Consider the following 72089-nt stretch of genomic DNA (forward strand, 5'->3'; position numbering starts at 1 on the left):
AGAAGCAGCTCCATTTTGGGCCTTTTGTCTTGTTTTTAACAACACATGCATACATGTCTTTGTATACCAAATGTCTAGAAGGTTGTACCTCAAATTTTTAGTTTCCCTTTAGAAGTGAATGTAAAAAAGAGGGGAGCTTGGGTGTTAAGTTAAACTTATGCCTTTGGCTCGGGCAATGATCTCGGGGTTCCGAGTGTCGAGCTCCCTGCTCAGTGGGGCTTCTGCTTCTCCCTCTCCCTCTGCCCCTCCTGCCTTCTCATGTGCACTCTTCTTTCTCTCAAATAAATAAAATCTTTTTAAAAAATGTAAAAAAATATGCATTTAATTACTGATTGAAATTTTCATTAGGAGTATACATCACTTCTACATGCAAAATTGAAATTTTAAAAGTGATATCTACAAGTAACCTATACAAACAAGTGTAAAATTAATATTCAAGATTGCTTCTTGCAGTTGACCCCTGCCAATATTCTACCATTATTGCTCAGTTTGTTAGGGTGAGCATGAGGTAAAATTACCTTCAAGGTTATTTGCAACTTGCTCTTCTGGTTTACTCACTCTGTTTTGACCAATGTTTGCTCTCGCCTTTCCTGAATGTGCCTCATGTGAACTTGGGGTGATGTCTCTGAACACCTTCACGTGCAGGGATGAGTCTGGCTTTCTTTAAACACTGGAATATGTCCTCTATATTCCATTATGTTTTATATGTCCAATAATTCTACCTTTCAATATTGACAGTGGAGTTTTCTGACCTTCAGAGATTGTGTGTCATATAGTTACAGTTTTCGCAACCTCTAATATTACATAATTTATTTAGATTGCCCTGTATTTTCATTAATGTTTTAATGAGGATAGCTTTGTATAATTAAGTATGAACAGTGAAACCACTGATAGGACAAAACAGTTTTGTATTTACTTTAATGAGGATTAGAAAAAAAACGTTTAAATATTTCACATACTAAGAGTAGTAAGTGTTTTCTGATCTAATAATGCATTAATCATTCTGATAATTCAAATGTGTGGAGTTTTTCCTAACACCAGGAAATTCTCTGACACCAACTGGGAGTCCTGTAATTCACGTCAGTTCTGACATTTTGTACTTGGAAATAGCATGGTGTCCCATAGGTTAAGGGCTCAGTGCTACAAGACCTCCCACCCCCCATTCAGGTGCCAAACTCACGACCAGGTTGTTACCTATGCTTCTGACCAATTGGCTATGTAGATCAGAGGTTATGAAGATACTTCCTTGTATTCAGTTTGCTAGAGAGGCTCACAGAACTCAAGAAAACATTTCCTTACTGGATCACCAGTTTATTATAAAAGGGTAATTGAGGAATAACCAGAAAGTGTATACTGGGTAAGGTAAGGGGAGGAGCAAGGAGCTTCCATGCTCTCTGAGCACACAATTCTATCTGAATTTCCATGTGTTTATGAATCAGGGAGCCCCCTGACCCCTGTTATTTGGAGTTTTTATGGAAGCTACATTGCATGGCATTATTGATTAAATTATTACTCACTGAGGATTGATTCAGCCTTCAGCCCCTCTTGTACTTCCTGGAGGTCAAGGTAGGTGGGACTGAAAGTTTTAACCCTCTAACCTCCCAATGAATAGCCCTGGGGAGATAGTCTAACAACTTGGGTGGTAGTGGCTCCTAGGGTTACACATTCCTGTGTCCCTAAAAATCCTTAGTCCTTAGTAAACTCACAAAGTGCTTGGAAGGAGTGGATTTCCTATAGAAATCAGGGAAGGGCTGAATTTGAGAGGTTCTACTGGTAACAAGCTCCCATCTTTAGGTACTTTCCAAAAGTCATCTTATTACCATAAACTCAGGTGAGGTTGAATAAGAGCTTGTTAGACAATCAAGACACCTTTGTTGCTTTAATACTTAGAAAATACCAAGGGTTTTAGGAGCTCTATGTCAGAAACTGGGACAAAGACCAAATATATATTTCTTATTATAAATCACAGTATCACACATACCCTTTTGCACAGATGAGCTGTCCACTTTGGACACTCATATAACTATGTATAAAATAACTTTAACCGTCTTTTTAAAAAAATCTCCTCCTTTATCCTGTATTAGTTCATAAGAGCTGAAGGCCAATGGCACATTAAAAAAAAAAATGCTTCATATACGTCTACAGACAACTTTTCAACACCTTATTTAATCTGCCTCAGTTCTTCATAGGTCATAATAGTACTTCCTACCAGATAAAATTGTTAATGGGAATATATAAGATAATGATATTTAAAACAAGTTTAGAATAGTGCTTCATGTATATTACTGTTATTTGATTTAATCTGTACTGGGGACTCATCTTGAGAGTTTAGTGAAATTTAAATAGAGTGCCTGGCACTCAGTAAGTATTCAGGTATTTTAGAGATGGTGGTGATGATGATGTGATGGTGATGATTACTACTTAATCTAGAAAGGCAGTGTTGAATGTTTGGACAAGTAAGCATGACTCAGAGGTGGAACCTAACCCACTTTTGCTTGTCAAACCATAAACCCTTGGGTGGAGCTGTGCCACCCCTAAGAAAAAGGAACTAATTTTATTTTTCAATCTGTGCAGTGGCTCTTGTACTTTTGTCTACCTAAAGAAAACCTTGCCATTAAATTTACAAGAAATTGGCATCAAAGTTAGTGATGACCTTAGAAACACAGTATTTGTAGTCCATGCAAACATGTTTGAAGAATTACTTAGGGAAATATTTCCCCCCACCCTTTAAATTCTACCCTGCCAAATTTCACAAAGGTTTCTAGGCATCTTTTATGCTCCTGTATCTCAGGGATGGTTTGTATTTTGGGACTAACTGCAGAATTTTCCTGTAAGAAATTTTCCCCTGAGTTTCCCCTGAGTTTAGCCTGAGTTTCCTAAGTGTCTGTGTTGAGAACTGGAGTGTTGGAGGGTGCACATGAGGAAATAATGGATTTTGAAGGAAACAGAGAATTTGGAAGTGGACTTCTAGAGGTGACCAGTCTCAGCATACATTCCCAGGTGCCTACATGACATAAATAGCTGCTAGATTACAGACTTGGAAATTTCCATCAGCCTACCAGGCTTTTGAGGCTAAGACTTGACTATAATTCAATTAAATGAAATTAAATGATTAAATGAGAATAAAATCATTGATAATTCTTGCTTATACTGTAAAACTAGATTCACAAGGTTTAACCAGAGAAATTGGGTCCTTTTTAAAGGCTAAGTTTGTCCCTTTGAAAATGGAATATGAACCTAATAATCTGGAAGGATGGTTTAATAGTTAATAATCTCAGGCTCCCAGATACATTATTCATCTTATAGCCACTCTTTGGAGGAAATGCAAGTGGCTTTTTACTAATCTTCATTCAGGAATGAGCCTTAAAAAGTTCTGGAAATATAAACAGTATGAGCTCCACTGAGAAAAATGCTGAGGAAACACACACTAAATAGTGAACTAGAAGTAATCTAGAAAAAAGTAGATTGTGCTCAATTTGAACTGAAAATTCTAAACCTAGTGATGGACAGTAGAACTGCAAATGAAACATCATCTGGTCACTATAGACTTCCTAATGAAGCATAAACCTTAGCTTTGTTGCAAGGATGAAAGTAAAAATATTCTCCCTTAATGGGAGCAGCAATCACCTCTTCCAAGTATAAAATCACTGGTGATAAAATCACCTCATCATCCTTATGGAGGTGAGGATCATTTACAGAAACCTAAAGTTACCCCTGACAAACGGGCTCTTTGTTGATTTCATTAAGTGTCAGATTTGGCTCACTCAGATTGCCTCTGGGTACACACATTTCATTTCCATGAGTATTCTGGGAGGATAGTTCATGTCATTTGCCAATGTCCGGGCCAAAATCCACATAATAAAATGCAACCACCATGGAACATGGGCTGAAAAACATCCATCTAGTCTTTAATGAGTAACATTAGCATGCTCTTAAAAACACTAATAACAAGTTTAATTACTGTTCATTTTAGTATGGATGGCAGCTATCCAAAACCCAAATTCTTACTTTATTCATTTTAGTAAAAGCATAAAATAAAACATTTCAAAAAAAGATTGCAATTGCAAGTTATTTCGAGAAGTTAGACTTATATTAACCTGACATTAGCTCAGAAAATAAACACCTTTTACTTTTTTTTCCAGATTATAATTTTTTAGATAACCCTTCCTCTCCTACTCTGACTTTTAATCTTATATTGTCTTTGAATTAATTTCAGTTTTTTACTTTAGAAATGATTAAATATTCTGGACCCAGTTCCAGTACGTGTGTATTGGCTTGGGGTGGGCAGTTCCCAAATCACAAAGCAATTCTCAAATGTCAGCTAAATTCAACTCAACTCTAACACTATCTACCTGGAAATAGTGTCCAGTCCCCCAGGTTGAGTTCAGGAGTGCCCCTAGCCCCCACCTCAGACACCAATAGCAGGTCTATGTTGAGTCCATATTGTCACCTGTGCTTCTGACCAACCAGCTATGCATTGTAGGTTCCTAGGACCCCCTGCTTGGATTCAATTAATTTGTTAGAGTGGCTCAGAGAAGTAAGAGAAACATAGATCATGGATTGTTATAAAATGATATAATTCAAGAACAGCCAGATGGGAGATTTGTATAGGGCACCACAGGGTGAAAGGGCAGGGATTTTTCATGCCCTCTTCAAGTATGCCACTCTCCCCAAATTTCCATGTGTTCACCAATCCAGAAGTTCTCCAAAGCCTACCCTTTGGGTTTTAATGGATGCTTCATTGCATAAACATGATTGATTAAATAGTTGGCCATTGATGATTGATTCAACCTCAAGCCAATTTCCCCTCTCTAGGGATTGGGGATGGGATTGAATATTCCAACCCTTTAATCACTTGGTTGGTTCCACTGCAACCAGCCCCCATCCTTAGGTACATTCCCAAAGGTACCTCATTAATATTACAAAGACACATTTATCACTTCTAACACTTAGGAAATTCCAAGCTTTTGGGGAGTTGTGACCCAGCCAGAGAATGAAATATATATGTTAAATATATTTTGGTTATCTAAATAACCAAATATGTATTTTTCTTACAAACTACAGTATTGCAGTGATGTTATACCTTTTGGTGTTTGATCCCAAAAGATATAATATGGTTTAAAAATAATTTGTAGCTTTCTGGAAGTTACTGAGATACAGAAAAAATGCTTGATCTAAAAAGTGATAGTGCTAAGTTTTAAGCTTTTGCAATAATCTATTTTGACTGTCTTCCCATACATCTTATCTTTCTAGCCTTTACAGTAAAATCTCTGCTCCCCAGTTCTGCAGATCACATACACTTATTATTTGTGACTTGGATTTGGAATTTGAGTTCTGTTTTTCTGGTGCAGATCCTGGCAGAGGTGGCTCATTTGGTCCTGGAATTAACAACTGTGGTGAGGTTTCTTGATTTGAGGAGCTGCTTCCTAACTGTTTCAGGGTCTTCCCTGTGGTGGCAGCCTGGAATGGCCAGAACCTCATTCTATAGTCGATTGCTTCATCTCCATATGATTATAAACTTTTTCTTCTTAAGGTAGAAAAGAAAGATGCTATTCTCTATAGGTGAACCCTGAATAAAACAGTGTTCTTGCTTAGTTCGTATATTGCCATCATTTTGGTGATTAAATGGGATCATTAATTAATTACTGGAATTAAATGGAATACTTTCATATAGATTGCATAGCCAAATACCTGGCACACAGTAGGTAATAAATGTTCACTTTTCTTCTGTCCTGCCCATGATGCCTAGGTAAGTTAGGTGTGAGCCTGCTTGTTAGAAAAATTAAATCACCTCACTACACTTTTTAATTATGTGATGACTATGGATGGCTCAATACAGAAAGATGTAGAGACAGTGTGTTATAATGGTAGGAGCAGAGAAAAGTAAACAATAATTAGAGGCAAATGATCTAGGCTCAACTGTCAGAACTACTTATCATTTGGCCATGGGCATGGTTTTCTAAAATGTATTTCTTTGATCAATAATGGGAGTTGGACTGGGTCATCTCTGATGTTCCCCAAATCTTTGTAATTCTGAGACTCATATTCTAGTTTCTTTTGCTTCTAATTATTTTTAAAGAATTTATTTATTTTTAAGAAAGATAAAGAGAGAAAGCATGTCAGCAAACAAGCTCTGGGGGTAGAGATAGGGGCAGAGGGAGGAGAAGACTCCCTGCTGAGCTGTGAGCCTGATGTGGGACTTGACCCCAGGACTCTGGGGTCATGACCTGAGCTGAAGGCATATGCTTAACCAGCTGAGCCACCCAGGTGCCCTGCTTTTAATTTTTCAATAATGACTTGAAATACCAGGAATATTTACTTCTTTAGATGATTCATTGTTTTAGGGGTATGATAAAAACAATGAAGATATTTTCTTTCCTTTTTTTTAATTAACATATAATATATTGTTTGCTTCAGGAGTATAGGTCTGTGAATTATCAATCTTACACAATTCACAGCACTCACCATAGCACATACGCTCCCCAATCTCCATAACCGAGGCACCCTATCCCTCCCTGCCCGCCCTAACCCCCAGCAACCCTCACTTTGTTTCCTGAAATTAAGAGTCTCTTATGGTTTGTCTCCCTCCCTGGTCCCATCTTGTTTTATTTTTTTCCTTTTTTTCCCTCCCAGCCCCCCATGACCCCATGCCCCGCCTCTCAAATTCCTCATATAGGAGAGGTCATATGATAATTGTCTTTCTCTGATTGACCTATTTCACTTAGCATAATACGCTCTAGTTCTAGTTTGCAACATTGTTGCAAATTCCAAGATTTTGGTTTTTTTGTTGGCTGTGTGGTATTACATTGTATGTATATACCACATTTTCTTTATCCATTCATCTGTTGATGGACATCTAGGTTCTTTCCATAGTTTGGCTATTGTGGACATTGTTGCTTTAAACATTAGGGTGCACATGCCCCTTTGGATCACTACATTTGTATCTTTAGGGTAAATACCCAGTAGTGCTTGCTTGCTAGGTCTTGGGTAGCTCTATTTTCAACTTTCTGAGGAACCTCCATACTGTTTTCCAGATTGGTTGTACCAGCTTACATTCCCACCAACAGTGTAGGAGGGTTTCCCTTTCTCTGCATTCTTGCCAATGTCTGTCGTTTCCTGACTTGTTAATTTTAGCCATTCTGACTGGTGCAAGGTGGTATCTCATTGTGGTTTTGATTTGTATTTCCCAGATACTGAGGGATATTGAACACTTTTTCATGTGTCTGTTGGTCATTTGGATGTCTTCTTTGCAGAAATGTCTGTTCATGTCTTCTGCCCATTTCTTGATTGGATTATTTGTTCTTTGGGTGTTGAGTTTGATCAGCTTTTTATAGATTCTGGATACTAGCCTTTTATCTGATATGTCATTTGCAAATTAAAGATATTTTCTTTTTAAAGACTTGCCTGATGCTTGCAGTCATAAAAGGCAAATGAAGCAATTCAAGGAAGAAAACAAAACGAAGGTGAGAATGGTGTGTGTTTTGGGGGGTAATAGAAAAAGTCCTGTTAGCTTAGTTTGTCAGATCAGTGGGGTTTTTCATGGAGGAGTCTGGTTATTGTTCTAAAATGTGAACCTTGAGGCTTATTTTGTATTGTTTTTGGATTTTTTAAATTTTTATTTATTTATTTTTTTACAATTGGAAACATTGATTGGAATGTTACAAGTTAGAAAATTTAGAGACGATATCTGAAGGACTGAAAAATACAGAAGATAATAGAGTCTTTTAAACATATAGGAAGTAAATACAATCTCTGGAAGAAAAAAGCAGGTTTCACTACAATGCAGTGGAAAAGGATATTTAACTGAACTTATTATAAATGCACCTAACTAAAAGGGAAGAAAAAAAATCATTGGAGGAAAGGAGGCTATCTCCTGGTCTTACTTTAGGGTCTTGGTGGATGTCAGGAAAGATGCAGAGTGTTACGTATAATATTCTTTCTCTTTCCAAGATGCTTTAAAAATCTATAAGAAAATCAAGACTGCCTTTAGCTATGAAAATTGAGTTTTAAAAAAATGAGTTCAGATGTAGATCGACATTACTAACTATATACTTTTCTTTCAGCACATATTATTGCAGTACCAGTGTTTGAATCTGGCCCATCGGTTCCAACAAGGAAGATTATATCAGGGAACTAATGGTTTTGTTATATGGTTTTGATATATGGACTTTGATTGGAACGGGACAATTAGGCATAAAGGTCAATATTTTTCAGCCTCTCTGAGTCTGTTTTTCTCTGTTCATCCAATTTCCCATTCCAAACTGTGGAACTTGTCTACTTACTCTGGTTTTCTGCATTTTCATTATCCAGCTTGTCTATTTGCATATTTTACTTTCTCTAGGTTATCTTTCCTTTCTAGAGTCCCTTTCCCCCTGCTAACTTATGTTTATCTCATTTGTTAAAATGAGAACTCTTGCCTTTTCTTGGGGAAAGGAAAGCATTTTCCTCTTCTCTCCTCAGACTTGGGAATATATGACTCTAATATGATTGAGAAAATGGAAACCTGGGCTGTAGAGTGTTTACCACTAATTCATAGTCTCATTTTTGTGTTTTATCTGCTTCTCAGTAGTTTCAGTTTGGAGGGAAACAAAGAAATCTAGATTTTTAATTCCAAGCTATTTCAATAGACTGAAAGCATTAAAATTTCCCTTTTGATGTCTGTGTATAGTCTGTATATATTGATTTGGTTCAAGATTGGTAGGGCAGTGGTTCTCATCTGCGAGTGATTTTGATAGGGGATACATGACAATGTCTTAAAACATTTTTGATTGTCAGGACTAGAGAAGGAGGTCTACTGGCTTTTAGTTGGTAAAGTCCAGGGATACCACTAAGCATTATATGATCTATAGGATATCAACCCACATTAAACAAACAAATCAACAACAGCAAAAAACTGGTCTTAAGTGTCGGTAGTGCAGAGGTTGAAAAATCCTGTCATAGGAGAAATGAAGAGTTTGAAGTTAATTATTGCCTTTAACTTAACCTCTCTTTGGTTACCTTTTCTAACTACTCTCTCACTTACATCCTTCTAGATTACCATGACTAGATATGATTGGCAAAGACTTTTTTTCTTTTGTTTTTTATTATTTTTGTCCAGTATAGTTAACATAGAGTATTATATTAGTTTCAAATATACAGTATAGTGGTTAAAAAATTCTATACATTTACTCAGTGCTCATCATGGTAAGGGTAATTTTAATCTCCAGGGGCTTCTTTAAAATACTTTTTAAAAATAATATCCTGAAATAGTCATTTTAAGGACTATAATGAACTCTTAATCTTAATGGACTTTTAATCCCCTTCACCCGTTTCACCTATATCCCTACCACCCTCCCCTCTGGTAACCATCAGTTTTTTCTCTGTAGTTAAGAGTCTGTTTTTTGCTTTGCTTGTTTTCTTCCTTGTTAATTTGTTTTCTTTCTTAATTTCCACATGTGAGAGAAATTATATGATATTTGTCTTTCTCTGACTTATTTCACATAGCATTATTCTCTCTAATTCCACCCATGTTGTTGAAAAAAGCAAGATATTCTTTTTTTATGACTCAGTAGTATTAAATTTTATATGTATACTACCTCTTTATTCCTCTTTTGGAGTACAGTTGAGCTACTTCTATAATTAGGCTATTGTAAATAATTCTGCAATATACATAGAGGTGCATATATCCTTTTGAATTACTGTTTTCATGGAATTACTCAATCATATGGTAATTCTAGTTTTAATTTTTTGAGGAACTGCCATGCTGTTTTCCACAGTGGCTGCACCAGTTTGCATTTCTACCATCAATTCATGAGGGTTCCTTTTTTTCCATATCCTTGCCAACACTTCTGCTTTGATATTAGGCATGTTTACAAATATCAAGTGATATCCCATTGTGGGTTTGATTTACATTTCCCTGATGATGAGTGATGTTGTGCATCTTTTCATGTGTTTGTTGGTCATCTGTATGTCTTCTCCAACAGAGTTTGGAGAAATATCTGTTCATGTAGTTTGTCCATTTTTTAAATTAGATTATTTGGTTTTTTGGTTTTGAGTTGTATAAATTCTTCGTATATTTTAGGTAATAACCTTTTATTGACTACGTCGCTTGCAAATATCTTCTTTTGTACAGGAGGTTGTCTTTTAGTTTTGTGGATTATGTCCTTTGTTGTATAGACATTTTTTATTTTGATGTAGTCCCAATAGTTTGTTTTTGTTTTTGTTTTCCTTGTCTCAGGAGACATTTTTTAAAAATGTTGCTATGGCCAATGTCAGAGAAAATACTGCCTGTGTTCTCTTGTAGGGTTTTTATTGTTTCAGGTCTCACATTTAGATCCTTAATCCATTTTGACTTTATTTTTTTTGAATGGTGTAAGAAAGTGGTCCAGGTTCGTTCTTATGCATGTATCTGTCTAATTTTCCCAACACCATTTGTTGAAGAGACTGTCTTTTTCCCTTTGTATGTTCTTGCCTCCTTTGTCAAAGATTAATTGACCATATAAACATGGTTTTATTTCTGGGCCCTTTATTATCTTCCATTGATCTATGTGTCTGTTTTTGTGCCAGCACCATCCTATTTTGATTACTGTGGGTTTGTAATACATCCCAAAACCTGTAATTGTGGTACCTCCAGTTTGGCTTTTCTTTTTCACTGTTGTTCTGACTATTTGGGGTTTTATATGGTTGCATGCAAATTTTAGGATTATTTGTTGTAGTTGGTGAAAAATGCTGTTGGTATTTTAAATCTAGAGATTGCTTTGGGTAGTGCCTATACTATTAACTAACAATATTTTTTCTTCAATCCATAAACATGAATATCTTTGGTTTGTTTGTGCCATCTTCAATTTCTCTCATCAGTGAATTAGGTTTTCAGAATATAGGTCTTTCACCTCTTTGGTTAAGTTTATTCCTAGGTATTTTATTACTTTTGGTGCAGTTGTAAATGAGATTGTTTTCTTAATTTCTCTTTCTGCTGTTTCATTGTTAGTGTATAGAAATGCACTAGATTCTGTATATTGATTTTGTATCTTGTGACCTTTTTGAATTAATTTATCATTTCTAGAAACTTTTTTGGAGAAATCTTTAGGGCTCTTATATATAACACCATGTCTTCTGCAAATATTGAAACTTTTACTTCTTCCTTACCAATTTGGATACCTTTTATTTATTTATTTATTTTTCTGCTATGGTCTAGGACTTCTCTACTATGTTGAGAGCTGACATTCTTGTCTTGTTCCTGACCTTAGGGAAAAAGCTCTTTTTTCCCTATTGAGTTTAATATTAGCTGTGGGTTTTTCATATATGGCCCTTATTAAGTTGAGGTATGTTCCCTCTAAACCTTTGTTGAGAGTATTATCATGAACAAATGTTGAACTTGAAAATACTTTTTCTGTGTCTTTTGAAATGATCATATGGCTTTTATCCTTTCTCTTATTTATGTAATGTATCATGTTGGTTGACTTATAAATATTGAAACTCCTCTACATTCTGGGAATAAATCCCACTTGATTGTGTGAGTGATTTTTTAAAAATGTATTGTTGGGTTTGTTTTGCTACTATTTTGTTGAGGACTTTTGCACCTGTGTTTATCAGAGATATTGGCCTGTAGTTCTCTTTTTTTGTAGTGTATCTGGGTTTGGTATCAGGGTGATACTGTCCTCATAGAATGAGTTTAGAAGCTTTCTTTCCTTTTCTGTTTTTTAGAATAGGTTGAGAAGAATAGGAATTAATTGTTCTTTAAATGTTTGGATAATTAACTTGTGAAGCTATCTGTTCCTGAACTTACGTTTGTTGGGAGTTTCTAGAATACCAATTCAGTTTCACTGCTGATAATAAGTATATTCAAATTTTTCTGTTTCTTCCTGATTCCATTTTGGGAGGTTAGATGTTTCTGGAAACTTATCCATTAATTCTAGGCTGTCTGATTTGTTGCCATATAGTTTTCCATAATACTCTGTTATAATCCTTTATATTTCTGTGGTGTCAGTTGTTATTTCTTCTTTTTCATTTCTGATATTTTTTAGTTCTTTTTCTCTCTCTCTTTTATGAGTCTGGCTAGAGGTTTATCAGTTTTGTTGATTTTTTTTTTCAAAGAACCAGCTCCTGGTTTTATTTTCTGTTCTATTTAGCTTCTATTTCATTTATTTCTCCTCTAATCTGTTATTTTCTTCCTTCTTCTGGTTTTGGATTTTGTTTGTTCTTTTTCCAGCTTCTTTATGTATAAGTTTAGGCTGTTTATTTGAGATTTTTCTTGCTTCCGAGGTAGACCTTTATAAACTTTCATCTTAAAACAGCTTTTGCCCCATCCCAAGGATTTTGGATCTTTGTATTTTCATTCTCATTTTTTCCCATGTATTTTTTTTTATTTCCTCTTTAATTTCTTGGTTGTCACAATAATTATTCAATAGCATGTTGTTTGGCCTCCATGTATTTGTGTTCTTTCCAGATTTTTTCTTGTGGTTGATTTCTAGTTTCATAGTGTTGTGGTTGAAGAAGATACATTGTATGACTTTGATCTTTTTAAATTTGTTTAGACTTATATTGTGGCCTAATATGTGACTTATTCTGGAGAATATTTTGTGTGCACTTGAAATGAATGTGTGTTCTGCTGTTTTAGCATGTAATATTCTGAATATATCTCTTAACTCCATCTGGTCCAATATGTTGTTTAATGGTGCTGTGTTTTTGTTTTGTTTTATTTTATGTTTGGATGATCTGTCTGTTGATTTAAGTGGGGTGTTAAGGCCTCCTAATAATTTCTCACTATGAATTAATTCCTTTATATTTGTTATTAGCTGATTTATGTACTTGGGTACATAAGCATTTATAAATATTATATCTTATTGTTGGATTGTTTCATTTATGATTATATCATGTCCTTCTTTGTCTCCGGTTATAGTCTTTGTTTTATTGTCTGTTTTATCCAGGTGTCAGTCAATTAAGTGTTTGACTTTTGATTTCGTCTGGAGTCATGATCTCAGGGTCGTGGGAAAAAGACCTGCTTTGGGCTATGCACACAGAAAGGAGTCTGCTTGCGATTCTCTCCCTTTCCCACTGTCCCTTGTCCCATGTGCGCTCTCTGAATCTCTTTCCCTGTTTCTAAAATAAATAAATAAGTCTTTAAAGTCTGTTTTGAGATATTCATTTACAAATGAATGGATAAGGAAGATGTGGGTATATATACTATGGAATATTACTCATCCATCAAAAAATGAAATCTTACCATTTACAATGATGTGGATGGAACTAGAGGGTATTATGCTAAGTGAAATAAGTCAATTAGAGAAAGACAATGATCATTGATTTGATATGATATGAAATCATATGATTTCAGTCATATATGGAGTTTAAGAAACAAAACAGAGGCTTGTAGGGGAAGGGAGAGAAAAATAAAACAAAATGAATTCAGAGAGGGAGACAAACCACAAGAGACTCTTAACTATGGAAAACAAACAGGGTTGCTGGAGGGGAGGGGAGGGGGAGTTAGGGGGATGGGATAACTGGGTGGTAGGCATTAGGAGGGTATGTGATGTAATGAGCCCTGGGTATTATATGCAACTGGTGAATGACTGAACTCTACCTCTGAAGCTAATAATACACTATATGTTAATTAATTGAATTTAAATAAAATAAAATTAAACAAACATGAAACCAAAAAAATAAAGTCTATTTTGTCCAATATAAATTTTGTTACCCTGGCTTTCTTTTCACTTTGATTTGCATGGTAAATGCTTTTGCCTCCCTTTACTTTCAATCTACATGTGTTTTTAGAGAAACTATTCTCTTATAGGAAGCACATGGATGGGTTTTGCTTTTTTAATCCATTCCTTTACCCTATGTCTTTTGACTGCAGTTTTTAGTCTATTTACATTTATCTATGTAATTTGTGGTTATTACATTTGTATATAATATCTTCTGCATATAGCAGTCTGTATTAAGTTGGTGATCATTAAGGTTTGAACCCATTCTTTACTTCTCTCCCTTCCCACCCTCACACACATTTTAGGTATATATTTTCATACTTAATATCCTTTATTCTGTTAATCCCTTGACTGATTTTTGTAGGTATACTTAATTATACTGATTTTGTGCTTAATACCTTTCTTACTCCTATTTATGATCTTTCCTTTCCATTCAAAGTCCTCTTTAACATTTCTTGTAGGGCTGGCTTAGTGGGGATGAATTCTTTTAACTTGTGTTTTTCTGGGAAATTACTTATTTCTTCTTCTGAATGATAGCCCTACTAGATAAAGTATTCTTGACTACAGGTTTTTTTGTTTGAGCACTTTGAATATATCATGCCCCTGCCATCTGGCCTACAAAATTTCTGATGAAAAAACAACTGATAGCCTTATGGGGTTTCCTTTGTATGTAACTATTTTTTTTCTCCTGCTGCTTTTAAAGTTCTTTCATTATTGCTTTTTGACATTTTAATTAGTATGTGTCTTGGTTGGGACCTCCTTGGGTTGATTTTGGGGGGGGCTCTCTGTACTTGCTGGATTAGGATTTCTGTTTCCTTCCCCAGATTCAGGAAGTTTTCAGCTATTATTTCTTCAAATAAACTTTCTGTCCCCTTTTCTCTTCTCTTTCTGGGATCCCTATTATGCAAATGTTATTAGTCTTGATGGAGTCACTGAGTTCCCTAAGTCTGTTTTCATTTTTATTACATTTTCTCTCTCTTGTGAATTTGATTGCTTTCCATTATTCTGTCCTCCTGGTCCCTGACATGTTCTTCTGCTTCCTCTAGTCTACTATTTATTACATCTAGGCTATTATTAATTTCAGTTAGTGAGTTCTTCATCTCTGATTGGGTCTTCTTTATGTTTTCTATCTCTCTTTTAAGGGTCTTACTGAGGTCCTCCGCTCTTTTCTCAAGTCCAAGAGTGTCTTTATGATCATTTCTTTAAATTGTCTATCATGTATTACGTACCTCAGTTTCATTTAGGTCTCTTGTTATGCTTTTGTCTTGTTCTTTCATTTGGGACATATTCCTTCTTTGTTCCTGGAGAAGCCTGCCAAGGATCATTGCCCTTTAGCACATGCTCTTGATTAGTAAACTTTCCCTCCTGTTTGCAAACTGCTGCTTCTGTGTTGTATCTATGTGTTTGTTGTGCTATCTCCTTAAGGGTGGGGGCTCAGTTTTCTTTCACCCTCCTGGTTCTACCAGAGCCCAGTCACTGATTTTTAAAGTTCCAGGTGTTCAACCCTGCTGATTGTAAAAACTCTTGATATTTGGCCACTCTGTTTCTCAAAGCCAAATGTTATGGGGATTTGTGTTTCACTTGTGGGCTCCCCAGTGTGATGGTCCTTTTTGTTTTGTTTTGTTTTTGTTTGTTTGTTTTTTTGCGCTGGTCCTCTGGTGTCTCTCTCTCCTGTTGATAGTTCTGCACTTTAATTTATCTCCCAACTGTGTCTCCACCCTCTCTACCTTTCTCAATGTGGCCTTTTCCCTACATTTAGCTTTGGAGAGACTGTTCTGCCAGTCTTCAGGTCTTTTGGGGGGTTATTTACACTGATGTGGATATTATCTAGTTGTATTCACGGGACCAGGGGAGCTAAGAGTCCTCCTACTCTGTCATCTTCCCTGGACGTCAAGACTGCTTTTGAGCTAGGCTCCACAGGGCATAGATACTTGCCAGTCTATGTATTCAAGTACTTTAGTCTAGTCCTAATAAGTATGACCCAGCAAGGTATCAGCTATGGTGTGTAAAACATAGACACATTAGCATTCATCTCTAAAAAAGAGCAAGTTTTATAAAGGGGTATGTTTAAGCAGGTATCATAAAAACATTCTTAGAAAAACAATAAAATATTACTACCTCAATATTTAATAACTTTTTATTGATGACAAAAACACAAGTAGGTCTTCTAACACATACATTTTAAGGTAATGTGATTGAAGACTATTGTTTCAGATAGATAGTTTTCATATCTGTGAGAACTCTTTGTTTTTTATTAGCTCTGAGAAGAAGGAAAAAAATTACATAATAGATTAATTTGTGGGTTTCCAGGGTACCCTGGGGGTCCATGATCCTTATTCTAGGAACGCTTGGTAAGCTTTTTTCAAGAAAAAAAGTCTCAGAACAGGAATGCAGAGTCAAGGCTGGGCAAACATCTTAGATGCTGATAATCACTAGAAGAAGAGTAGGGGAACTGTTTTCCAAAGAGTGAGAAGGTGTTTCCTACCCAGATCTTGTTAAGATTTGAACAGAACTATTTTGTGCCATTCCCTCACAACTTGCTGAATATTTGCCTACAGAATATAGTGATTAAAATGAATGATGAGCTAGAATTAAAACACTGTTCTGGTTGTTACTATATGTTGGGAAACACTTCTTGATTCTAGCCCTGGTTTCTCTTGTGATATGACCAGGCAGAGAGCAGCCATTTTCTGAGGAGATGGAAGTAATGATCATCTCACAATAAATATAAAGCTCACAGGGTATGTGGAAGAGCCGGGGATATGAATTGGGAAAGAATCACCTTAGAGTTGTTAAAAGAAAATATCTCACAATTTACTCATCTAGTAGGTTTTTATTCAGCAATTCATGAATTAGGCAGTATACAATCTAGGAGAGGGAAGTATCTCTGAGGAGATGGACAAAATAAGAGATTTTTTCAAACCAAAGTGAGCAAGATCAAGGAAGTTATACTGGGCTTCTGCTAATTGGTTAAAGCAGAGTTCCATTTCTTATAAGGAGCAAAGGGAAGTTTTGAAGACAGATTAGGGTCAGGTAACTTGCGCTCAGTAGACAAGCACTGAATAGTTGACCTAGGCCTTCCTTTTCAGGGAGAGCCCAGAAAAATAATTTAGTTATGTTTTGGTTTGCCAAAGGATAACTTAGCATGAGTGACTTCATATTGGGCCTACTTTGGTTACTTTAAAAGAGTCCTTGGTCTCTCACATAGTCTTCAGCTGTGCAAATAGATCAGTCATTTAATTTTGAACCTGAGTTTTGATACCTTCATCCTGAAAACAAACCTACTTTTCAATATTGTGACAAGACTTTTAAGCTTCCTTCACAGCTTTGCTGCTTACCAGGAAACTGGTGTTATGCTGTGAAAGCTGTTCAGTTCTAGAATATTATTGTGTCTCAATTTTCTCATTTGTAGATTGGAGAAAGTTTTTGAGAAGTAAAGGAGTTTTTGAGAAGTAAAGGAGTTAATATCTGCAAAGCACTTGTAATAGTGTCTGTCATAAATATTATCTATCATTATTAATGCATGCTGAGCTTTTAGCACAGTACTTGACACCTGGCAATCATTCAATCAATGGTAACTATTTTTGTACACTATTAGGCATTATTATTGCTAGAAACAAAGAAAAAAAAAGGATTTATGGTAAAAGGCAATGGAATAAATGAGTGTGAAGGTCTGCTATTGCCTAAACCAACATACATTTTAGGATCATGGTTAGGCTGCATGGGGAACCATCAGTCAAGCAGGAAGAATGAGGTAAAGGAAGTAACCTTTTTAGTAGACAGCTGAATGATTTAGTGAATCTGATGATACTTTGGCTGGAGATGTAACTTGTCAAAAATTGAACACTCTCCAAATACCATTTGTAAGGTAAACTTATCTTATTACTCACCTTATTACTTATTGGCAGCATAAATTTCTACTCTGAGGATATTATGTACATTTGTGGATCTCATTTCAGGGTAAAACCAAATCAGCGGAATCTTTCCATATCATTCGTTTCTAATGTAACTTCTACTACTACTACCAGCAGCAAAATAAAATTCTTTTCATGTACCTCTGACTCACAAAGTGGACAGAGAGTATTTTGAGACAGACTAAATGGTGAATTAGAGATCTAGATCTAGTACAGGTTTAGATGCCTCATACTGGCACATAACTGTTTTTTAAAGTACATCCTTATAAATAATCTCCTTGGATATGTATACCTAAATAGAATATAAGTAAGAATACAAAACTTTTATTATGTATTACAAAATAAAAAGCTGATGTTTCTCTCTCAGTATATACTTAGCCTACAGTCAGCGATTCCAACTCTCACTTGTTGGGTATGCTGGCTTCTCTTCAGATTATCAGGAAACCTAGAGTATTCCCCAGCTTTAATCTGACCCTAAAATAAGCTTCTGGGCTCTCTTGAATTAGAAACTGATAGACCTAAGGCAATAATTTGAGTTATTTTTCCCTATTTTAGTTCTAGAGCTAATTGTACCTGCAGATCTTTGGAGTTATTCTTTAAATCTTCCCTTTAATAAATCTGAATCTGCCTATCATGAATTACAGATCTTTTTACTCATCATCCTCCAGAAAAATAGAGTTTAACTACTTGCCAGGGAAGTGGGGTGGAAGTATTCTTCAATTTATTCAACTAATACTGATTGATGACTAACAGTATTAGGATCTTTTCTGTGTGTTTATGTTCAACCATAAACAGAAAGATAAGATCCCTGGTCTTGGGTAATTTAAATATTAGGGCAGGGGAGATAAGTGATAGTTAAGAAAGGAGATAATTTTAAAACTTTATTCAGCAATGTTTCCATAAAGAAGATGTAAAAATAAAATAGAAATAATTTCCTGGAGCATTATATTGCATGGGGCAAGAAGTCCTCACTGAAGAAGTTGCTTTTGAATGACAAAAAGGAAGCTAGATATTTAAAATTCTAGGGCAAGAGGGAGAGGAAAATAAAGGAAATAGCTAGTGTAAAGGTAGCAGCCAAGCTGGTGTGTTCAAAAAATAAAGGAAATTTCAGTAAATACGGACTAAGTTGACCAAGGAGGTAAATGGGAAGAATGAAGTTAGAGATCTAAGGTGGGAGTCAGGTTGTATGGGTCCTTATAGTCCATAGTTGGGATTTGCATTTCATTCTAAAGTCTAATGATATCTATTGGTATTAAGTATGGAGGGACATGATCAGATAAACAATTTTTAAAAGATTAAATTGGCTGCTTTCTGGACAATGAATTGTAGATAAGCAAGAGTGGAGGCTAGAAACTAATTTGAAGTCATCCAATAAACCAAAAATAAATAAATAAATAAATAAATAAATAAATAAATAAAATTAAATAGAAGAAGAAGAAGAGGTTATAATTTTCACACTGGGGTTGGTAGAGAGGACATTGAAAAATAATCAATTCAGGGATGTTTGGCTGGCCCAGTTTGTTGGGTGACTGACTCTTAGTTTTGACTTTGTCTTCTTCTTAGGGTCATGGAGTATGTCCCACATCAGGCTCTTGCTCAGAACAGAGTCTGCTTGGGATTCTCTCCCTCTCCTTCTGCTTCTCCCCCTTCTTGCACTCATGCACTGTCTCTCTCTCTCTCTCTCTCAAATCAGTCAATCAATCAATCTTTACAAAAATAGATCAATTCAGGATAACTTATTCAGCTATGAGGACTTGATAATGCATTGTTTTATTTTAGAGTTGGGGGAGATGGTGATTGAAAGAGAAGTATTATATCTCCCTCATTGGATGACTTGAGTAGCTGGATGGACATTATTGTTCTTGCCTGAAATAAAGACTCAGGTTGAAAGATAGTCTTTGGGCTGGCATAAGAATGGATAATTCTGTTTTAAAAAAATGTACTTCTAGAATTCGTGTTTTGTTTTAGGTGAATTCTTTAAGTTCTTAAGTGTTCTTAGGAATTTGAGCCTTTATTTCTATTATGTCAGTCTCAGTTATAGTTGTTTGTTTAGCAACATGTGTAGAAAAAAATATGTTCAAGGGGAAAATATGCATTCTGTTTAGATTACACATCTTGGTTATCTAATTTTAGAGGGTTTTTTTGTTTTGTTTTGTTTTGTTTTTAAGATTTTATTTATTTTATTTTATTATTTGACAGAGAGAGACACAGAAAGAGAGGGAACACAGCAGGGGGAGTAGGAGAGGGAGAAGCAGGCTTCTTGCTGAACACAGAGCCCAATGCGAGGCTTGCTCCCAGGACCCTAGGATCATGACCTGAACCAAGGGCAGACACTTAACAACTGAGCCATCCAGGTGCCCCTCCAGTAATGATTTTACTTGACTCCTTCTATCTTATGGAAAAAGCAGTTTTGCCCCCAATTTGCAATTCATCTCAACATTCCTTTACTTCATATGAATTTTTGTTCTTTTGAGTCAGTCACACTGTGCCTGGTCTCCTTTTATCACATGAGTAAAATAAAATCTTTAACACATGTTCATTTCTGTATCCATATGAGAGTCATGGTTTTATCTTTTTGTGAAAATTATGTATTAGCACATCTCACCAATGGTGTATACAGCTCTCATGGTCAAATGAACATGCCTTTTTCATGTGAACTGCTATCAGGTTGTGTCTCCCAAACCCTATATTTAATAATGTGACTTTAATACATTTCATTTCTTATATTGCCAATTTCCCTGACAAATTCTGGAATTTAATTTTAAATAGCTAGAATAACTTTTGCCAGTACAATGATGAATTCAAAAAACAAATGATTCATATTATGTATCAGCACCAAGAATATTACATCTTCCAGGTGGAAGGGAGAATTCTTTAGCTGTTCTGATCATCAAACTTTGTCTTTTCACAAGCCTTTCCATAAAATTTCAGACACTGATGCACAATAGAATTAGTTTGACAATAATGAAAAATATCATGGTTTCCAAGCAAATTCACATGTTGCTTCTATTCTCCAAAACATATTCTTTAGTTTCTGAGAGATTGTTAGTTCTGAGAGATTGTTACTCATTATTTTTAGAGGAATTCTACTTGAAACTATAATCTCAAACTGTCTTTTAAAAATGATTAGCTTCTGAGTCATAAATTGGAGTGGTTCAGTTTTTTCATCCTGTCAAGTAAGAAGAAAACAGACTTCACTAACAAGAAATAAAAAAAAAAAAATAAACATTACATCTTTGGCACAGTGAAGTTTAAATATTTAGAAAAGTATGGGGGCACCTTGGTGGCTCAGTAGGTTAAGCCTCTGCCTTTGGCTCAGGTCATGATCTCAGGGTCCTGGGATCAAGCCCCACATTGGCTCTCTGCTCAGCAGGGAGCCTGCTTCCTCCTCTCTCTTTCTGCCTGCTTCTCTGCCTACTTTCCCTCTGTCAAATAAATAAATAAAAATCTTAAAAAAAAAAAAGAATCTGTTTCTTAAAAAAAAAACTGTGATTCGTAATTTTAAAAAGGTAACGATCTAATATTATTTCCAGACCAGTACCTAGGCAAACACTTTTTCCACTCATATAAAATTAATTGATTTTAGGTATCATTTGGTTGTGTAAATTATTGGCATTGAAAATAGTAAATCATTAGCTTTAAATAAGAGACACTTAATTTACAAGGACTGAATTAATCTACCATTTATTTTATACCTTTTTAAAGATTTTTTAAAAAATTTATTTGTCAGAGATTGAGAGAGAGAGACCACAATCAGGCAGAAAAGCAGGAAGAGGCAGAGAGAGAAGCAGGCTCCCCGCTGAGCAAGGAGCCCAATGAAGGACTAGATCCCAGGACCCTGGGATCGTGATCTGAGCTGAAGGCAGCTGCTTAACCGATGGAGCCACCCATGTGTCCCAATATACCTTTTTTTAAAAATATTATGCCAAGCCTAAAAAATTTGAACAAGCATTTTAATATCTTATAAGTCAATTTTTGAATGTGACTATTTGAGAGGAATTATAGATAAAACCAGAACTTTGATTGCAAAATAGGAATCTTAACAAAGAATCATAGATTTAATGATAATATACCTAATGTACTGTGGTGTCTATGAGAACAATATACTAAATAGACTTGTGAAATGAATCAGTGGTTGCCAGTTTTGTTCTGACCTTGTGAAAATGCAAAGTCAGATGTTTCACAAAACTTATTTTAGAGTTAGTATGAACAGTGATTGAAAGAAATTAGATGCTCCCTAGTTTGGGGATTTGAGTAGCCGGGTCAACACTATTGTCCTTATCTGAGATAGGAAAGACTCGGGCAGAGATAAGGTCTTGCGGCTGGAGAAAGAATGCCCTTTTTTTTTTTTTTTTTTTTTTTTTTAATTTACTTCTAGAGTTCACATGTTATGTTAGGTGTGTTCTTTGTGCATGCCCTACAAGATAATTATAGTCTCCCTTGAACTTGAGCCTTTTTTTAATATGTCAGTCTCAGGTTATAGTTTTTTTTTTTAACAACATGTGTAGGAAAAAAAATCATCAGTGGGAAACTGTTCATCTTCCTTAGGTTACCATCTACAAAATTTTTACTTTAAAAAATGATAGTTGAATCTGATTTTTCAGAATGGGTTGAGATTTGGGTATATTTTAAACAATTCTAAAACAAAGGATTTCATTTGTCATTGAGATATACACTAGACTTGGGGAAATGTGGGGGCTATCCTGGCAAGGCCTCTCCTTTCTTTTTCCTCGTTTTAAAAAGATAAAGTATTAAGTGTCTGGAAACTTGGGGCTGCTTCCTTTCATTATGTTAGAATATGCTTTGTATTGACTTTATATTTCCTTCAAATAAAGCACCAAGCAATAAGTAGGTATTTTCATACTTCTGTAATCTCTCTGCTTGAAGGAGAGATCTCTTATTACAGTTATTTTAGCTCCAGAACTTACATTGTTCTTATGATTACAGGTAGATACCACAGAGGTAGCTGCCTTAGAGAGGAGTCTTTATATGTCTTATAGGGTTCCAAGGTCAAAGGGAAAGAGGTAGGACCCCATTCCTAACATTTCTCAAAGTCCCATGGTGATAAAGAATCACAACTCTCTTAACGCATTTTGTATCCTAGGTGGCAGATTTTTCTTCATTCCGCATGAGAAACATTTTAAAAAGAAGAAAACATCATTTCTAATCAAAGAGAGGTTTTTCAAAGGAATTCTACAAAGCTTACATGTTCTCTTCCTTTGGGACAATACATAAGATACATCTTTCTGAAATGTGCATCCACATCAAATCATGTGCTTCTTCCTTAAGGAAAAAAAAAGTCCTATTTGGTCAATCCTGTTTGCTTTCCAGGAGGAAAAATTAAATAATTGTTTGGGATGTCCAGAGAGCCTCAATACCATAATGAGTATTTTATGGAAAATTTCTTATAATTGAAGCTGAACTGGATGAAGTCTAGTTTATGATTCTCTTTCAATAATCTCTGCCATATTTATTTTTAACCTGTCCTAAAAATGGGGATGGTATCAGTTGATTGAAGTAACATAAGAAAGATTTTGTATTTGAAGGGTTTGGGAAAAGGGAAGAATATGAAGTTCTGTTTGTTTATTTTACCATCTTCTCTCTTGTACCCAGCACTCAAATTCTAGGACAGTTATGGATGGGGACTAGGGGAAAGGAGAAATGTGTACTGTTTCCCTTGGAACCAATAGGATTCCTGGGAGCCTCTTGCCCCTTTGGAAGAAAAGTAGCTTATATAACCTAAAATTTTGAAACAATGTGAAGGGAAACTGGTACAAGATTTATGCAAAATAAACCCCTTGTTGCTCCTGTTGGAACAGAATATGTGCCTGACCTGTATTATTATATATCTCTTACTTCCATATGCCTTTTGCTAGGAAAAACTAAATCTCAGTTTGCCTGGTTCCTAAAAAATGGCCATAGGTCAATTACTGATAACAATTCGATATTTTTGAAACAATATTTTCCATTGGCGTTATTTAGGGCATAAATTTTTAGTTTGATAATTGAAACCAAAAGAGTGATGTTTCATAAGTGTAAAAAAAAAAAAGTCAATGATTTTGTCTGTTTCCTAGATTTAGAAAATACCTAATGAGTATATTAAAAAATAGTTTTAATTGTCACAAAAATGAAGTGACTCAGGGTTAATTTTAGCAATGAGAAAATTAGACAATGAGTTGTATAAACCCAGAGGGTATTGAGCAAATGATTGAATACCAGTTTTTCCTTCAAGATTGGTATAGATTTAATCAGTTTGTGTTAGCATATGAGACAAAGACCAACAAAATTCAATGAATAGTTAACAAAGGTATATATACCTCATTTTTCTTTTTTCTTTTACTGTTTTTATTTTTTAATTGTCAAAAATCTAATCAAGAAATGGGCAGAAGACATGAATAGATACTTCCCCAAAGAAGACAGATATACCTCATCTTTAAATTTTAGCTGGATTGAGAAAAACTATAATTTCTCTTAATAATGCCAAAGTGTGGGTGCCTGGGTAGCTCAGTCAGTTAAGCATCTGCCTTCAGCTCAGGTGATGATCTCAGGGTCCCGGGATCCAGCCCAGTGTCAGACTCTCTGCTCAGCAGGGAGTTTGCTTCTGCTTACCCCCTCCCTCTGTGCATGTACATTCTCTCTCTCTCTCACTCATTCTTTCTCTTGGTCTCTCAAATAAGTAAATAAAATCTTAAAAAAAAAAAAATTTGCCCAAATGGCAACTTGAGGAGATACTGGAATGATCCATTGAATTATAGGCACAATTATTTTTCAGAGTAACTTAAATCCCCAAACCTTTGCTTATCAAACCCAGACTTTTTGGATCTTATAACCTATTATTTTACTAATTTTTGGAGGAAGGGAAATGGAACATTTGTTGTACCAAAATTCACCAGAATCCTTTCTAGCTGAATTGATTTTAAAAGCAAAATCGTACATTTTCAAAGTATTGTTTTAAGCATTGAAAATGACTATCAGTAGCATTTTTCTATTAACTGAGGAAGAAAAAAATCAATATGATTTTTGGCATCATTTTCAGTTTTGATTTTGGAAAACCTGGTTGGCAACATTCTCAAACAAATTATTTTTTTCTGCATGTTTTGAAAAAATATGTATTTAATAACTAAATATTTTTTACTGGAAATTGTTGCTATAATTCCACTAATGGACATCATTTTGTCCTGTTTTCTATCAGATTTAGGAAGATTAACCTCTTCTAAATTTTCACCCCTGTGACAGCAGCAGTTAATATTAAAATACTCCTTTAACTGTGCTGGCATATTACAGGTTTTAAGGTATGAGAGGAAAATCAAGTTAAATATAGTACATATATTATATATGTTATATATAAATATATAAATTTATATTATATAGATATCATACATAAAGCCTACTTTTATTGATAGTACATATTAATTTCAAAAGTAATAATAATTAGTGGTATAATAAGTAATAATAAAAATTAGATTGTTAGAAGCATGTTATGGAGCAATCTCAAAATGACTTTTTGGTAAATAATATTAAAATATGAGAAATGGTGCGTATTGGAACATGACATTTTGTAGGCACTCCTTGGTGATATTAACACCTTTCTGACTTAGTAATATTTTTAAATTATTATTTTGAAATACATATGTGCACTCTGATATCAGTTTTGTATTTTATCACTATTTAAGAATGCCCTTCTACTAGTTTTCCTTTGGGTTGTCATTTTCCAAGGGCAGAAACTGTGACAAATTATCCAATTCCACAAAACTGAAGCTATTGCACTGTTCTCTATTCATTCGAAGGCACAATTCATCTATAAAGTGTTCTCACTGTGTGTTTCATGTAGAGAAAGAAACTTCTGTGTCAGAAACATGCTGCAGTTATTTTCCATTTCTTCTTTTTTTCTGCAGCGATAAAAGGAGAAAGAGAGTTAAACATTTATTTACTTGTCAGACTGGACAAAATTCTTCAAAAAGAAAAATTATATGCTACCTTAACCACTTTAGCAATTTTAGCAACCTAAAAGGAAAAAAGACAGATTGATTTCTGTTTACCCACTTTATTTTTTTATTCTGTGGGTAACACTGTTTTTTGGTTTGTTTCTTTGTTTTTGTTTTTTCCCTAGACATTTCCCTCCTGCAAAATTAAAGGGTTATTTTAGAACCATGTTGTAGTATTTTTTGAAAAACTGAAGTTCTCTAACAGACTGCCTGTTCTATACTTGAAATGTGCAACTATTGGCTACTCTGGAGGTACTGAGTGATAGATAAATTCTATATAAGTGCTCTTTGTGAGTTGGTGTTTCTTAAGCCTATAAGATGCAGTTAAAAAGAACATGCAAATGGATAATTCACTCAATAAGCCTCAGAGAAGAAAGACATACTGTTTTGGCATTTATAAGATATAATAACACTGTGTTAATTTTTTTTAAAAATCTGGTAATCATACATTGTTTGGAGGAGTATAATACATTAATTCTAGAGGTGGAAAAAAGAAAAGGGGTATTAATTACCTCCCTTTCAAAGTAGTCACTTTTCTGTTGTAGAGAATAGCTAACTAAAAAACAAACAAACAAACACACAAACAAAAACCCCACAAAATTTGTACATGGGGTATGATACCTTTCATAGCAGGCAGTAGTGATGAGACTTTCTAAGGAAGGATTCTTCTAGTTCAGTGAGGTTTCTTGGGCCTATCAAAAAGGGTCCTGCAGACAATTTTCATCTTCAGATATTTTCCACATTCTATGATATGTGGGTTCCTGGTGTTACCAAATGTCAGGCCTTATTAATCAGACCATTTCTTACAGACTGCCATCTGCCAACACAACACATATGTAACTGGGTCAACATTGTTCTGATTAAATTATCTTGACTATTTTCCTTTTTCAGCATTTAATGTAAGGACTCAGGTCTATCTGAATTCTAGATCAACATTATTCAAAATGGTATTTCCAAATTGATTTGGAAATATGGTTGGCCGTTGCTTTCTAATGTAGAATTTCAGATGCAAAATGTTATTTTTTAAATTTTTAATTTCTTAATTTTTTATAAACATATATTTTTATCCCCAGGGGTACAGGTCTGTGAATCGCCGGGTTTACACACTTCACAGCACTCACCAAAGCACACACCCTCCCCAATGTCCATAACCCCACCCCCCTTCTCCCAACCTCCCTCCCCCCAGCAACCCTCAGTTTGTTTTGTGAGATTAAGAGTCACTTATGGTTTGTCTCCCCAGATGCAAAACGTTATTACTTATATATGCCAATTTTCTTTTTTGAGGCAAAAAATAACAAGTAATTCAAGTGTCCACATTAATAATGTTAATTACTATATCTGGAGTAGGCAAACTATGATCTGTGAGCCAAATCAAGGGTGCAGCCTGTTTTCCTATAACTTGTAAACTAAGAATGATTTTTACATTTTTTATAGGATTATTAAGAAAAAAAAAATGTGGCAGAGATGTTATGCCCCAGGTATTTATGATCTGGCCATTTAAGAAAAAGTTCAGCAGACTGTTGTACATGAAGTTATTTATATACAAAACATACAAAGTGTTCCTCTTTTGTAAATCTCTAATTTTCAGTTCATACATTTTGCCTTAGGCTTATAACCTATTACCTCTCTTTTGTTTTTGAGCTCTCCCTTTAGAGCCCATATACATAATCACGTTCTTCTACAGTGTAAATTAAGAGGTCTTTAAAATGACATGTGCCATGGGTGTTAGAGATGAATATGTTGTTACTTATGTTTATAATCACAGGAATTTGAATACAGTGAATATCTGCCTTTTATTTTTTTCAGTTGTGTTTCTTAGTGATCTTTGTGACATATCATTCTGTCTAGCCAGCAAATATTAATAAGCTGTTTATGTGTACAGTGAATAAGAGACAGTCTATGACCTCATATGTTTATAGTTTGAGAAAGAGACAGAAAATGAGATCGACATTATAGCACATCACAACTACTTTGTACTACCTCATAACATAGAGTAGGTCATAGTAGGGAGACAAAATTCAATGGTAAGTAATATGGAAGATGTTTTGGGAGACTTGTACTCTGCATCCTGAAGACCTACTTAAAATTGTCCAAGTGTAGGAGAATTTAGAGAGGGAAAGGAGCTTATGTAAGGTTCCAGGGGTAATAGAGAAATAGTCTGTTCTAGAACAAAAATGATACAGTGTCTGATTAGAAAGCTGGCCATTGATACCCAAAATTATAGTTTCATGGAGCCTGAAACAGAGACATTGTGATCATAATCCCAATATTTTCACGAAAAATTGAATAACTTTCTGGTAGTTGTAGCCTGTTACTGCTTTAAAAAAGAAAAAGAGAGAGAGTGGCAAAACATAGATTTTCATGACAGCAAATCTTTAGACCTTTTGAAAAGCCCCTTTAACTAGAAAGCAGTTGTTCCATTTGAAAGTAAAGCTTGCCAACAGTGTCATTTTGAACTAATAAGCAATGTCAGTTTTCTTTTCTCAGGCGTGAATGGTCAACTACATAGGCCATATGAGCAGTAACAAGGCACTTCAGACAGGAAGACATAGGGACCAGAGTGGAATTTTTTTTTTTTAAGATTTTATTTATTTATTTAAAAGAGAGTGAGTAAGAGAGTGAGCAGGGGAGAGAAGCAAATGGAGAGGGAGAGGCCAACTTCTCTGCTGAGCAAGGAGCCTGATCTGGCCTTAATCCCAGGACTCTGGAATCATGACGTAAGCAAAAGGCAGGCGCTTAACTGAGCCACACAGGTGCCCTATTGTTTCATTTTTTCAGTCTGTATAGTTTTATTAACCTGAAAATTGAAAATAAATGTTTGGTTTCAGTTTGCTTATTCTAGCTGTGCTGTTCAACTCAACAGATGCTAGCTGCAGATGACTATATTAAGTTAAATTAAATTGAAAACTCAGTACTGCATTTCACTAATCACATTTCAAATGCCCAGTAACTACCTGTGACTGGTAGCTACTGTAATGGATGATGGACATATAAGACATTGCCATCATCACAGAAAGTTCTGTTAGAAAGAACTGACATTCGTATCATTAAAATTTTTCTCCCATGTCATTTTTAAAAGGCTTCAAGGTATTCTATCCCGCAGATATATAGTAATGTAGGGAACTAACTCCTGTTGCAAATTTTTTTTTTCTAGTCTTCTTGCTCCTCCCTCTACAATGGTGAAAAGATGAATTTATCTGTATTTATCGTATTACGTGACCGCTTCTAGCTTTTCCTTAGAATAAAATTCCTAGAGGTGAAGTTTCAGGGTCAAAAGAGATGTGCATTTTTTTTAATATAATTTTTTATTTTTTATAAACATATATTTTTATCCCCAGGGGTACAGGTCTGTGAATCACCAGGTTTACACACTTCACAGCACTCACCAAAACACATACCCTCCCCAATGTCCATAATCCCACCCCCTTCTCCCAAACCCCCTCCCCCCAGCAACCCTCAGTTTGTTTTGTGAGATTAAGAGTCACTTATGGTTTGTCTCCCTCCCAATCCCATCTTCTTTCATTTATTCTTCTCGTACCCACTTAAGCCCCCATGTTGCATCAAGCACAGAGCCTAGGGCACCTAAGGTCCTCAATAAGTATATGGCAAGTAAGTGAATGAATGACTAAAATAAAGAAGGATTTTCTGCTCACTAATTAAAACTGATTTACTTTAATGAGGACTTACACACACACACACACACACACACACACAGGACCTGATGATAAATTTAATTACAATAAGTTGACTTCTGAAATTATAAAGTGACTTTATTGGTTTTCTTGGCAAGCTTTTTTTATGAAAAGAATATGAAAATCATATGTTCATATCAGGCTGGAACTCTTTCCACGAGCATTTGAAGAGATCAGAAAGATTAATATTTTATAGTTGAAGAATGAGGGGATTGAGTTTGGTAGATATGAAGCAGAGTGGCATTAATTCACCCTGATTTATCAGTACATTATACTTGGGGCAAAGCTGTTGGACTCTGATCCTCACTCTTCACCTCTTTAAAATGAAATAATGATGACTACTTCACAGAAAACCTCTTTGATCATTTGGGTAAATTTCCTAGTACACTTGCTCCAATATAGTTTATTTTGTTTGAATTAAAATGGGAAAGAAAAAGAAAGGAATGGGGGGAGGAGAGATTGAGAATTAAAATACAAAAAAATTACAAAAATAGTGTAATATAATACTTAACTGTTTTCTGTTGTACTCTTTTTACTTTTTAAGTGTGGTATTGACTGCATAGTATTCCTTCACATAAATACACTGGATTTTTTTAATAGCATCCCCATTTTAGGACATGAAGGAAGTTCCCATTTATCCAACCACATGTAATGCAACCTTGAGCATTTTCTGTTTTTGGAATCATTTCCTTACTGTTGATTCCCAGGAATGGAAGTTTCTCATCATATCCTCAAAAGCCCTATTTTCTGCTGTCAACAGCATCTTGACCTCTCTTCCACCACAAGTGTAACAATTTGTCACATTTAGAGTAGCCATCTTCTAAGAGTGAAGCTTCATCACCCTTCATAGACTATTTGGACCTTCTTGTCATTGTGGGATGTTTTCAACAATTTGGCCATCTATTGATAATGCCTTCATGAAGGGGATCCAGTCAGCTGGCATTTTTGACATCTGGCAGGGAAACAGCTGTATTTGAAATGATAAAGCTCGTGGCTAAGACATATGCTCTTTGGAAATGACTCAACTTCTCTGAGAACATGAGCAGCGGCAGTCATATATAGTAGACAATTTTATGTGCATGTGTAAATTGTTATGTGATTGTCTTTCCCATACACTAAAATGTTTAATTGACTATATTATACAGATGCTGCCATCCACAGGTTGCAGAAAGGATGCTGTGTAATATGTCAGCCTCTGGGCTAAGATGTAGGAAAAATATTCAGGATCACCTCTGCCTCTTAGCCAGGGTGATTTTGGAATACTTGATGCCTCTACTTTTCAGATTCTTATCCTTGTTATAGGACTCTCTGAGATGCTTATTATAACTAATATTCCATGATTGATTCTGAAAGGAATCATGCTTTAAAAGAATGAGCAATGGGTTTCTACTCTCTGTTCCTCAGGTAAACAGAAAAGTATGATATAATAAATTGCCAGAAAAATTATTCTAGTTGCACTTGCCATTGTGCATTGCCATTGGAGCATTTCAGGTGGGGTATAGATTGTCTGGACAACACCCCAAACCCATTGTTGGGCTAAACTAGCTTCCTGATACATAATAAACTTATAATGCAAAATGTTATTAGAATTGAGTTAGCCACACAGAGAATTGCCAGATGCAATCAATATTAGCAAGTTCTGTTTGATAAACAGTGTTTCTGAAGAAATCATCCAGTCATCAATGCCACTGTCCCTGCAAAGTCAGTCTCTCTGTAGGTTTGGGAAACTCGCTTCTTGGTATAGACAAACCATTTTCTATTCGGTGTTCTGTCATCATTTGAGAAGAGCTTACACCATAACTTGCCATGTTCATTTCTGTGACTTTATAATATTTGGCCTTTCTGAGTCTTAAAACAGACATAGTCTCAATAAAGCCATTTCTTCATCTAGGAAAGAAAGGGGCTGCCCAGACATTGTGATGAACGGTGCCTCTGCTTTCAGTTTTTCAGCATCCTGGCATGTCTACATTTACCTTGGGAACCAAGACAAGCAGGTTTAATCTCAGAGAACACTCTTAACCCTGCCCCTCTTCTTTCATTCACTATTGCTTAGGAGTGAAGACTAAAAGCTGCTTTTTATCTGAACCTCTTGTTTAAATAGCATTGTGATGTTCCATTGACACATTGATTATAGTGGAGCCATGTCTGACTCAGCACTTAGGGTTTAGAGTCAGCACGTAGGGTAAAAATCCATGTCTAATAAAATTTGCCCTTAGAAATCCATTAAGTTGGACAAAAAGTGTAAATGGATTTATGTCCAGCTCTTTGCATTAAAATGTATATGTGAAGAAATGTGTATCTTCAAACTAGGATCATATTCTGTGCATGCTATAAGATGATCACACTGAGAGGTTCCCAGGAACTGATAACTATTGTAGATTCAGTTCATTTGTGTCTCACTGTTCATGACTCTTATGGTTATATTCAGTGGATGGAAGAACAAGCAGACTCAGGCTACTTAAATTCTTGTTTCTTTCCTCTCTGTCTCCTCAAATTATACAGGTAGAGTATTGTAAGCTAAATGCCCAAATGGTATAGCTTTTTAAAAGCTCTGTAAGCTACAGCTGGCTCAATTGCTCCAGAGAATTGGTTTAAATTACTTTTTGACACATCAGAGAACATTTACTGAGTGCCTATGTTATGGACTGAATGCGTGCCCCGTCCAAATTCATATGTTGAAATCTAATCCCCAAGGTGATGGTATTTGGAGGTGGGACTGGGGAGGTAATTAGGTTTCTATGAGTTCGTGAGGTTTGATGCCCTCCTGATGGGATTAGAGCCCTTAGAAGAAGAAAAGACAGGGAGTTCTCTCTTTCTGCATACTAAGCACAAACGGAGAAGGCCAGGCCAATACACAGCTAGAAGGTGACCATACATAGACAAGACAACAGACACTGAATCTGCCAGCATCTTGATCTTGGACTTCTTAGTCTTCCCAACTGTGAGAAATAAGTGGTGCGTAAGTCACTCAGTCTATGGCATTTTGTTATGGCAGCTGAGCTGATTGAAACAACCAGCTTGGTCACATTGTTGAAACCAGGAAAAGTATGTTGTTGCCTACATGTGAATATAAACATGGTACATGGGTGGGATGACATTACAAATCAGTGAAGAAGAAATGATTAGGAAATAAATAATCCGGAGGCACTTTATTATAAATATAGGGAAAAAATAAAACCATACCTTTCAAACAGAGAAAAGGTCAGTTGCATGCAGGTTAAATATCCAGTTATGTAAAGCAAACATTAAAATGTTTTAAGAATAAAATGGTGGATAATTTTTTACAAACAAAATAGGAAAGGGTTTCTTCAATCAGATATAACATTACAAACCTTGAATAAAAGAGTTGATATGCTGGTCTGCATCAAAACTGAAAAAAAAAAGTCCTATTTAACAAAAACAGCACAAATAGTCAAGGCACAAACTGGGAATGGATATTGGCAACATATATAAACAACATAGAATCAGTATTTCAAATTCCAAAGAATTCCTACAAGTTAACAGATACAAGGGACAATAATAGGAAAATGGACAAAGGATTCAGGGAGATAATTTCCAGAAGTGAACAGATTAGACTGACCAATAAATAATTGACCAGATGCTTAATTTCCCTAGACATTGATGGAATGTATGTGACTTAACAAGAAAATGTTTCACACTTACCAAATTCTTAAAACATTTTAAATTCTTAACATACCAAATTTTGGTAAAGATGTATAGAAAAGGAAATTCTTAGATCCTATTATCTGTTTCGCTTGCCAAACCCAATTTGTAGAACATTTTTGTAGTATCTAGTATGTGAAATGGTATACATTTTCAACTAGTGATTTCTAATTATGATTCAAGAAAAACTCCCAAACATATACAGACTTAATTGTGAAGTTACTTATATTTTTAAAAAAATAAATACACATTCTAGGTACATTTATTAGGTTTTCCTTTTATTTGTTCTTTCATTTATGTATGTATTTATTATTATTTATTCATTTATTTGGTTTCTATAGTTTGCATATATCATCACTGTAAGACCACTAACATTATCTTATATCTGTTAAAGAATCAACACTGATGATTATATTTAAATTTCAAGGAAAAAAAATCACTCCACACCAACCCAGTATTTTACAAAACCAGTAAGCAGGCCACAGGAAAGGGTCATGGGGGCTGCACCCTGGAGGTGTGGCTGGATGCTGGGTTTTGCAGAGGGAAGAGTGAAAAAGGCAATTTCAGATAGGAGGGCTTGATTGTCTTTGGGTCATACTTAACATGGTAAAGCCCAATAGCAGAGCTAAAATGAATTAATCAGAACTACATGTTTCAACAGTATAAATTTCAAATGCAATGTCAAGAGAAAAGAAAGCATGTGGCATGGCAAGAGTATCCGTGCTGGGCACATTATAAGTTTGGTTTAAGTAAAGTTTAAAGAAACAGGCAAAATGTTACTATTTATCATTTAGGGAAACTATTTATGTAAACAAAGTAAGGTACACGTGGGAATGAGGAGCACAAAAATGAGGGGAGTGGGTACTGAGATAGGGATGAGGGGCTGGGGGAGAGGTGTGAGATTGGGCAGCAGTTCATAAAAAGCTTCAGTTATATCTGTAAAGTCTAGTTATAAAAAAAAGTTTTGAAGCAAAAAGTAAAGGTATGATGTGTTGATTATATGAATATACATTACTTTTTCCCTAGATAACTTGATATATTTGGAATATTCCAAATGTTTAGAAATTTTAAAACTGCAATGGCAATTTTTGGAATATATTAATTTAGCAGCTCTATGAAATGTTTGACAATGACAGAGTAAATTGTCCTCTACTTAATATCTCAAATGGTAACAATGCATAATTTTAAAATTTTACCCAGATGGATGTCTGGGTGGCTCAGTCAGTTAAGTGTCTGCCTTCAGCTCAGGTCATGATCCCAGGGTCCTGGGATCTAGTCCCACATCTAGGCTTTCTGCTCAGTGGGGCGCCTACTTCTCTGTCTGCCTGCTGCTCCCCGCGCTTGTGCGCACTCTCTCTCTCTCTCTCTGAGAGATAGATAAATAAAATCTTAAAAAAAAATTTACTCAGAATTTACCTGCATAAACTTTGCAATAGCCACATGGTTGAATTTAGGACTTTTATATTGATCAACATTACTTGGAATGTAATCAAAGATTAATGCTAGAGGAAAACGTATTTCCAGAAAGGCTAAGTAAAATAAAAGAACTCGGATAATTTATGGATTCACTGCATAATTACATTGTTATAGGTTTACAGTAAAAAAAAAATTAAGCTACACAATGGAAACATTAAGAAATATGCATAAATTTCCTTTTCAATAAAAAGTGCTATAAACAAACATAGTTAAGTCACACATTGATCTTAAAATCAATAAAGCTCTCCATTTTCTTGAGTTTGGTTAAGAAAGCCTGCATCATATGAATTTCCAGATTTTAAATGGAATAAAGGGAATTAATGGAGAATATGTACAAAAAATTTAATAGGTATATACATATTTTACTTTTCTGGTTTTTTTATTATTATACTTAGGTACCATTTTATGAAAAAAAAGAAGCATATATTTAGAATGAAAAACAAATTTTTCAAATGAGAGAACTCACAACTTTATGATCAAATAAGTATTCATTCAAACAGTAGTTCATTTGGGGAGTATCTGCTTTGTGCCAGGTATAGATCAAAATACTGAGAAAGGAACAGTGAACATAATACACAACACTCTGCCCTTACAGAATTTATATTATATAGGGGAAGGGAGGAGCTTACTTTCTTATAATCTAGTACCCATATAGTAGGACAATCTACTAAATGATAATTATGAATCTTTGTGGCTTTTGGAAGAAAAGGTGGGGTCCACTGAATGGACTCCTTGATAACCTTAACATAAGTTAAATTTTTTTTAGAAAGAAAACACTTGCTGACCTTTTATGTTACATAAATAAAAACGTTTATAGTAGTTTTACTGGGAACAGCAGGCTCAAGTGTTTCAAATGCAGAAGAAAAACAAATGGTGGAGTCTGCTTTTCAGCTGTGCTAAGACTGTTGAACTGTTTTTCTTTGGCAAGTCTTTTGAGCTCATTACTTAATTATTGGGTTTTCTTTTCTTTCTTCCAAAAGAGCAGATTATTAATGTCTTTATATAGTAAGGAATCCAAATAAAATTTAAAGCACTTTTTTATTTAATGGACTCTTTACTTTTTTTATTAAGACCTTCTATCTGTGTCAGCATGGTCCTGGGATCTGCGTATTCAGAAATACACACCTGCTTCTTCAGGGAGTACAGGGTCACAGAGCCAACTGCCAATGCCAGTTATCATGCAGTGGGGTAGGGGCTCTTAACAGAAGTATAAACACAGTTCTGAGTGAGCAATTCCTTTCTACCTAGGATTAGAGAAGTTGGAAGATACATTTTTAGATACTTTTTTTTTTTTTGGCAGGGGTCAAGGAGGCTTCAAAATTGAACTGTAAGGCAGGATCTTAAGTAGTTATTAACCTCATGTTTTCTATTAATTAACCAGTATGTTTATTGCCTTTATGTGCCTTAATTTCTGAATGCCATTCATTCATTTGGTCACTCATTTATCCATTAATTTATGGATCATCGGAATTATCATATTTATTACATATCCTATGTTGGCACTTTGCTAAGGAATGGTAAAAAGAGTAATCAAGACAGTGCTAACTTTCATTTTATATGTCAGCACCAATGGCTTGACTTATAGACACATAACTGTTTCAATCCAGAGGTTATTGAATTGCAAAATATTTGAGTTATTATAGTTAGATGGGTAATATGATTTGGTTTTGAATAAAAAGTACAAGTCATATTCTAAAGTTACTGGGAATACTTGGAGTTTATATGTCATTGAATCACAGTATATTTAAAACCTGGTTAGAAAAAACAAAACAAAATTCCAGAGTGTGATTTACATACTTGTTTCCATACCATCTAAATAATTCCCTTTAACTACAATTTTGGAAGAACATAACACTATACAGAACACTTTTAGATATGGTATCTTGTTTGATCCTGACAGCATCCCTCTGAATCATATATAGAGTCCATGACTTTCCCAAAATAAAGCATTAGTATGTGTAAGAATCTAGCATTCATTCCATCATGCCCTAAGACACCTTGAGAAAGCTCTGGAATTCCTTAATGCCTCCCATACTTCTTTTTCTTTATTTTAATTTTTTTCCCTCTAATACATGTTTTTATTATTTTAAAACAACCTTTTCTTACTTAGTTTTTCTTTTTTTTTTAATTTTTTATTTTTTATAAACATATATTTTTATCCCCAGGGGTACAGGTCTGTGAATCACCAGGTTTACACACTTCACAGCACTCACCAAAGCACATACCCTCCCCAATGTCCATAATCCCACCCCCTTCTCCCAAACCCCCTCCCCTCCAGCAACCCTCAGTTTGTTTTGTGAGATTAAGAGTCACTTATGGTTTGTCTCCCTCCCAATCCCATCTTGTTTCATTTATTCTTCTCATACCCACTTAAGCCCCCATGTTGCATCGCCACTTCCTCATATCAGGGAGATCATATGATAGTTGTCTTTCTCTGCTTGACTTATTTCGCTAAGCATGATACACTCTAGTTCCATCCATGTTGTCGCAAATGGCAAGATTTCATTTCTTTTGATGGCTGCATAGTATTCCATTGTGTGTGGATGAAGGACCTCAATGTGCAAAAGGAATCCATCAAAATCCTTGAGGAGAGCACAGGCAGCAACCTCTTCGACCTCAGCCGCAGCAACATCTTCCTAGGAACAACGCCAAAGGCAAGGGAAGCAAGGGCAAAAATGAACTATTGGGATTTCATCAAGATCAAAAGCTTTTGCACAGCAAAGGAAACAGTTAACAAAATCAAAAGACAACTGACAGAATGGGAGAAGATATTTGCAAATGACATATCAGATAAAGGACTAGTGTCCAGAATCTATAAAGAACTCAGCAAACTCAACACCCAAAGAACAAATAATCCAATCAAGAAATGGGCAGAGGACATGAACAGACATTTCTGCAAAGAAGACATCCAGATGGCCAACAGACACATGAAAAAGTGCTCCATATCACTCGGCATCAGGGAAATACAAATCAAAACCACAATGCGATATCACCTCACACCAGTCAGAATGGCTAAAATAAACAAGTCAGGAAATGATAGATGCTGGTGAGGATGCGGAGAAAGGGGAACCCTCCTACACTGTTGGTGGGAATGCAAGCTGGTGCAGCCACTCTGGAAAACAGCCTGGAGGTTCCTCAAAATGTTGAAAATAGAACTGCCCTACGACCCAGCAATTGCACTATTGGGTATTTACCCTAAAGATACAAACGTAGTGATCCAAAGGGGCACGTGCACTAAGTAATTTTGAAGGACCTCAATGTGCGAAAGGAATCCATCAAAATTACTTAGTTTTTCTTTAAGCAGAAGGCAAATGTTTTGTTTTGTTTGATTTTTCCCGGTAAAATTAGTGAAACAGTGGGATTATTGGCTACCAACATGTAAAGGTTTATACTTCCAAAATAAGAGAGAATTAGGGATGCCCGGGTGGCTCAGTCTGGTGAGCATCCAACTCTTGATTTTGGCTCAGGTTGTGATCTCATGGTCCTGGGATCAAGGCCCATGGTGGGCCCTACATTCAGTGGGAAGTCTGCTTGAGAATGCTGTCTACCCCTCCCCCCTGCAAGTGGGCACATGTGCAATCTCTCTCTCTCAAATAAAGCTTTAAAAAACATCAAATTAAGGTAGATTTAGGCAATATAAGTGTAGTTTTTGTTGTTGTTGTTGTTGTTGTTGTTGTTACTGTTTTTGGCCCGGGAAACAGCTTAAAAAAATTAGATATAGTCACAAATGTAAAGTTATATTTCTAAATATTGATATTTCACTTCATCATAAGATATAAACAAAGTGCTAAAATGAAAACAAATTTGGGATTTCAAAGACACATAAAAATAATCAATCAGTAGCCTGAATTCTTCCTTCTTGGTGAATCTTTTCCTTTTAGGATACATGCTTTTGCTAAATGCCTGGACTTAAGGCATGTCAGTGCAAAACATAAGTGAGGAATTTAGAGAAACTTAGTTTCACCAGTGGAATAGAGATGAAGGAAGCAAGGAGTCTTTGACAAAGTTAGGCAGAGCTGGGGAGGGATGGGGAGGGGGTTAATTTAGCTTGGGGCAGTTGGGCTTTCAAGAAAGGTCTGAAATCTGATGAGTGGAAATAAGAACGTTATGAAGAACTGTGAGGAAGGGTCAGCAATTATTTATTAAACTGTGTTCCTGAAAGACACAGTGCTTGGTCTCGAGAACTCACTGGCACTCTCCGATTTTTGAGGTTTGGAAAAACATGAGTAGATTGGATAAGGAGATAAGATGATCATAAAAGGAGGTAGAAAAGAGACCGTGAGAGGTGGAGTAGAAATTTGAGATTTAGGACTATTATTGTTAATGCCAGACCTTTTGGAGGCTTATTAGGCAAAAACAAACTTTTTAGCTTTTTAAGAAAAACTACTATAAAGAAAAAATAACTGGTTATAAACTCAGACCCAAACGTAACTCTTGGTATGCTGTCCTCTTATCAGAACTGCCATAATTTGAAGAGAAGGGAGAAGAACGATGCTAATCTTGTCAACTTCAAAGTGCCACAGAGGATAGTATTGTGTATTAGTATTTTAGAAAACCATCTTAACTGCTTGTAGCATAATCCCAGGATTTTCTATTTAAGGCAGTGTTAATTATTTGCCCTAACTGAAGATCACACAAAGCATTTATTTCTGAACGAAGAACAGTTAGTTGACTTATTTCAAGTAGCTTTTGTTGCGCATGTACTAAGTGAATAAACAGTATGTAGTCTGTAAATCCTGTAGAGTCCTTCACACCATAGGACTAGAGGCTGCCAATATTTCAATGCACTGACAGGCAATAAGTCTTCAGCAGCAAAATAATCCAGACCAAAAAGAACTAGTAAAAGATTTTTGGGACTTAGTTATATATTTTTTTATTGGCCTATAATTTGTACCCAATGAAATGCACAGTTGGGTACTCTCTTCTTTATGAGTTTTTTCCTTGAACTCCTTGAGACCATATTGCCTCCTACATCTCCAGCTGTTCTTGCTCTGTCTCCGTTATGGATACCTATCCCTTCCCTAAATGTTGTTGCTCCTATGTCATCTGCTTGATACTTTCTACTCTTTACAGCTTACATATGTTCTTTGTTTTATGTTGCTTTCAGTAAGCACATATATGCTCATTTATCACCACGTCCACATATGTAGACTCTGTCTCCCACCTGCCTCATTCCTATGTATCCAGCGAGCAATGGAACATTTTCGTTTAGTGCTTCCATCAGAACTTTAAATTTATCAGGTGTACAACTGAACTTATTGCCTCTCATTACAAATATGCTTTTACTTAGGTTTCCATCATCTGCACTAGTAAAAACCATTCAAAACAATTTAAGCAATTGAGCACCTTTGTGCCAAACATAGTAGGTTGGGTGACCCTGCTTTTGAGGAACTAATAGATTAGCCATTTATTCAAGACAAACCTGGACATCATTTCTGGAGTTTTGTTTTTTCCTCACCCATCCAAAATCCCCACAAAATGCTACCTCTCCCCACATCATCATGAACCCTTCATTCTTCCTCTGGAATCTCTGAACCCTGTGCCTTTACACTGTACCTGTAGCTGTACCACTACCTTGTCAAGATCTTTCTGCTTTGTTTCCAGGATTCCCATGCAGAGGGTAGTGTTATAATGGATTCAGACTATGTACCTTGGGCATATAGGCAAGGAAAATATGAATTCTCATTAGAGGATCTTAGACTTTATTCATCAACCATGTATTGCTTTTCTATTAGGCATAAAGTAAGTATATTAAAGTAGCAGGACATAAATATAATTGAACAATAAAGTAGATAACTTGTTATGGGGAAAGCTTCTAAATAATACCTATTTATAATCCATGGATTTTCTATTTGTCAGTTAAGTCTATGCTATTTTTCTCAATAGATTATTGCTTGAATCCTCATTTCTGATTCACCTTGAATCCTGTCTCAGTCTTAGACTCTCCTAAGATGGTTTTTTTTTCCTGGTTTTAGGCTATTTTGGCAGAGACACTTTCTAGGCTGCTTTTTCCAGCTGCTGTTGTCTTATCTCTGTGTTTCTCTCATGGTGCCTGCCTGCCCACAGGCCCAAATTGCTCCACTTGAAAATCTGTTCACTCTGCTTAGTTTAAAATAAAGGGATTGCTTTATTTATTGCTTTTCAAGCCCACTGCATCACGGAAATCTTAGTTACCAGGAAAGTTTGAAGACATCTAGTTGAATTTCCCAATCAGTGTCAGAAATGCTCTGAGCTCTGAGTTTCTTTCTGCTCACATGGCAAAAGAGGCAAAAATAGCTGAATGATACAGCTGAGAGATATCCATGTGTGCATCACCTAGTTAATAAAAGGCACTCAAAATAAGCCTGATGGTTTCTCTAGTGTTCTCTTTCCCTCTTTGTTCATTTCCACTGTTTCTCATCTCATATCACTGTGGACAGTGAGAAACTTAGAACATCTCTCCTTGCATTTTCACAGAAGGGATAGCATTTTCACTCTTTCACATTGGAGAGAAGGCCATCTCTCTGGTCCCTGAATTCTACCCCTCACATTTTTTTTTCCTCTTCGAAGAGGAATGGATAATACTGGTGAGAACCATTCAGTGGTTTCTCTAAAGATACTTTCATTGGTTTCTTCTGTCTCTTCCTGCTTTCCCTCTTCTTGGCACCAAAGCACCTAAGGGTAGGCTTGATTCAGCCTCATGTCCTTTCCTGCTAGCAGAGACAGGCCAGAGTCTTCTAGTAGTCTTTAGATCTAGTCTTCCACAGAGGAATACCAGGATTCTGGGTTTGAGGGTAAAGAAGAAGGATCAAGTCAAATTTGGGTTGTGCTCCAAGGTGCATTCTGAAATCCAGCTTTACAAGTAATGAAGTTCCTGTTTTGACAATGGGGCACTCCTTCCCTATTACTCATTTTTTCACTTAGATCGGGATTTCAGGGGAGTCTAAATATCCCTACTTCCCTCTGATTCTGAGCCAATTGGGCCATAGGCTAGTAGGCAAATAGGAGAAAGAGAGAGAGAGAGAGAAAGAGTTAAATCAATCAATCAAGGTAAAGATATATACATGCAGTATCACATTGAGGACATTAACCACTGCCCAATTGGGTACCATGGATATGACATGTCCTCAGTGGTTTATATTTATTTAGTATACATTTAGCTGAGAAACTCATACAAATATTGTGCCAGGCACCAAAGTTTCAGCAATGAACACAAGAACACATTCTCTAGTTTCATGGGGCCTACGTATTTACAACCTAAAAGGAAGGATGTAGAATGAGCTTTAGAGTCATCCAGACCTGAAATCAAATTCTGATTGCATAAAGTATTAACTGTGATAAAAATACGTTTGGTTGGTTATTTTCTTAGCTATTTATTATAATGGGTAGACTTGGGCATTTTATCATTTCCTGTTATGGAGTCAGAAGTCTTGAGTGCTGGAGCATTGGCTGGCTCAGTCAGTACAGTGTGGTCATGAGTTCAAGCCGCATGTTGGATATAGAGATTACTAAAAAATAAAATCTTCAAAGGAAAAAAAAAAGATTTCAGTGCCAATTCACACCAATGAACTACTTGTCTTTTGCCTCTGCAGAAGTCATTAATCTTTCTGACGCTCTCTTTCCTTGCCTGCATTTTGGAAAAATTTGCAGTATTCTGGTGAAGATTATAGGAGATCCTGAAGTTAAGAACCAAGCCTTGGTACACCCTACCTAGTAATTAAAAAAACAACTAGCCTTAAACACCTCTGGACCTTTCAGGAGGTGGAGTAGAGCACAGAGATGTGCTGTTTTGAAGTTAGTATTTTTTAATTTTTTAAATTTTAATGTCTTTGTATGAGTCGCCATTAGGGAGGAATGTAGAGCCATTCTTCCAAGAGGGAAGTGGATCTTATGATATCTCCCACTTGTGTCTGTATGCCTGACAATGTTTTCATATACACAGGTTCTACAGTTGGGAAATACAAGCTTTCTCTAGACTGTTAAGGTACTTTAACTATAACTTATATTTAATCAAATATATCAAGTCTTTACAGAATGTGGGAAGTGTAATTTCATAACCAAACTATTTGATATTCTAATTAAAGGGAGATATTTCTAACATGCAAATCTCTGACATTTGCCAATATATTTGTAAAATACCGGTGTAGCCAGAGGGAATTTGTCTATAAATGTTCTACATGACATGCAAGTAATGAATTCCTTGTATTAAGCCACTAAGCTACTCTAAAACATAGTTACTTCCTAGTTGTAGGATCCCAAGGTTTTGCCTCTCTGTTTTAACAAATACTTCTTGATCCCCAGTGTGGAAAGAGAAATGAATCTGTTTCAGTTTGAATTATTTAAGATGCTCACCCAATTCATAATTCAAAGAGACTATTGAGAAGCTTATACTTTCAGATGTAATAGAACTTTATCTTAAGGTATTTTATAGATTAAGTTATAAAGATTGAGAGTTATTCAGATCATCCCTAGCACTCTTAAAATCATAGTTATTGAGAATATTTTATATTGCAAACTTTGTTGTAGGGTCTGTAACATAATTTAGCCTTTCCAATAATCATACGTGTATAAAAGAACAAGCTTCTTTTTGCCCACCTTATCATGTTAGATATGTACAACAGTGGACCCCTAAGATAAGTCAGTCCTAGACATCAGTTTAAATGTAAAATTTCAATTTACCACAACTATGTATGGCTTATAATAGTATCTTCTCTTCCCTTTCCAGGTCCTCATTCATTCATTCTAAGAATTTTATTGGTGCCCACTATGTGCCAGGGAGAGAAATCATGCACTTGAGACCCAGGTAAGCAATACTGTGTTTCATCTTCACCACTCATCATTCTTGCTCAAATCACTGGATAAACAGATATGTTCCAACAATGCATCAAATAGTATTAGTAAAAATAAGAGACTCTACCTCTTGCTGTTTTAAATCACATTTTTTGTTAATTTTAGAGGGTTACTTTAAGAAAATCTATTTCTTACGGTGAGGAATATTTATCGTTCAACAATTGTTACATCCTTTCCTCAACATCTTCATCTGTCAAATTCAAGCAAAAGTAGATTTATTCTGAAACTTTCAGAATCTCATGGAATGACCCCATTTTTACCTTTATGTACTATCTTTTTTTTTCAGGTAGTCTTTATTTCTTTATTTTTTAAAATCTATCCACCATCCATTTATATTCACAGACCACTTATCCATACATAAATACATGCAATATAAAAATAGATTTATTTACCGGTGTCCCTGACTTGAAATAGTTCAGCTTATGATTTTTCGACTTTACAGTAGTGTGAAAGTAAATGAATTTAGTAGAAACTGTACTTGAAATTTGAAATCTGAATTTTGACTTTTTCTGTGCTAGCAATACAAAATAGGATCCTCTCTTATGATATTGGACAGTGGCAGTCAGCAGTAGATCATTTAGCCCCATGATCACAAGGATGAACAACTGATGTACTTAAAACTATTCTATACTCCAAAAAACAGTATTTTCATTTTCATTATAGCACTCAGTAAATTATAAGAGATATTCAACATTTTATTAAAAAATAGGCTTTGTGTTAGATGATTTTTGCCCAGCCGTGGGCTAACATAAAGTGTCTTGAGCATGTTTAAGGTAGTGTAAGCTGAGCCATGACGTTTGTGGTAGACTGTGTATTAAATGCATTTTTGACCTAAGGCATTTTCAACTTATGATAGGTTTATTGGGATATAACACCATTGTAAGTCAAGGAAGATCTATATTTTCATATTTGCATAAGCAAGGTCTGAAATTATATGAGCAATACTAGTAATTTTTTTTAATTTTTTATTTTTTATAAACATATATTTAAGTAGAGGGGTTTTTCTAACTTTTTTGTATTTCTGTGACTATGATTTTTTCCCTGTAGTATTTTTGCAAGAAATTAAGTTTTTAATAATCTACATTAAAATAAAGCTCTGTTTTAAAAATGTAGTGGTTCCACACTACATGGATAAACACTTCAAAGGTTAAAAAAATCAACTTAAAATGAATTTGAAAACTCTTTTGAGTTAATGAAATGTATATAATGTGCATTTAGATGTAGGAAAAAGATTCTCAAGATCTAAATGGATTATAAACTAGATTACAGACAGGTAGCATGTGTAAAATAAGGCAAATAAATAGAAAATATACAATATAACTCATCCTAAGTAATACTACAGTTTTGAAATTTCTATGTTGAGATACTATATGTTATAATGAGCAAGTATATACCTACTGGACCAAAATGAGGTTTTAATAAGTTATCAACTAGGCTGGTACTCTATTAATGAGTAAGGCTTTTGCTTAGGAGAGGAATCCTAAATAACTCTAGACATCAGATAACATTGATTTATATGAATGTCAAAATAATTATTATCAAGTAGAAAGCAATGTCTACATATTTGTTCTTAATTATTCCTACTACTTATTGAGCATTTACTGTTAAGTACAGTGCTTTACATTTCATAAGAGCTTTCTCATATAATCTTTTCATCAACCGTTCCTGTTTACTGGAGGAAACAAGTTATAAGTTATAAGCAATTGATTCAAGTTTATACAAACTTGAAAATTGAACAAGAGCAGTCTGAAGCCAATGTTTGCCCTAGCTCTAATCTATTGCCATTAAAAAGAAAAAAAAATTAGAATACTGTCCCAAGATTGAGTGCTGGCTAAATTTTATGTGTCTACATGACTAGGCTGTGGTGCCCAGTTGTTTGGTCAAACAAGAGTCTAGATGTTGTCAAGGTATTTTGTAGTTATGACCAGTTGTCTTTAGGTAAATGGATTACCTTTTGAATGTGAGTGGGCCTCATTCAGTTAGTCAGAGGCCATAGGAATAACAACTGAGGTTTCCAGAGAAGGAATTCTTCTATAAGAATGTAGTAGAAATCCTCACTGAATATCCAACCTGTTAGCCAGCCCTACAGCTGCAAACTCAAGAATATAGTATCAACTCCTGTCTTGAGTTTCCAGCCTGCTGGCTTGCCCTGTTGATTTTAGACTTGTCAGCTCCACAACTGTATGAGCCAATTCCTACTGGTTCTGTTTTTCTGGAGAACCCTAACTGTTATAGAGTCTACACAGTATCTTTTTATTAAGCTTAGCTTATTTTAACTTCCTCAAGGTATTTTACTAATTGGTCAAAAATAACTAATATGATTTTATTTATGGATTGTGTATTTGTACTAAGTACCAAGTCTTATTTTTTGTCATAAGTACATGTAGTCAATTCTAGTGAATGGTTACAAATGGTAAAGAAGTAGAAGAAACATTACTATCCCTTATTCAAAATATGAATATTTTGGGGTGCCTGGGTGACTCAGTCAGTTAAGTGTCTGCCTTTGGCTTGGATCATGGTATCCAGCCCCACGTCGGGCTTTCTGCTCAGTGGGGAGCCTGCTTCTCCTTCTCCTTGCCACTTGTGCTCTCTGTCACTCTCTATCTCTCTCTGTCTCTCTCTCTCAAATAAATAAATAATATCTTTAAAAAATACATATGTATAAATATTTTGGTAATTTTGGGTGTATACTTGAAGCTAGCCTCTGAACAGTTTTTCACATATATTTTGTTGCTAATTTAACTGTGTTACATAGTATTTAAGTTGGACATTTTTGTTTGTTTGTTTTTTTACTGTGTTATGTTAGTCACCATAAAGTACATCATTAATTTTTGATGCAGTGTTCCAAGAGTCATTGTTTATGTATGACACCCAGTGCTCCATGCAATACATACCCTCCTTAATACCCACCACTAGGCTCACCCATTCCCCAATCCTCCCCCTCTAAAACCCTCAGTTTGTTTCTCAGAGTCCACAGTCTCTCACGGTTCATCTTCCCCTCTGATTTCCCCTGATTCACTTTTCCTTTCCTTCTCCTAATGTCCTCCATGTTATTTCTTATGTTCCACATGATAATTGACTCTCTCTGCTTGACTTATTTCACTCAGCATAATCGGCAGTCCCATCCATGTTGATGCAAAGTTGGGTATTCATCCTTTCTGATGGATGAGTAATAATCCATTGTACATATGGACCACATCTTCTCTATCCATTCATCTGTTGAAGGGTATCTCGGCTCTTTCCACAGTTTGGCTGTTGTGGACATTACTGCTATGAACATTGGGGTATATATGGCCCTCCTTTTCACTACATCTGTGTCTTTGGGGTAAATATCCAGTAATAGAATTGCCAGGTCATGGGGTAGCTCTATTTTTAATTTTTTGAGGAATCTCCACACTGTTTTCTAAAGTGGCTGTACCAACTTGCATTCCCTCCAACAGTGTAAGAGGGTTCCCCTTTCTCCACATCTTCTCCAACATTTGTTGTTTCCTTCCTTGTTAATTTTTGCCATTCTAACTGGTGTAAGGTGGTATCTCGATATAGTTTTGATTTGAATTTCCCTAATGGCTGATGATGAACATTTTCTCATGTGTTTGCTAGCCATTTGTATGTCTTCATTGGAGAAGTGTCTGTTCATGTCTTCTGCCAATTTTTTGGCATGATTTTTTTGGGTATTGAGTTTGAGAAGTTCTTCATAGATCTTGGATATCAGCCCTTAGACATATTTTAAGGGCTGGGGCCAATAGAAATATTTTTTACCATCCCCTACCTGTAGCATACTGTAGTGCACTTTGAGCTGTACAATTTCTGAATAAGAATCCATTTATTATCTAGTTCAGCATTTCCCAATCATTCACTACTTCACTTACTTTTTTGCCATAATTGTTGCCACCTATATTCTTATTTACTTAATATTTTAAAATCATTTCACATTTTATGCAAATAAACTTATTTAAACAGTGAACTTTAGATCACTATCACAGAAGAAAATTTAAAATGATTTGCCAGAAGTAAAATGTGAGGTTGAAAAATGAATATGAACTTAACAAAACAGCATACATGTGTACCTTGTTTTGTTGTGCTTTGTAAAATATAGTGTTTTTACAAATTGAAGTTTTGTGACAACCCTGCATTGAGCAGGTATACTGGTGCCATTTCTCTAACAGCATTAACTTACTCTATCTCTCTGTGTCACATTTTTGTAATTCTTGCAATATTTCACACTTTTTCATTGCTATTATATATTGTGCTATTCTCTGATCAGTGAGATGTCTCTCTGAAAGCTCAGATAATTCGCATTTTTTAGCAGTATTTTTAAATTAAGGTATATATATATTGCTTTTTTAGACATAATGCTATTACGCACTTAATAGACTACCATATAATATAAATATAACTTTTATATGCAGTAGGAAATCGGAATATTTATGTGACTCACTTTATTGCAATATTAACTTTATTGTAGTAGTCTAGAACCAAATCTGCAGTAACTCTGAGCTAAGCCTAGTGGATTATGGTTGTCCATTAAATACTCTGAATCTGAAGCCTGGATTCATCTGGTTCAAAAGAGGATTATGAAGTGTTTGAGTCATACTAGCTCTTAACTGAATCTTTCTCTCCATGGACTGAGGACAAGTAAAGAATAACTTTGTTATTTAGTTAAAGTTATTTAATGCTACCAGATAAAATTATCTCACCCTTTACTAAAAAGAAACATAATCCATTTCTCTTCCCCACTGCTGACTTTCACTGAATGTATCTGATAAGTGGCTGCCTTGTCTGTCCCTGATATCCCCACAGATAAAATTCATGAGAAATCACATTCCCATTTACTAAATTACTTTAGTTGTGAGAATACCTTCTCTTCTAGTGAACTAACATCTCTTCCTTTTTCTGTTGGTCTTAGATCAGCCATCCCTATCCAGACCAAAGAGTCTAATCTCTCATTCATAAAAGATTTTTTCTTCATTATCACCTCCATTTCCTATCTTACTTTGTTGCATGTTGTGACACTCCTCTTACTGAGTTCACATGCACATGTACCACAACAAGTTTTAATGGTCAAGAGGATAAAGAAAAGGAGCAACTTCCTTGGCAAAGAGAAATTCTTTTGGGAGGTAAAAGTCAAAGAAGTTTTACTTTTTTGTTATTTTCCCCAGCAGAGGTACCCTTTTTACTGTTTTTTTTTTTTTAATATCTAATTATTTTTAAGATTATTATTTTAAGAAGAAGCAAAATATTAAACACAGAAAGGAAAAAATATACTTATGACAGGAGTAAAGGTAACATGGATTAGCAGATAATATGATGGTATTTGTTAGTAGACATAGCTTTGCTATCTATAATGAGTAAATTGGGCAAGATTTAGTGTTTAATCCTTGCCACGTTGCGTGGTACAGAAAAGATGTCATTAAACTGTTGGTGAATGACACATAGCCCTAAAACACTGAGTTTAGTTTTATTTAATGAAGAATTTTACAATTTCCCTGTGTGAAATACTCTTAAAATTACCTGTTAAAAATGACAGAAAGGCTAACATAAATCATATATAGTTGTTCACTGTAGAAAACATGACCACAAGGGGACAGTTTCTCTCATGGGATATAAGAAGAAAATTCTGTTATGGATCATTATCAGTCAAGAGTTCTTGTAGTCTTATTGGGAGAAAGGAAGGAAAGAGGGAAAGACCCTGATATTAGTGGATGTTAGAAGTTGATACAGACATGATACAGATGGAGTTGCATGGCTATTTGAAGATAATTTCTGAAACAAATCTCTAACGAACAATTTGTTTATGGTTTCAAATTCCCTCGTCAAAATACGTGATTTAAAAAATTAGATTTCTGATGATGATTTTTAGATAAAACATCAAAAGCACAATACATGAAAGAAATAATTGACGAGCTGGATTTTATTAAAAAACAAACACACCAAACTTCTGGTCTGCAAAAGACAACATCAAGGAATGAGAAGCTATATACTGGGAGAAAATATTTGTAAAAGACATAAATAGGAAGATGCTCCTATCATATGTCATCAGGGCAATGCAAATTAAAACAACATTGAGATACTATGGTATACCTATTACAGTGGCCAAATCCAGAACACTAACAACACAAAATGCTGGAGAAGATGTGGAGCAATAGTGCTGGTATGAATGCAAAATGCTACATTTCTTTTTTTTTTTAAGATTTTTTATATTTACTTATTTGACAGACAGAGATCACAAGTAGGCAGAGAGGAAGGCAGAGAGAGAGAGGAGGAAGCAGGCTCTCTGCAGAGCGAGAGCCCAATACGGGGCTCGATCCCAGGACCCTGGGACCATGACCCGAGCTGAAGACAGAGGCTTTAACCTACTGAGCCACCCAGGCACCCCAAAATGTTACATTTCAAAGTGCATTCAAAAATGCACTTTCAGAAGTTTTTGATTTTGATGAAGTCCCAAGAGTTTATTTTCGCTTTTGTTTCCTTTTCCTTTGGAGACATATCTTGAAAGAAGTTGCTATGGCTGATATCGAAGAGATTACTGCCTATGTTCTCCTCTAAGATTCTGATGGATTTCTGTCTCACGTTGAGGTCTTTTATCCATTTTGAGTTTATCTTTGTGTACGGTGTAAGAGAATGGTCGAGTTTCATTCTTCCACTTATAGCTGTCCAATTTTCCCAGCACCATTTATTGAAGAGACTGTCTTTTTTCCACTGTATATTTTTTCCTATTTTGTCAAAGATTAATTGACCATAGAGTTGAGGGTCCATATCTGGGCTCTCTACTCTGTTCCACTGGTCTATGTGTCTGTTTTTATGCCAGTACCATGCTGTCTTGGTGATCACAGCTTTGTAATAAAGCTTGAAATCAGGTAATGTGATGCCCCCAGCTTTATTTTTGTTTTTCAACATTTCCTTAGCGATTTGGGGTCTCTTCTGATTCCATACAAATTTTTGGATTATTTGCTCCAGCTCTTTGAAGAATACCGGTGGAATTTTGATTGGAATGGCATTAAAAGTATAGATTGCTTCAACAGACGAATGGATAAGGAAGATGTGGTCCATATACACTATGGAGTATTGTGCCTTCCATCAGAAAGGATGAATACCCAACTTTTGTAGCAACATGGACGGGACTGGAAGAGATTATGCTGAGTGAAATAAGTCAAGCAGAGAGAGTCAATTATCATATGGTTTCACTTATTTGTGGAGCATAACAAATAGCATGGAGGACAAGGGGTGTTAGAGAGGAGAAGGGAGTTGGGATAAATTGGAAGGGGAGGTGAATCATGAGAGACTATGGACTCTGAAAAACAATCTGAGGGGTTTGAAGTGGCGGGGGGGTGGGAGGTTGGGGTACCAGGTGGTGGGTATTATAGAGGGCACGGATTGCATGGAGCACTGGGTGTGGTGAAAAAATAATGAATACTGTTTTTCTGAAAATTTAAAAAAAAAAGAAATCTTCCTACCCTCTGGATGTTTTAGTTTGTCACATGACTTAATTTGGTCAATAAAATGTAGATGAAATGAAAAAAAATGCACTTTCAAAGACAGTTTGGAAGTCTTTTACAAAACTAAACATACTCTTGTCATATGTTCCAGTATTGACAATCCTTGGTATTTACTCAAAGGAGTTAAAAACTTATGTCCACACAAAAGTCTGCACATAGATGTTTATAGTAGCTTTACTCACAATTGCCAAAGCTCTAAGGCAACCAAGATTTCCTTCAGTAGATGAATAGATATGTAAGTTGTGGTACATCCAGACAATGGGATATTATTTATTGCTAAAAAGAAATAAACTATCAAGGCATGAAATGACATGGAGGAATCTAAGATGAGTTTTACTAAATGGCAGAAGCCAATTTGAAAAGTCTACAAATTATATGATATTCTGGGAAAGGTAAAATTATAGAGGCAGTAGAAAGATCAGTGTGTGCGAGGGGAGAGGGTGGGAAAGGGATAAATAGTTGGAGTACAGAGAATTTTTAGAGCAGTAAAAAATACTTTGTATGATCCTATAATGATGGTACATGTCATTATATATTTCTCCAAACCCATAGAGAGTATATCACCCAAAGTGAACTATAATGTGGACTTTGGGGTGACAATGATGTTCATTGTAGGTTCATCATTTCCAACAAATGTACTACCCTAGTAGAGGTTGTTAATAGTGGGAGATACTGTGCATTTGTGGAGTCAGGGGTTATATGGATAATCTATTTTCTCAATTCAATTTTTCTGTGAACGTGAAACTGCTGTAACTTTTTTTTAACTTAAAAAAATTAAGGGAGCCTTATAATTTGAGTTATGACCCAATATTTTTGTCTTGGTTTTATTCTAATTATTTGGGTCAAATAAAAACTTGGTTTATTGATCTATTTACAACAGTACTGACTTGCTGCAAAGCATCTTGTCGTAGAATGGAGGATGCTAATCACTTACTCTGTGATCCCTTTGAGTCCTAAACAATCGTGATATCAACATAAGGAGTCTAAAAAAGTGCAGTTAGTATCTGTGGCTAAAACAAGGCTTCTTATAACTCTTTTTGAGTTGAAGATATCCAGGGTTCTAGAGAACTCAGTACAAATCTATACAGTCACAGATAGAGACTAGCTGTGGTTAAGACACTCTCTAACACAGACCTCTTTACTTTCCATGGGGAAGAGGTCTGTTCCAATTGGTGAGGAAATCTGTTGTCTTGGTTTTAGTCAAGCACATTTCTAATGTCATGAAACCCCTCTTGCTGAATTCCTGTGCTCATGGACTACCACCTGTCTTAGAAGTGAAATACAAACCCTGATCATCATAATTTATGTCGTATTTATCTGTAATGCAGACATACGGGAAAAAAGTAGTGTTCTTAATAGCCAGGCTGGTTTCTGTCAAGGATGCAGATTTTCAAATCTGATCAGTGTCAATCGATTTTTATGAAAGGTTTCTTATTTCTATGTCACTTTTAAAGAATCTTAATATGTCTCCACAAGTGGGAGATGAGCAGCAAATTTTGAGGGTTTTGATATGTAGGTGCAAGTAGCATAAGGCAAGTGTTCCAAGATGGGAAACTAATTAAAAAGTTAATAATATAATAATTTATCATTGGTGATCACAGCAAGATGAGAGGCTTGAAATGAGTTTAATAAATGAGCTGTTTGCCCACATGAACAATCCAATGTCTCAGCAGGAAGTCTATTTGCCCAGATGTGCAACGTGTTTATTCAGATATATTGATTTATAGGAATCTACGGGAACAATCAGAGAAGATATCTATTGGTCTAAGTCTTATCTTTCTACCCAAGATTGCCTTGGAACAAATAGTTATGTTGATGGAGGTATCCTCATTTCTCAGTCCTATTAGTTAAACTATGTGGATGCAGCTGGCCCCAATTCTCATACCTCTGTAATTTCTTCTCTAACTCTCACTGCTCCCCATTCCAATAAAGCATTTCTTGTGTTGGGAGATGACTCCTTCCTTTGTAATAAGTTTCTGATCTTCTCTTTTATAGGTACTTTTATAGGTACTTAGCTGTCAAACATAGGTATACTTAGATTGTGTCTTCTTAGAGGATAGGGTAATGATTAATTTTTTAAAAATTTCCACCTTTTAGATCAAAGCTCAACCCAATTCATAGAAGATTTCTCAAAATTTTCCTTTTGCATTTAAATTTGGCTACTTTTTTGCTTCCTTATCAGTCCCTGATCTTGTGGTTATCTTGTATTCTTAAACTAGTCTTCCCTGGATACAACAAATGCTTCTTGAGCATCTATTTTATATCAAGTATTATGTGAAGTCAGGTGTTTTTAACCTTGAATTCCATTTGAAACTTGCTGAAAGCTTAAAAATAAAATATTAAGGATCCCTTTCTAAAAGATTTATTTATTAATTTTAGAGAGAGAGAGAGAGAGAGAGAGAGAGAATGAGCCAGAGAAGCAGAGGGAGAGAAAATCTCAAGCAGATTCAATGACGAGTGCAGAGCCTGATGGCTGGGTTTGATCTCATGAATATGAGACTAGGACCTGAGCTGAAACCAAGAATTGGATACTTAACCAGCTATGCCGCCCAGTTGCCCTAAGAAGCTTTATGGAAAACAAACAAACAAACAAACAAACTGATAGCCAGATCAACTCTCAGTGTTTCTGATTTACTTGATCTGGGCCATGGCCTAGGCATCAGAATTAAAAAAAAAAAAAAAAAAAAATCCCTCCCAGTTATTTTAATTTTCAGCCAAGAGTAAGTACCATGGGATGAAAAACACATATGAAGGCTCAGGGAACTTAATGGGGGAAGAAATATCACGTGGATATTCACAATTATAATTGTTTGAATAAAATTGTAGGTGAGATAAAAGAAACCATCAGGATGCTATGAGAGCTTATAGCATGGCTACCTAACCTGTTAGGGATGTCAGAAGAGGAGGCCCTGGGACAGAATTGATGAATTGAAATTAACAGAATGGTAAAGGAATAACCCATGCTTTGACACTGAAAAGATCTCAATGAGTAAAGGGTCAGAAAGAACATGAGTGTGAGTGAAATTAAGTGGAATAAGATGCTGGCTGTAGTATAGCGATCACAATAAACAGTAAGTGAACAGGTGCTAAATCACTCAGGGTATTGCAAGACAGTGATAGATTTTTTATTTTGTTCTGAGGGTAATTGGAAATGGATTTAAAATATAGCTTATATCAGACCTGGGGATAAAAATATATGTTTATAAAAAATATATGTTTAGAAAAAATAAAAAATTAAAAAAAATATATAGCTTATAAAGCTTCTACAATCAGGGAACTAAAGAAGTGATGTTTCAGTGAGGGGAGATGGGCCAGGAGGGGCTGAGGGAGCTAGGATCTAAGGATAGAAGGCTATTATAGACCATGTGGAAACTATCAAATTTGGGCAGGATTGGTAGAAGAGGTTATGGAGACAAATGGAAAGATTTGAGCTATTCATTGGTGATATAATCAGTAGGAATTCTTAGTGTCTTGAATGTGGCTATCTTAATAATTGGACTGATAGTGTAAGCACCACTAATTCTAGCTCTCTCATTCGATAATTATATCATTTTAGTTCTTTCAAAAAATTTTGAGTCAGACATATTAAGACATGACCCAAGCTCATTTAAAAATTCTTGAGCATTGCAAATATTCCAGGTACTGGGTCAGTTTATCAATATAATTTTTTGGATGTATTAGGGAGGAAAAGGGAGCGTGAGAAATTAAAACTCCTTATAAATATCTGATATAATTCTAAACTCTTCTTTTTAAAGCAAGCCAGTGCCAAGAAAGTTGTCTTTTCTGCTATATTCATATATTCCAAGTGAGCTCACAAGTGTGAGCATACTAGGTTGCCTAGATGCCAAAGTAGTCTAGCACAAGAGAGCTTAGATTAATTAAGATCATTTTGCTATAAATTAATCTCTTGGATTGAACAATTCTATTTTTCCAAAGAAAGCATAAAGAACAGGTCATTCTTCCATTTGGAATGAATATAAAATTTAATCTTTACCCTGTTAATGTCACAGGTTTGTAATGAACAAGATAATATTTATGAAAACAAAGTAATCTTTAGAATAGAAACAATTTAGACTCACTGTTGACTCCCATGAAAAATTTATTATTTACATATTAAGTATGTTTACTTAATATTGGAACATTGTATATCTTTCCTGAAGTAGATTTTAAAATAATATTTAGAAAACTAGTGAAGGTTGTCAAAGCTACACTGTTGCCTAGTACTGACTGCTTTAGCACATTTTTATAAATTCTACTCAGATATTTCATTAACTCTATTTAGTCCAAGATTTCTGTAGCGTGTAAAGATGATCTATATTCTAAGGCTGATTCTAGTCAGATTTGCATTTGCTAACTCAGAAAAGGAATATAAATGCAGGCTATAACAATAATGATGTATATGTGCCATTATATATTTGTCAAAACCTAAAGATTGTACAATGAAAGTGAGCTCTAATGTGAACGATGGACTTTGGGTGATAATGATGTGTCACTGTTGGTACATCAGTCATAACAAATGTACCATTCTGGTAGGGGGGATAGTGGAGGAGGCTGTGGGGATTGATAGGGTGGGTATAGGGAAAATCTCTGTACTCTCTGCTCAATGTTGTCATGAACTTAAAACTTCTCTAATAAAGAAGTAAAATCTATTAAAAATGCAGGAAATATTCAAATTCAAGTGCTCTGTTGAAAAGTTTGCTAATGAGGTAGGAATCAGGACTAGGAAACACAAAACGGAATAAAGGTATCCCAGTCAAGAAGTTACAGGCCAACCATGGCATTATGCTATAGTATTAAAGCCCGATATATATATATATATATATGTGGAAATGATACTCCTAGCCTATCTGTAATTGCTTATTTTTGTCTTGGCACTGGATTTGTATTTAAAAATCTGTAATTCTATAAAAAAGAATGATATCTTGCCATTTGTAGCATGGTTGGAGTTAGAGTATAATGCTAAATAAGCTAGTCAGAGAAAGGCAAATACCATATGATTTCATTTATATGTGGAATTTAGGAAACAAAACAAATGAACAAAGGAAAAAGGAGAGACAAAGCAAGAAATAGACTTTAAACTATAGAGAACTATCTGATGGTTATTAGAATGGAGCAGGTGAGGGGGATGGGTAAAAGAGGTGAGAAGATTAATAAGAGTACACTTAACATGATGAGCCCTAAGTAAAAGTATAGAATTGTTGGATCACTATATTGTACACCTGAAACTAACACTGTATGTTAAGTCTACTTGAATTAAAATTCAAAAACTTAAAAAATAAATGCTTAACCCCCCAAAATTTATTAATACTTTTGACCTCTTCAAAGATACACTATGCAATAGAACTATGTTATCTTCATGGGGAGATTGATATGGGGAGTGTGTGTGTGTGTGTGTGTGTGTGTGTGTATGATATGTGTGTACCTGTATGTATGTGTGTGTATGTGTGTGAGAGAAAGAGAGATTTTGTAAAGATTAAGAGAGAATGGATTCAGGACACCTGGCTCAGTTGTTAAGCATCTGCCTTCAGCTCAGGTCATGATCCCAGGGTCCTGGGATCCAACCCCACATCTGGCTCCCTTCTCTACAGGAAGCCTGCTTATTCATCTCCTGCCACTGCCCCTGCTTGTGTGCCTGCACATATGAGCGCTCTCCCTCTCTCTCTCTTTCACTCTGTCAAATAAATTTTTAAAAGTTAAAAAGTTTAATTTCAAATCATAGCTCTGCTCTTTTCTGCCATGTATCCTTAAGCAAAATTAGTTAACTTCACTTATATGCTTTTCTTATATATAAGATTGTGATAATATCACTACTTGTCAGGGTTGTGTTGAAGATTAAGTGATAAATACTTACATATGACTTAGCATAGTGAGTGGTACAAAATCAGTGTCATTCACTCTATGACCTTTGATAAGCCCCCTAACTACTTGGGGCCTCCATTTCTTCTTCTGAAAAGAAGGTCATTGTATGAAATTATGGTTTGATCCCTTCCAGCTAGAAAATGTGATGATTCTTTTCAGTACTAACTGGACCTTTAGGGAAACAATCCGGTAACCTCCTTTCTCATTAATGCCATTCGGTAAACAACAGGACTAAATATTCTACTAGGCTGGAAAAATCCAAGTTCTATAATATTTTACAGGTAGGTTTTCATTTCCCTCCTGAAAGTGTGGCAGATACTAGAATTCTGGAAATATAGAGAAGGCAATTTCTGTTAAATTTACTGTGTGGTAGGGGAGGGAGAGCATGTTTTACTCCTAGATAATTTTGCAAGTGTAGCTTCCCAAATCCCAAAATAAGACATAGTCCAAGACTCGAACTTCCAGATAAAATTCTGTATGCTCAGTTAAATTTGAATTTCAGATAATAAGTAATTTCTTAGTATAAATATTTTTCAAATAGTGCATGGGATATACACTAAAAATTATTATTTGCTTATCTGAAATTAAAATATCACTGGGAGGGCATGTGGGCTACTCATTTGGTTAAGTGTCAGACTCTTGATCTCTGCTCAAGTCTCAGATCTCTGCTCCTGAGTTGAAGCCCTGCATTGGGCTCCACACTAGTATGGAGCCTATTTAAAACAAAACAAGACCAAAAATCCTGGGAATTCTGTATTTTTATTTGGTAAATCTGACAGCCTTATAACAACAAAATTCATATAGTATTATATTAAATTTCTGCCAAAAGTAAAAAAAAAAATCCCAACTACCCTCAAATCTGTCCCCTCCTCAGTATCCCTACTACTGCCCCAATGGTTAAGACTATATTATAGACTGAATGTTTATGCCCCACCCCCCTTCACATATTGAAACACCCCTCACTTCCCACCTCCCCCACACTACCCTCCTCCCCACATATTGTGATGGTATTTAGAGATGGGGCCTTTCAGAGTTAATCAGGGTTAGATTACATCATGAAGTTGGGCTCTTCATGATGGGATTAGTACTTTATAGGAATAAACCAGAGAATTCTCTCTTTCTTGGTAGTGAAGCTCCAAGAGAGGAGGTTATTTGGAAGATGAAAGAGGGTACTCACCAGGAATCTAATCAACTGGCATATTGGCCTTGGACTTCCAGCTTTCAGAAGTATGAAAAGTAAATGTCTGTTGTTAAAGCCACACAGTTGTGGTATTTTGTTATAGCAACTCAAGCAGACTAATATTCACAGTACCATCTTTGAAACTAAAATTGACAAAAGCTTCCCACTCTCTTTACTTTAGTTTTGTCTTCCATTTTGTTTGATGGAAGTTTTTAATAAAGAACAGTATAGGGGCTAGGGGTGCCTGGGTGACTCAGTGGGTTAAAGCCTCTGCCTTTGGCTCAAGTCATGATCCCAGGGTGCTGGGATCGAGCCCCACATCAGGCTCTGTGCTCAGTGGGGAGCCTGCTTCCTCCTCTCTCTGCCTGCCTCTCTGCCTACTTGTGATCTCTGTTGAGTAAATAAATAGAATCTTAAAAAAAAAAAACCACACACAGTATAATGATGAATATTTTTAAGCCTCAATAAAATCATATGGCTTTGCTGCTTTATATCCTTCAGTTTTTCCTCACTGTCTTCTAAATTCATTAACACAGAATAAAGGTGGTAAATGGTTATGAGAGGCCATCACATTTCAGAGTTCTATAAGATAGTCTCTGAAATAACAAGGGTCTGTCATTTCCCTCCTGTGGAACTCTTTATTTTTTGAGTCTCAATTTCCTTATTTGTGAAATAAAAATTAGAGTACTACCTTATATATATTTCTGTTACAGTGGTTGAATGGATGAAACATATTGATAGGTTAGAAATACTGAACACAGGGCTTGACACAGAGTAAAGTGTTAAAATGATATTACCTGTGATAACATCTTCATGATGTCCCTGCTTCCCTTCCCACCACATGACTATACTCTCCAAGTTCATCTGTCATTTTATCTTCCCACTCCTGGAACAAGTATACTTCTGCTAGGTCTCTCATCCATTTCAGATGCTGTTCTTTCTATCTGACATACCATTTCTTCTAGAATTCACTTTTCCAGGCAGCTACTGTATGTATGTATGATGTATGTATGTATGTATGTATATATATATACATATATATATATATTACTATATATATAAATATAAATATATAAAATGCTATATATATAATATACAGTATATATTATATTCTATACATTATAATATGCAGTATTATATTCGGGAGATCTTTCCTTGACCTTCCATGAACATTAGCCTCTGTCTAGAAGTACACTGCCCAGAATGTTTTATTGACCTCTAAAATCATATATGAGAAAAATAATTTGCTAAGTCTTTCCTCTAACATGCTCATTCTGGCAAATCAGCAAGATACAGCATCTCTGAGTTCCCTAGATGCAGAGCCAAAGGCAGAAATTTGGGTGCATTACGACCATTGAGGAAGTTCTTTCCAGGAAGTGAGGAGTGAAGGAAGCAGGATAGGGAAATAAATCCAAGAAATTATGTGCACTCACATAAAGTCTGGACTTAGTCTGATGCTATGGGAGTAAGGAAGTATACTGGAATGTAATTTGTACCAGAGTTGTCTCACTGTAAGACAAGAGGCTGGGTTCTTGTATGCAGCTATCACAAGCTGCCTAAATAGGTGAGAACAGGGAAATTAGACTTGAACAACTTCCCACGGTGTGTCTTTCCTTTGGACAAGTGTGATTTTCCAAAGAAGGTCATAGAATTTCTTGTGGGTCATCTGGAGAGTGAGTACACTGTTCTCAAAAGAGGATCTGGGCAAGGCACCAGACATGTGCTATTCTTTTATTTTTTTTCATTTTTAAAAAAAGATTTTATTTATTCATTTGAGAGAGAGAGAGAAAGCAAGAGATAGAGCACAAGGATGGGGAGGGGTAGAAGGAGAGGGAGCAGAGAGCCTGACATGGGGCATGATCCCAGGATCCTGAGATCATGACCTGAGCCAAAGGCAGACGCTTAACCTACTGAGCCATCCAGGGACCTCTCTACTAGTCTTTTAAGTGGAGAGAATTTAAGACCCTTCAGTTTAATAGCCTGATTTTACTATTAAAGAAATGAAAATCTAGAATGATTGATTTGCCCAGATCCAGTTGTATATTAATCTGAACTGGGACTAGAGTTTGTTTGGGTCCTCTATTTTCAAAATCAGAACTCTTTCTACTACACAAAAGAACACTTGCTTCTAAGGTTTTTCTACTAATGAATGGAACTGCATATACATTTACTTATTGCCATACTTTGACCCAAACTCTGGGTTCCTATGGCATGCTTGCTGACCTATTGCAAGGTACAGCCTTTGACCAAGGCAAGGAACTAAACTACCTGCCTTAAGTGAGTTAAGTTCACAATGCTCATGGAGGATAGTTTCAACTTGTTATTATTCCAAGGTTAATACCAACCAGGTTAATGAGGTCAAAATTGCATTTGTTGGGTCAGAGAATGAAGTGGTGTTTAGATGAAAAGAAAATTGTTAAAACTGACAGAGAGCTAATGATAATGAGATGCTTTGTGGTGTGATGGAGGAGAGAGATGGCTGTAACACTCTCTTAATGGAAGTTCAAATGATTTTTGCTGAACTTTCTCTTAATTCCTTTGTTCTTGCATAATGTATGATTTATCACAATTAAAACTCTGAGCACAGTGGATAAGCTAGGATTTTGAGATATGCCTTCAGACACTCTTTAATCAGTTTCAAGGTTTTGTTATGCATGAGCTCCCTTTCCTCTTGAAAATAAACTTAGGTAGTACTTATCAGTAAGTACTGAGGGAACTGATATTAGTGGAAGATACAGTGGAAAATGACAAATCCTGATTGTTAGGCAAATTATCAGATTCAATGAAAAAAATCACTTTCATAAGTTATTGCATTGGTGAGAGGAAGTATCCAAAAACAAACAGTATAATAATCTTTGAGACATAATTGATCTTATAGTATCTCTTTTCTTCATAAAATGGCACAACCTGTCACTTATTCTCATTCCCCATTACCTTACGCTCATAATTTTTTTCTTCTGACTATGTCCTTTTCAGGAAATCAACATCTTAATGCATATAAGTACTCTAGAATCACAGGTAGGATGAACTCCTGGCTCTACCGCATTGCTACTTAATAGCTGTTTGACCTTGTAGCAGTCACTTAACCTTCTCTGACCCTCAATTTCCCTTTTTATACATATATACAGTCTGCACCTCAGTATTATAGTGAGGACTAAATGGGTTGCTCATATACAATTCTTAGGATGTAGTAAATTTTTGTTATTTTCAAAGAAAAGGATTGTTAGTATAGGTTTAAATCTGAAATATAAAACAATACTAATATTAGGAAAAAATGGATAAATTCTGCTGTAATCTTGGAGAGGGAAAAACTGTCTAATTATGACTCAAAATCAAAAATAAGAAGAGACTGGTAAGTTACACTTAAAAACAGAAACAAAACAAAAACAGAACCTTTGCTTGGCAGCAATCAGCATAACTAAAGTTAAAATAAACAAATGAAAAACTGTCAAACTTGAAAAAAAAAAAAACAGTTCTCTTCAGGGAATACCTCTAGCCACATGCTTCACGTCCCTCTACCTACTTCACTCTTCACTCTTCTCCCTACCACCCACATGCTTCCCCTCTTTCTTGTTCTGTCTTCCTGGAACATTGTCTGCCTGTGCATTGTATTCTTTTTTTTTTTTTTCTAGAAGTGACTTATACCTGCCCCCTCTTCTCTCTTTCTAAACCTCACCAGAATATATATCCCTCTAAAAACCTAAATGGTTTTTATAAAGAGCATACCCTTTGCCCTTGACTCTGTATATTTCCATGAATATGACCAATCTGTATTGGAACTAATTATCAGGGGTTGTATGTTTTTCTTCTGATCCTGACCCATGTTTGAGAGAAATAAGAAAATGGTTAAAGGAAAAGGGAGACAGAACTTAAATACTTCTCCTGAAAGTTGTAAGAATCCTTCTCCTTCCAGAAATGGAATTTCCTCAGATGAGAGTGTAGACCCAGAGAGCTCCCCACACTGGATTCTAACAACCATTCCCTTAATCTGAATTGTACATCTATTGTTTTTCTACCTACAGATTAATAAGAATTAGGGACTCAATTTAAATGCTGGTCAAGTAGCATTTTGTTTTGTTTTTTTTTTTCATTTTATTGAATCTTATTTCAAGTAGTATTTGTATCCATTCCATTTTAACTTTCCTTTTTGTGAAGACAGTCACCCCATTTAACACTTGCATTTACATTCATATTCTAGCATGACTGTCCCTTAAACTAATCATTTATTGACTGTTCCCCAAAACTCAGACTTGCCCTTTACCTGTTTATGTGGGATTTTGATTGCCCAAACACCAAAAATGGCAGAGAATGAAGAATCCAGCTTCTAAAACATAATTAATATCAACCTGTTAAGTGTCCATTAACTTGCTTAGGAGACAACAGAGAGAGAAAAAAAATTTAATAACCAATTATTGGTAAACAGTTTTAGACAAATAAAAATATTGTTTTAGGAGGAGTCAAGATGGCGGAGAAGTAGCAGGCCGAGACTACTTCAGCTAGCCAGAGATCAGCTAGATAGCTTATCTAAAGATTGCAAACACCTGAAAATCCATCGGCAGATCGAAGAGAAGAAGAACAGCAATTCTGGAAACAGAAAAACAACCACTTTCTGAAAGGTAGGACCAGCGGAGAAGTGAATCCAAAGCACGGGAAGATAGACCCCGGGGGGAGGGGCCAGCTCCCGGCAAGCGGCGGAGCAACCGCGCACAAAATCAGGACTTTTAAAAGTCTGTTCCGCTGAGGGACATTGCTCCAGAGGCTACCCAGGGCAAAGCCCACACGGGGTCAGCGTGGCCTCAGGTCCTGCAGGGTCACAGAAGGATCGGGGGTGTCTGAGTGTCGCAGAGCTTGCGGGTATTGGAACGGGAAAGCTGGCTACAGAGACAGAGCCGACAGTAAGCTCGCAGCTCGGGGTGACCTTGAACCGGTCGCAGGCTCGGTGAGCTCGGAGCGCGGCCGGAGGTCAGGCAGACAGGAGTAACTGGGCACGGTTCTCTGAGCTCGCACTGAGGAGTGCGGCCCTGGGCTCTCGGCTCATCGGGCCGGAGACCAGGAGGCCGCCATTTGTATTCCCGTCCTCCGGAACTCTACAGAAAGCGCTCAGGGAACAAAAGCTCCTGAGCTCCTGAAAGCAAACCCAAGCGGATTACTCACCCAGGCCCCGGGTAAGGGCGGTGCAATTCCGCCTGGAGCAAAGACACTTGAGAATCACTACAACAGGCCCCTCCCCCAGAAGATCAACAAGAAATCCAGCCCAGACCAAGTTCACCTACCAAAGAGTGCGGTTTCAATACCAAGGAGAGCAGCAGAATTCTAGAGGAGGAGAAAGCAAAGCATGGAACTCATGGCTTTTTCCCCGTGATTTTTTTTAGTCTTGAGGTTAATTTAATTTTTTTCTTTTTCATTTTTTGTTTTTTTTTTCTCGCCTTCAGGTAAAATTTTTTTATTTTTTTAACTGTTACCTTTTTCTTTTTTAACGATTTTTTACTAGTTTATCTAATACATATATTTTTTCTTTTTTATATTTTTCTTAGGTGTTTTCTTTTTTTTTAAATTCTTTTTTTTTTCTTTCTTTTTTCTTTTTTTTTCTTTCTTTTTTCTTTTTTTTCTTTCTTCCTTTTTGAACCTCTTTTTATCCCCTTTCTCCCCCCTCATGATTTGGGATCTCTTCTAATTTGGTTAAAGCATATTTTCCTGGAGTTGTTGCCACCCTTTTAGTATTTTACTTGCCCCTTCATATACTCTTCTCTGGACAAAATGACAAGACAGAAAAATTCAACACAAAAAAAAGAACAAGAGGCAGTACCGAAGGCTAGGGACCTAATCAATACAGACATCGGTAATATGTCAGATCTAGAGTTCAGAATGACAATTCTCAAGGTTCTAGCCGGGCTCGAAAAAGGCATGGAAGATATTAGAGAAACCCTCTCGAGAGATATAAAAGCCCTTTCTGGAGAAATAAAAGAACTAAAATCTAACCAAGTTGAAATCAAAAAAGCTATTAATAAGGTGCAATCCAAAATGGAGGCTCTCACTGCTAGGAAAAATGAGGCAGAAGAAAGAATTAGTGATATAGAAGACCAAATGACAGAGAATAAAGAAGCTGAGCAAAAGAGGGACAAACAGCTACTGGACCACGAGGGGAGAATTCGAGAGATAAGTGACACCATAAGACGAAACAACATTAGAATAATTGGGATTCCAGAAGAAGAAGAAAGAGAGAGGGGAGCAGAAGGTATACTGGAGAGAATTATTGGGGAGAATTTCCCCAATATGGCAAAGGGAATGAGCATCAAAATTCAGGAGGTTCAGAGAATGCCCCTCAAAATCAATAAGAATAGGCCGACACCCCGTCACCTAATAGTAAAATTTACAAGTCTCAGTGACAAAGAGAAAATCCTGAAAGTAGCCCGGGAAAAGAAGTCTGTAACATACAATGGTAAAAATATTAGATTGGCAGCTGACTTACCCACAGAGACCTGGCAGGCCAGAAAAGGCTGGCATGATATTTTCAGAGCATTAAACGAGATGAACATTCAGCCACGAATACTATATCCAGCTAGGCTATCATTGAAAATAGAAGGAGAGATTAAAAGCTTCCAGGACAAACAAAAACTGAAAGAATTTGCAAACACCAAACCAGCTCTACAGGAAATCTTGAAAGGGGTCCTCTAAGCAAAGAGAGAGCCTACAAGTGGTAGATCAGAAAGGAACAGAGACCATATACAGTAACAGTCACCTTACAGGCAATACAATGGCACTAAATTCATATCTCTCAATAGTTACCCTGAATGTTAATGGGCTAAATGCCCCTGTCAAAAGACACAGGGTATCAGAATGGATGAAAAAACAAAACCCATCTATATGTTGCCTCCAAGAAACTCATTTTAAGCCCAAAGACACCTCCAGATTTAAAGTGAGGGGGTGGAAAAGAATTTACCATGCTAATGGACATCAGAAGAAAGCAGGAGTGGCAATCCTTATATCAGATCAATTAGATTTTAAGCCAAAGACTATAATAAGAGATGAGGAAGGACACTATATCATACTCAAAGGGTCTATCCAACAAGAAGATTTAACAATTTTAAATATCTATGCCCCCAACGTGGGAGCAGCCAACTATATAAACCAATTAATAACAAAATCAAAGAAACACATCAACAATAATACAATATTAGTAGGGGACTTTAACACTCCCCTCACTGAAATGGAAAGATCATCCAAGCAAAAGATCAGCAAGGAAATAAAGGCCTTAAAGGACATACTGGACCAGATGGACATCACAGATATATTCGGAACATTTCATTCCAAAGCAACAGAATACACATTCTTCTCTAGTGCACATGGAACATTCTCCAGAATAGATCACATCCTCGGTCCTAAATCAGGACTCAGCCGTTATCAAAAGATTGGGATCATTCCCTGCATATTTTCAGACCACAATGCTCTAAAGCTAGAACTCAACCACAAAAGGAAGTTTGAAAAGAACCAAAATACATGGAGACTAAACAGCATCCTTCTAAAGAATGAATGGGTCAACCGGGAAATTAAAGAAGAATTGAAAAAAATCATGGAAACAAATGATAATGAAAATAGAATGGTTCAAAATCTTGGGACACAACAAAGGCAGTCCTGAGAGGAAAATATATAGCGGTATAAGCCTTTCTCAAGAAACAAGAAAGGTCTCGGGTACACAATCTAACCCTACACCTAAAGGAGCTGGAGAAAGAACAAGAAAGAAACCCTAAGCCTAGCAGGAGAAGAGAAATCATAAAGATCAGAGCAGAAATCAATGAAATAGAAACCAAAAAAACAATAGAACAAATCAACGAAAGTAGGAGCTGGTTCTTTGAAAGAATTAATAAAATTGATAAACCCCTGGCCCGATTTATCAAAAACAAAAGAGAAAGGACCCAAATAAATAAAATATGAATGAAAGAGGAGAGATCACAACTAACACCAAAGAAATACAAACTATTATAAGAACATACAATGAGCAACTCTATGGCAATAAATTTGACAATCTGGAAGAAATGGATGCATTCCTAGAAACATAGAAACTACCACAACTGAACCAGGAAGAAATAGAAAGCCTGAACAGACCCATAACCAGTAAGAAGATGGAACAGTCATTAAAAATCTCCAAACAAACAAAAGCCCAGGTCCAGACGGCTTCCCGGGGGAATTCTACCAAACATTTAAAGAAGAACTGATTCCTATTCTCCTGAAACTGTTCCAAAAAATAGAAATGGAAGGAAAACTTCCAAACTCATTTTATGAGGCCAGCATCACCTTGATCCCAAAACCAGACAAGGATCCCACCAAAAAAGATAGCTATAGACCAATATCCTTGATGAACACAGATGCGAAAATACTCAACAAAATACTAGCCAATAGAATTCAACAGTACATTAAAAAGATTATTCACCACGACAAATTGGGATTTATTCCAGGGCTGCAAGGTTGGTTCAACATCCGCAAATCAGTCAATGTGATACAACACATCAATAAAAGTAAGAACAAGAACCATATGATACTCTCAATAGATGCTGAAAAAGCATTTGACAAAGTCAGCATCCCTTCCTGATCAAAACTCTTCAAAGTGTAGGGATAGAGGGCACATACCTCAATATTTTCAAAGACATCTATGAAAAACCCACCGCAAATATCATTCTCAATGGAGAAAAACTGAAAGCTTTTCCGCTAAGGTCAGGAACACGGCAGGGATGTCCATTATCACCACTGCTATTCAACATAGTACTAGAGGTCCTAGCCTCAGCAATCAGACAACAAAAGGAAATTAAAGGCATCCAAATCGGCAAAGAAGAAGTCAAATTATCACTCTTTGCAGATGATATGATACTATATGTGGAAAACCCAAAAGACTCCACTCCAAAACTGCTAGAACTTATACAGGAATTCAGTAAAGTGTCAGGATATAAAATCAATGCACAGAAATCAGTTGCATTTCTCTACACCAACAGCAAGACAGAAGAAAGGGAAATTAAGGAGTCAATCCCATTTACAATTGCACCCAAAACCATAAGATACCTAGGAATAAACCTAACCAAAGAGACACAGAACCTATACTCAGAAAACTATAAAGTACTCATGAAAGAAATTGAGGAAGACACAGAGAAATGGAAAAATGTTCCATGCTCCTGGATTGGAAGAATAAATATTGTGAAAATGTCTATGCTACCTAAAGCAATCTACACATTTAATGCAATTCCTATCAAAGTACCATCCATCTTTTTCAAAGTAATGGAACAAATAATTCTAAAATTTATATGGAACCAGAAAAGACCTCAAATAGCTAAAGGGATATTGAAAAAGAAAGCCAACGTTGGTGGCATCACAATCCCGGACTTCAAGCTCTATTACAAAGCTGTCATCATCAAGACAGCATGGTACTGGCACAAAAACAGACCCATAGATCAATGGAACAGAATAGAGAGCCCAGAAATAGACTCTCAACTCTATGGTCAACTAATCTTCGACAAAGCTGGATAGAATGTCCAATGGAAAAAAGACAGCCTCTTCAATAAATGGTGCTGGGAAAATTGGACAGCCACATGCAGAAAAATGAAATTGGACCATTTCCTTACACCACACACGAAAATAGACTCAAAATGGATGAAGGACCTCAATGTGCGAAAGGAATCCATCAAAATCCTTGAGGAGAACACAGGCAGCAACCTCTTCGACCTCAGCCGCAGCAACTTCTTCCTAGGAACAACGCCAAAGGCAAGGGAAGCAAGGGCAAAAATGAACTATTGGGATTTCATCAAGATCAAAAGCTTTTGCACAGCAAAGGAAACAGTTCACAAAATCAAAAGACAACTGACAGAATGGGAGAAGATATTTGCAAACGACATATCAGATAAAGGACTAGTGTCCAGAATCTATAAAGAACTTAGCAAACTCAACACCCAAAGAACAAATAATCCAATCAAGAAATGGGCAGAGGACATGAACAGACATTTCTGCAAAGAAGACATCCAGATGGCCAACAGACACATGAAAAAGTGCTCCATATCACTCGGCATCAGGGAAATACAAATCAAAACCACAATGCGATATCACCTCACACCAGTCAGAATGGCTAAAATCAACAAGTCAGGAAATGACAGATGCTGGCAAGGATGCGGAGAAAGGGGAACCCTCCTACAATGTTGGTGGGAATGCAAGCTGGTGCAACCACTCTGGAAAACAGCATGGAGGTTCCTCAAAATGTTGAAAATAGAACTGCCCTATGACCCAGCAATTGCACTATGGGTATTTACCCTAAAGATACAAACATAGTGATCCAAAGGGGCACGTGTACTCGAATGTTTATAGCAGCAATGTCCACAATAGCCAAACTATGGAAAGAACCTAGATGTCCATCAACAGATGAATGGATCAAGAAGATGTGGTATATATACACAATGGAATTCTATGCAGCCATCAAAAGAAATGAAATCTTGCCATTTGCGACAACATGGATGGAACTAGAGCGTATCATGCTTAGCGAAATAAGTCAAGTGGAGAAAGACAACTATCATATGATCTCCCTGATATGAGGAAGTGGTGATGCAACATGGGGGCTTAAGTGGGTACGAGAAGAATAAATGAAAGAAGATGGGATTGGGAGGGAGACAAACCATAAGTGACTCTTAATCTCACAAAACAAACTGAGTTGCTGGGGGGAGGGGCTTTGGGAGAAGGGGTTGGTATTATGGACATTGGGGAGGGTATGTGTTTTGGTGAGTGCTGTGAAGTGTGTAAACCTGGTGATTCACAGACCTGTACCCCTGGGGATAAAAATATATGTTTATAAAAAATAAAAAATTATATTAAAAAAAATATTGTTTTAATAGTTTTAAAACTTTGTAAGACTATACTTTTGTCTAATTTCTAGATAAAAAACTTACAGAGATTAATTTTTTGCTTTTATAAATCAAGTATTATTTAGTTCCTGTTATGTGCCTAAGTGGTGGAAATACATCAGAGAACCAAACAGATGAAGCTCTCCTACTTCTGCTGAGTTCATAAGACAATGGGGAGAGGTACAGTAATCATAATATTATATTAATGTCATATACTGTGTAAAGATGATATATACTAAGGACAAAAAAAAAAAAAAGAAAGAAAAAGAAAAGTCAGAAAGTATAATGCAGTGGGGTAGGACCAGATTGCAATATAAAATGTGGAAGTCAGGGAGATCTTAATGAAAATGAGAGATCTAAGAGAACACTTGAAGAAAGTGAGAGAGTAAGCCCTATGGTTGTCTTGAGAGGATTAGGCAAAGTCCATTAGGGAGAATGTGTTAGCACATTTGGCTGGAGCGGTATGGGCAAGGAAGAGGAATTGAGAATATACTGCAGAGTGAGAGCAATAGTGAAACATGGACAGTGGTTGTAAGTCAGTTAGGTGCATTCTCCATGTCACATGGCAAGAAGGTAGCAATGTTGGATTTCAAACCAAAATTTTCTTGACTCCCTAAGGGCAGCTGTTTCTACACGGTTGAATCCTATGTATAAAGTTGTCCTTTTGTGTTAAGGATTTTGTTGACTCAGGGTTTGTAGTGTTGGAGATGGGAAAAGGATGGAAATACTCCTCACCAAACTGAACCTACCTCCAGATTCCTTTCCTCTTATCTTACTGCCACTCTCGCCTTCTCTGGCTTGATAGGCCACTAAAATCTCTGGAGTTGCTTCTAAATAGTTATAAAATTATACCATTAGTAAGATTTTGAGTTCAATTATCTTCATCTTTTCCTTTTCAATCTGTGCTTCAGATGCCTGTCAGAAACTTTCCCACCTTGCTGTCTGTAGTTATGTTTTATATTAAAGTACTGAACTTTGTATCAATCCAATTGATTTTGTGGAGCCAAATCTGTAGATTATTCCCAGTGAGGGAAAAGTGATCTAACTGGTACTAGGGTCATTTCCTTTGCTGCTATCATCCTTAGTGTTATGAAATAATTTAAAGAGAAATGTAAATAAAGTTCGGAGGAAAGCACAGAACTTCAGGAGAATAGCTCTGATTATGGCGTTAGTTTTAATGGAGCTTTGACTGAATTCTAATATAGCTTAGATGTGGGAGTTTCCTGATGTATTCAGTAGAGGACTTCATAGAGCTCACTGGTCCTTAATGTAGTTTGTGGTTCTTAACCTCCTTGGTAACTTACAGGCCCATGGACTACAAATTAAGAACCAGTCCTAGGAGATCAGTCCTGGAGAGATCATAAATGTCCTGTGCAGTTTGCTTATTACCTCTTTGATATTATGTGAAAATTGTATGCATGTTTATAGTCAGTATTTTTTAGGATAAGTCCATAGATTTTTTTTAGTTTCTTGACCCCAAATAAAGTAAGAATCAGATAAAACAACTCGCTGCTTTGGCAAAATAATATTTTAGATTTTTGTAGTAGTTCACAGTTTACAAAGCATGGATGTATTTACTTACCTCAATGTTCAGAGAACCCTATTCAGACACCACAAGCATAGTGTTTTGGATTGGGGCAAATTATGAGTAGTATGAGAAAACCATGTAAAAACATGGCTACTTAGAGGTTTTGTTGAGACTGGAATGTTTCTGTTACTACGATAAAGCTTCATAAAAGAGAAAACCAGACTCAAACTGTTTAAGAAAGGAAGAGAATTGACTCAGATTACTTAAAAGTACTGTGGTAGTGTTGCATTTAGGTATAACTTGATCCACAAGTTTATTTTTTTATTAGGTTTTCAGCTTAATCACTCTTCTGAAAGAGTGTCATTTCAGTGGGTCAGCTTTCTCCTCAATTTGACTTCTGTCTATGGAAGTAAAGTCATAAAAGAGGAAGTAAAGAGGAAGAGATCTTTTGATTGCAGCATTCCCTGGATAACCCCAAGACGCACTCTCTTGGGCTAGCTCAGTTGTTCACAAGACAACTACTGAACTCACTCATGATGAACAGAGGGTTCCACAATGCTCATTGGTTTAGCTTGGTCACAGACTATTCTGGAGATGCTGAGAGTAGCATAATCTTCTCTGGGCCCTCCTAGACACCAAAATGGAAAACTAAGTCATCTTAGAAGGGAGAGGGACAGAGAGGGACATATGTGAATGCTGAGCATGTGGAAAAGTGATCACTAACTGAGGCCATGGACACATGGAAGAGATAAAGCGTTAATAACAAGGACAAGGGGGAAGAAAATATGGTGACAATAAGTAGTAGCAAGGCTATTTAAAATGAAGAAATGGAAACCCAGAGAATTGGAATAGTAACCAAAAATGCTAGTAAGTGGAGGACTTAGGGCTCAAACACAGAACTTCTAACCTCAAATTTATTGCTCTACTATATACTATCACTTTTACATAGAACCTAGAACTTAGATTGATAATCTTCAAAGAACTTTGGCTGTACCCCTGGGAATAAACTGTGGGGTAATGAGTGGCATAGACCAATGGCCGCTGCTACTTTTAGTTTCAGTTCCAAATACAGAGAGTTCAGGGAGTGGCATGGTTTTCAGTTGCAGGGCACAGTAATGCTTTCCTCTTGTCAGATGCTTTTCAGCTGAGACTGTCAAAGGTCTATATAGAGATGAATCATCTCCTACTCAATAATTGAGGAGCCAGAGGCAAGGGGTGGTGAATTAGCCAAGCTACCCCTCAAGCTACCCAGATGGCCTTGGTCTCCAATGAATGGTTTATGGTTGTTTTCTACTATAAATAAGTACATGCACTCAGGAGCTTGAGAGTCCAAAGACCAGGAGTGACCCCGGGAAACTGTGATTAACTTTTCTCTATCTGGAGAGAGAAAATGGAAAAATTCAGTAGCAAAGTATATCTTTGCTAACATGACTCAAACCAACAGATTGAGTTCTGCTCCTGGCTCAGGAAGAACATGACCTTAAACATATTACTATTCCCCTCACTTTTAAGATGAGGTTTCTGGACTAGACCACTAGAGAGGCCCCTTTTAGCTTTAATAGCTTCTGTTCTCCGTTTTGAATCTCTATTCCTATCTCAGCAACTGGGGTATGGAGTAAAAAAAAAAAAAAAAAAGTATATATATATATATATATATATATATATATATATATGATATTTTAAGATTTTTTAAAGATTTTTTATTTATTTATTTGACAGAGAACACAAGTAGGCAGAGTGACAGAGACCACAAGTAGGCAGAGAGACAGGCAGAGAGAGAGGAGGAAGCAGGCTCCTTGCTAAGCAGAGAGCCCGATGTGGGCTCGAGCCCAGGACCCCAGGGTCATGACCTGAGCCGAAGGCAGAGGCTTTAACCCACTCAGCCACCCAGGCACTCCGTAAAATAACTTTCAAAGA

The sequence above is a fragment of the Mustela putorius genome, unplaced genomic scaffold (assembly GCF_011764305.1).
Source record: "Mustela putorius furo isolate JIRA1106 unplaced genomic scaffold, ASM1176430v1.1 tig00003850_pilon_pilon_pilon, whole genome shotgun sequence".
NCBI lineage: Eukaryota > Metazoa > Chordata > Mammalia > Carnivora > Mustelidae > Mustela > Mustela putorius.